Source organism: Protomyctophum bolini (genome assembly GCF_963924005.1).
Source record: "Protomyctophum bolini genome assembly, chromosome: 4".
NCBI lineage: Eukaryota > Metazoa > Chordata > Actinopteri > Myctophiformes > Myctophidae > Protomyctophum > Protomyctophum bolini.
In genome coordinates this window covers 41,252,787-41,324,875 of record NC_137865.1, presented here as the reverse complement: position 1 = coordinate 41,324,875, position 72,089 = coordinate 41,252,787, and the positions used below count along the sequence as shown (strand labels likewise).

Below are 72,089 nucleotides of genomic sequence, written 5' to 3'. Positions count from 1 at the left end.
TATTTACAAACTGAGCAAAATACAATGAAATATGAAGAGATGTGCTTGATTCTGCACCTTTATGTAGGCGGTTGTCTGGTTCAGCTGATCACCTGTTTTATTTATTTTTGTTATTTATTTCTTCAGTACAATATTGCATCCCCCCCTAACACTCATTCCAGTGGTCATCTCTCGGTTGTCTCTGCAGGACTGGAAGGAACACCAGCACTGTTGCCAGACTGGAGGAAGCCTGACGCTGCATGAAGAAGTGCCCATGTCGACCATAGACATGGATAAAGTCAAGGTGTAGAAGAAGTGCCCATGTCCACCATAGACATGGATAAAGTCAAGGTCTAGTCGGCACATGGACACCGATTCACCATACCGACACCGGTCTTTCTAACGGCAACAAGGAAACCTACGGACTTGAAGTCAAAGGTCTAATAATGGACATGGTTTAACACACCCTGATCCAACGCTGCTCTTCACATGAGGATTGGGTTGGAACAGTAGAGCTCAACGTAAGGTCACAGGGGCACAGCAACACTTTGAAGGCCTTTTCGGACAGGCAGCGACTGACGTGCCTAGTGATTCCTTTTCAACGAGAGGCTCGCACTTATTTTGGACGCGTGGAGAAGTTGAGGGGCGATTGTGGAACCACGGTCCAGTAAAATTGTCACGCGTGTGCTCGTCTAAACCTGGATTGTGTTGAGCTTCTTTTTTTTCTTTTTTCTTTGCGCTACGTGTCCCATGCCCCTCATGAGAAGACCTGGAGCAGACCGGGTGTTGATCCACGCTCCCCGTCTGGAAGGACCGTAACACTGTTTCTACATTATGAAGTATGCAACTTGTCGGCGAAAGGCTAGAACCTGGAGTCAGCATTAAGATTCAAGTTCAAATTCTTTATTAGTGTCCCTGGGTGGGCAATTTGGTTTACAGCAGGTCGTAGAGCAGGGGTGCCCGCTCTTTTTTTAAATGAGAGCTACTTTCAAAATGAACAGCTCAACAAGATCTACTCACTGAAAACATTATAATACCATTGCTGAAAATGGCTTTGGAATAGCGGCACTGGCATTATATTTAAGACAAAAGCACTTAGGTAGAGCTGGGTAGGTAGGTAGGTTTGAGCTGACAGGCACTTTTTTTATGTCAGTCAATCAATCAAGTCAACTTAATTCAAGAGGCAGATGCCTCTTGAAGTAAATGTAATATTCTTTAGGGGCATGTCATGTGATCTACCTGCACAGCCTATGTGATCTACTGGTACATCGTGATCTACCTTTTGGGCACCCCTGTCGTAGAGGTTTGAGACGTAAAAACAGTACAACACAGGGACAGACATGTGACATGAACATATAGCATAGGACAACAACATGGCATGGGCACATCTGTGCACTTGATAAAAAGGATAAGAGAAAAAAGAGTAGCCGACCAAGTACAGTACAAAGTGAAGCCTCATAAAGTAACATCCTCATAAAGTGACATCATCATAAAGTGCCACAGGGCAAAGTGAGCAAAGTGCTAGGTACTAAAACATCATTGTCATCATCACTTTTCCTTTTTCTTTTACCTTCTCTCGGCAGCATTAACTGCTCGGATTGAGGCAGGGACAAAGGAGACCTGTGTTTTGTTGTCCTTGGGACACACAAGCGGAGGCCAGATTGCAGCAGCAACTGAGTGGCAACTGAGTGGGGCACTATTATGAGCTGATGGACAGGGTCTATTATTGTCTATTATAGAAGAAATCATGGCTCTCAAATTGGATGCCAGTAATTTTCGAAGCAGTTGATTCACAATTCTCCCAAGGGAATTTCCATCTTTGATAACGAGGTTATTACTGTACCAACAGATACAGATGAGCTCTGCTGTGCTCATGGGAGAGGGCCTGACGTTGGTTTGTCTTTGCCCTGGAGAGAGCGTGTCCCATGATGACAACAGTATATCACTGTGTGTCAACGCCATTTTCAATTGTCTGAGACGGAAAACATGTACATATTATATTTTAGTTACATACACCAAAGGCATGACAGCATTATTTGCATAATGATGTTTTTCTTCATCTTTCCCCCCCCTGGTTCATATTGGGAAACTAATAATGAAGTCTGTGTTTTAGTTAAAACCAGTTTGGATTGTTCATGTTTTTCCTGGTTGTTTGTGAACTTAGAGAAGAGTCCATTAGCTGTCAAGACACATCATTGTAGTTAGGCTGCAGGCAGAACAGAAAGAATAGTTTAATGTCAATACTTAAAGTAAACTAAAATATAATGTGCTGAAGCAGTGCAGTAGGACTATGGCTTATCATCATGATGCCAGTAATACAAATCACACCATCATATGAAGTTGAGCGGTGGCTTTGGGAGGTTGTAATGACCCCTCCTTCCTGTCAAAGTGTCCTTGAGCAAGCAAGACACTGAACCCCTAATTGCTCCCGATGTGCTAGTTGGTGCCTTGCATGGTTTCCGCCGCCATCGGTGTATGAATGTGTGTGTGTGTGTGTGTGTGTGTGTGTGTGTGTGTGTGAATGGGTGAATTGATGCACAATCTCTGTAAAGCTATATAAATGCACCATTTATTTATACCACGCAGACTGCAGAGTTCATCTTCCTTCCCATTGATAATGGACCCAAAAACAATTTACAAATAAAGAAACTCCTGGAAATATCCATCATCAGCAATAGATTATGTGCATAACTGTACTTCCCCTTCCCAGAAGGGGGCATTATTGAGCATAGCAGTTAGTGGGCATGGTTATCTGGACCCACTGAAAAATCTGCCATTCATTTTTCCCATAGATATTTTCCAAACCTATATTTATATCAATTTATTTAAGCCTAGAATCAAGCCGAAAAAAATAAAATGAAAAACGCTAAACAAAGGGTAGCCTATTTATTAAATGTAGTATATCATATAATCGAATATTCAATGATTTTCTTTCACAGAGCCAAATGTGTCATGGTCATGATTCACCAGCATCCTGGATGGCTGGATTCTAGGCTTAGAATAATTGATTTTTGTAAATCTGTATAATGGGAAAAATGAATCGGAGAGAAAGATGTTCCACAATAACTTGGCCCATGTTATTGGACAGTAAAATACCGGTAAGCAACATGTAAAAATGTTGGGCAGATGTTGGCCAGCCAGCCTGGGTCTGTCTGGCTGGGTCTGAGCATGAAAATAGCATTTGGTTGGTTTTCACTGTTGTCACTGTTGTGCAGCCTAACACACACATACTGTACATATTAACTGTATGATTTCAGGTGTATCAGTACAGTATACAGTACAGTAGAGGGACCCCCACACGGTAACTGTCATTTCTCAACCGTTTTGGACGCGGGGCGGCTCGCCGGAACCGGCCCGGCCCCCTGCAGGTCACGTTCCTGAGGTTGTCTGGATGTTCCGGGGACCCCCACACGGTAACTCTGTCATTTCTCGACCGTTTGGGACACGGGGCATTGTATGGCAATGTCTTTATTATTATTTACTATAGTCCTACTAGACCCCAGAACATTGCATCTGGCCACAAAAAGATCACGGGATCTTTAAAAATATTGCTGGAAGGTTAATATTAATGGGACCATACAAAATGGGACCAAAAGCATCATATTATTTGAAAACAAAGTTGATCTTAAGTTAGGAACGACTGTACTGTAATCTGTAGTGTGTCGTGTTCTCCTTGGATCGCCACCTTGCCGCGGTGGAGAGCCTTGTGTGTTCCGATGAACCCGAGAGCGATGCCGTCCGGAGCTCATGAGCTCCTGGCAGGGTCACCCATGGCGGTAAGGTCAAGGGTCATGAGCTCCTGGTAGGGTCACCCATGGCGGTAAGGTCAAGGGCGAGGTTCCAGACCAAGAGCGATCCGAAGACGACCTCCAGCGGCGGGCGGAGGGGGCCAACGATATGGCAGCAGAGAAGCTCGTTCCACAGCGGTCACAACAAAAGCGGAAGAAGGTAAGAGGACTGCATTTTGGGAGGGAACCCCTTTTGGTGTTAGCATTATGTCATGCTTTAGCTATTGAAAAATAGCAGAACTACAAGCTCTGCTATTTTTTTTAAATCGAAGAACGACTGACATAGAAACGTAGCTTTTTCAGAAAACTGTCAGGATGTAGAAGACATTTTTAGAATCTGATCTCAGGTCAAAATGGGATAACTTGACTTCATTGAGACCCTCAGTATTACGCATTTACCATTTATTCTAATGCTAATGCAGAATCACCCATTAAATAACTAGATACCACATCATCATCATCACCTTTTAGTTATTCTCGGAAATACAGTTGAGGGCAAGCCCTCAATGTAGCCGAGGTTACAATTCACAAATAGTCAAAACAATACATCAACACAACATTATAAATCAGGAAATACAATTACAAAGGAACTTAAATGCAGCCAGTAAACAACCAGTAAAATAAATCAATTGAAGCAGGAGCAATCACGGTGAAAAACAAACAACCACATACAACCCATAAATCACATATAATCACAGAATCACCCATTAATGAAACAAATAAATGCAATCAGTAATAGTGACTGCTTAAATGGACCGCCTGATGGTACTATAGTGTTGGCGTGTGTGAGTTGCTGTAGCTTGAAGTGAATGAGAATCAGACTTATTAGTGGGAGATGGAGTATATGAATGAACTATTAGCGAATGAATGGGGGCGTCCGGGGAGAGATAATTAGAACTTCCATGGCTACATGAACTATCGCTGCACAAAGGATTCTGACCTTGGCTCCAACTATAACTTAACTGTCAGAAAATGAGTTGGGGCGTACGATTAGATTAGAACATGTTCACCAACTGAGCCTCATGCCAAGAGTTGATAAACTGAGGAAATTCTTTTGACAAAACATCATCCGATTAGGTCTTGACGGCGCCTTTTGATCGATCCTTTTTACAAAGTCACCGTTGTAAATTTATTATTTCCCGGACCCGGCAGTACATTTATAGTTCCTAATAATTGGGCTGTCAGTAGATTAGTTTGATCGATACTGTTCCAAATAATGACTCCCGAGTCATTGCCCTTATAGAACCTCTTGGTGCAGTAGTACGTTTACTGTTGCTGCCAAAGGGTTCTGTCTGCCTTGCCGCGACTCTCTCAATCCAGCCAACTATTCCACAATCTTTGAATGCTTATACGTATACATCATCAGGTCTGTATTTGCGGGAGGGAATTGATCATCCGCTGGCTATTTCGTTGTACAGATTAGACTGTATGCAGAAGCATTTGAGTCAACTGTCTGTCTCAAGATGTGTTTAGAATCCAAAGTGCCTTAGGATGCCACTTAAGGATGGATTTTTAACAGAGACATACAGTAAGGGTCGTCGGGATCTGGACTCGAACCCGTGACACACTGTGGCGCTAGATTACCAGTCAGGTGCATGGCCCGCTGAGCCACGGCCCAGGCCAAGATATGGATATATTAATATTGATATGAACTCATACACACGCACGTGTACTCTATTGCATTAGCATAATGGCACTGTAGCTATTTTGTATCATCTGTAATAGAATTTCTCTCACGGATGCTCTCTCAATAATGGTGGCCCTGACAGCCAACCCTTTCTCCCGTGAGCACTATGAACTAGACACCGGTATCCCGGCAGAAGAAGACTGCTTGTTAACTCATCTGATAATGGATGCTAGTGGGCCTATTTGGAGCCATTTGGGATTGCTATATATACTGTAGCATTATAAAATGTCATGCCTGAAGTGAACATTTCCATCAGCATCAGGCTATAGTCTGACAGAGACCATGCAGGATTTTGTCATGGTTTGTGTGCTTTGAAAGAAAAACCCCCACCACCACTTTTCCTCTGAGAACACTCTACGCTCCTCGCTGGCTGCAGAAATAGGACAGATTGAAAAGCTGCACACGTGTGTGTGTGTGTGTGTGTGTGTGTGTGTGTGTGTGTGTGTGAGACACAAGTGTGTGTGTGACAAGATTACAAAATGATTTCTCTGGAGTCACCGGGCAAACACAATCGACCAGTTACAATTGTCTGGAAAGACAATCAAAGCACGAGTGATTAATTAATTGCAACATGCGTAAAGATCAAACTAAGTAGGCTAATAGGCTCATCGGTGGCTGGAAATTTATGGGGGAAAAAGGTTAGTTTGAGAAACGGTGGATGTAATTAGAAGTAGAGCATGCAATTTTAATCCATTTCTTCTCTTTACCCATTTCTTCCTTTGTACCCATTTCTTCCTTTGTATACTCAAAGCAGCATAATTATGACGGCCAGAACTTGAGCCTCGGGTATCTAAAGCAGTGTATCGCACTGAACACCTTATTCCATCAGCTCTAGATAAGCTCCCACATCCACATTACACTTACGGAATTTCATCTTTTTTTTTCTCCTTTCACTGCACAGTCTGCACTAGATAAGAAATGCCAACAGAAGTTTGAATAGAGAGAGAGAGAGATATCAAGTGCCGGTGCTCAAAGGAGATAAAAGTTGAGTTAAAAGCGTAGATGGGTGCTTCTAGGATCAAAAGGAACCAAAACTTGAAAAAGAGGAGATATCCGAGCACCTACAGTGAAGTTTGACGTGCACCATATGCCCTAGATTAGAACATACTGTAGTCCACTAAGGATTCATAACAACATGTGGCGAAAAACAAACCCCTAAAAATATGCTTGTTGGAGGTGTGATCTATGCTCTTTGGCCACTCAGAATAGCCAAATGGCATTGATCACGCATCCAGGTCTTTAGTTTACTCAAGTTAGGGAATAAGACCTGGTACTTAAGACACGCAAAATACAGCCCCTTAGATGTGACAGCGCGAGGTATAGTAACGGAAGATTATGCCTCCCGGTTTTGGGGGGTAATGGAGAGTAAAATCGGCCCAATCTGCTTGGCACTATAGTGCGTCGCAGTCCCGCCCCCTTTCATGACGACGCTAGAATCAGAAGTGAATTAGTCATTAATTTTCCTCATAGACTTTTCAAAAAGTATTTATTTAAAGACGATTACGCCACGGACAAAGCCAACTCGAGTTTTGACACATCATGACAATAAACACAATGTTTTTCGCTGATCAAATAATTTGTAGGACGAAAAACAAAACAAAAAGTGTTCTATCCCGTCATGTTTTTCTTCTTACAAATGATTTGATCGGTCCCAAACATTGCGTTTACTGTCATGATTTGTCACAACTCCAGTTGGCTTTGTCCGCGGTGTGAACGTTTTCATTCAAGTTTGGATGGGCAATAATTTTCTCCAACTCAACCAAACAAAAACCGAAGTCCTTATATTTGGACCACCTTCCGATAAAGCGCGCTTAGAAAGCAACCTTGGTTCCCTACGCCAGCACATCACACCCGCAGCTAGACACCTACAGAAGGTGTCACCCTAGATTCCAACCTCTCCCTGGAGGGCCATGTAAAAAGGTTGTCCAGTCCTCATTCTACCACCTTCGCAACATTTCAAAAATCAAACCCTTCCTCTCACCAGTTACAATTGGTCCAGAACGCAGCAACCCGACTCCTAACAGGGGCAAGAAAGTTTGACCATATCACCCCTATCTTGGCCTCCCTCCACAAGGTTACCAATCTCATTTAGAATTGATTTTAAGATTCTGCTCTTCACATTCAAGGCCTCGACCGACCTTGCTCCATCCTACTTCTCCAACCTACTCGTTCCCTATGAGCCTGCCCGCTGTTAAGCACTGTGTGACCTGTTCTTGAAAGGTGCTATATAAATACAGCTTTATTAGTATTATTATAAATACTTTTTGAATAGTCTATGAGGAAAATTAACAGGGAATTCACTTCTGGTCCTCAGGAGGGGGCGGGACTGTGAAGCTCTATAGCGCGACTAGTGTATTCGTGCCATTATTTTAGAAAGATTCCGGCGCATTCAAAGTCTTAATAAGTACAAGTACTTGAGTAAATGTACTTAGTTGCTTTCCAGCACTGATACTGTAGCGCCACAAAAGGTCTTTCAACCATAAGCCAATTACAGTATTAATGACTTCATTGGTGCGTGAACAGGGTGCAGCAGGTGTTTTCTGATAATGCCGGCCGACAAATTACTTATGGATCATTTGAGGGAGCTGGCGGGCATTTTATGGCAGTATTTACATTTGCACGGGCGGCGTTTCAGTTCACAATTACACATTTTCTACCTCAGTGAACTGGCGGCTTCAATGAAATGAATGACTGACATTTCTCAGTGTCCCGAACCGACCTGGAGGTTGACCCAAAAGATCTATTATGGCTGGAATATTTGATATATGCTTCGGATGTTTTCAAAACTTTGGTCATCTTAAATTCAGAACCTCCCAATTATCCATGCTTGGTTTTGTTTTGGTTGTAGGCCTACAGCTAGACACTAGACACAGAGTGGCGCGCTACGAGCTTGTAGGTCTCCTATTTTTTAAATATCGTGAAAATGAGGCACAAATCTTTGAAAATATATTCTTTCAGAAGACCTAAATGGGTTAATATTTTTTCTGTCTGCTTGCATCTATTTCCGCCTCATCTCACCTGTCTTGTCTATCTCATTGTGTGCGTCGTGTGCACTCGGGTCCTGTCGCTTGCATTTATCGGTGCTCTGACATCCACCGTAGGTATATGGGGAGGGACTTGAAGGAGCTTTAACTGGGCGCCTTTTGGCAGCCAGTCCACGGCTTCCTGTCTCTTTGACTCTAACGAAGTATGACACGCAAAGATCTTCTTTAAACCCTTAAACACTTAATCCCTTTTTACTGCATTGTGCAATGCTATACTGCGTGGCAAAACAAATAAGACGATCTGCAAGTGCAAGCTCACAACGCTCCGTTGTGCAACCTGTTGTGAGCTTGTAGATCGGCTATTTCCACTATTTTCTCAAAAGTAAAAGCAAAACATTTTACAATAATTAAAATAATATAATAAAAATCAGTGAAATTAATAAAAATCCAGATCCAGGTCAGCTTTACACAGCTAAGAAAAAGTTTAAAAGGCACGCACACCTGGCATCTAGGAAAATGTACGGAGCCCCTGAGTGGCCATGGTAAGAAAAAAATATTATCTTGTCCGGACGAGATAATAATTATGTTGTCCGGAGGAGATATTATCTTGTCCGGAGGAGATATTATCTTGTCCGGACAAGATACTATCTCATCCGGACAAGATAATTTATTTATTATTATCTTGACGAGTTATCTTGTCCGGACAAGATAATATCTCATCCGGACAAGATAATACATTTTTCTTACCATGGCCACTCCGTTCTGTAATCTGTAGTAGTCTGTTTGGTGGGGAGCTACCTTAATTAAAAGTTATTGTTCTTGCGTTGCCAATGCACTTCAAATAACTTTAAGAGGGTCCACAGTGCAGTCTCTTTCAGAAGAGAACAGAGGCTAAATTAGATTGAAAAATCGGTTTATTTTTGGCAAGTGACACCGCTGTGTGATGAAGTGAATTAGGTTTTTGTTCTTGTTTCTCCCAGAGGGAGGGTTGAAGAAGGTTAATGTATGTTTTGTAATCAAAATTAAAATCTCCAAAGTAACTAGTAACTAAAGTTTTCAAATAATTGTAGTGAAGTAAAAGTGGTCATTGGTATATTTATAATAGGCCTAGCACCTTTATCCAAAGTCCATTACATACAAACAGGGATGGCGGTGGAAACCATGCAAGACACCAACCTGCTCATTGGGAGACAATTTACAATTTAGGCATTTAGCAGACGCTCTTAATCCAGAGCAAGAACAAAAAAGCATGGGAATACATCACATATATAAAATGCATTTATCATGAAACATGCGTAAGCTAAGAACATAACTAGAACATATCTTCAAAGCAGTATAAGGGCAGTATAAGGGCTTCAGTCAGTCTGTCTTGCACAAGGACACTTTGACACGAGCCGGTAACCTTACCTTCCAACTCCCAACCGGCTGCTGAACTGTTAATATTGCTTTTAAATATGGCTACCTTGGCTGAATAGAGGAAGGGAGCGCTGCCGTGGTCCTTTGTTTGTTGAACTGAATACAGGTGCTCGATGGTGAGGTTAAATCATAACATGAAAGACGGGGATCCAAGACACTCTGTTCCAGTGAGGTGAACAAAAGCCTTTTTTATTTAAGAGTTTAAGGCATGGCAAATTACAAAAAGAACGACCAACGCGTTTCGGCATTCAGCCTTCGTCAGGGCTGAATTTTCCAACAAACTAGATATAAAGCAAGGTTCAGTATAGACAAGCCCCCATTCTGTCACGGGTTGCTCCCATGGCTCGCTAAATAACAGATCTATAGGAGCTACCCTGACCTAAAAGACGTGCATGGACGTGTGTGTGCATGTGAGAGTGAAGGTGTCGTAATGTTGTATGCATGGGTCAAACTAAATCAAAAGCGGCAGCTTCCCCTGTATCAACAACAACCCACAGGTCCGCTCACCTGCTGGCTACGGCCAGCTCTATCGTAGTCTTTGCGAAGCTCCACTACTCTCAACCCACCCGGGAAACTATAAGCACTATCCATCCGTTGCTTATCTTCTGGTCCAGTGCAGTTGAGCTGTGGCCTCCGTATGTATGGGTCGGGTCGGTACAACTAAGTCGAGTCCTCACAACACTTGCTTCACTCCCTAAACGCCATGCTGTCCAAACATTTTCACCGCCTCCCATCCCGTTGTGATGACGTCGTACCTTCAGTGGCTGGCCTCCAATGTTGTGACGTAGAGGCGGTGCCAACAAAATAAAACCAAATAAACAAACCATGTGTGCAGGATGTGGAATGATAATGTATAATATGTGAAACCCTCTGCTCATGCCCCAGAGCACAATATCCTAACACTTGGCATTGGCATCCCTGGTATTGTCTAGTAGTGACTACTACTACTAATAGTGAAGTCTATTTTTTATCATTCTTGCACTGATGAAGACCTTGTAGGTGGAAACATGTTGGCAGTTGCCCTTTTTAATTCAATAAAGGCGTTTTTTTTAACTTTGTGTGCCCGGATCCTTCTCTTTTTTTATCTATGTCTTGATCCTGTTTTTGATCCGTGTGAGCACCTTTTTATCATTATCACGTTTTGCTATCTCCGTTGAGAACCTGGTTAGTTCCTCTTATTTTCTCTCTATTTTTATTTGTTTAGATAAACGGCCTCTGGCATGGCTGGTAAATCTGGACGTACTGGTACTTGCAAACGGGTGAGGCAGGAAATGGCTACTGTAGGCTAGTCACTATAGTGACTAGTGTACCTACACTGTATAATGCACTGTACACTGTAGTATGCAGTGTACACTGTAGTCATAGAATATGTTGTCTGTCGGGGGGAATTGCACCACTCAGTTCACACGGGTGTGATTCTTTATGTAAAGTCACTTGCAAATAAATTATTAGTAGTTGCTGGTTGCTGGGTTTTTTGGGCTTGATTCTAAAGTGTACAGTAGTTGCTTATTTGGGCTTGCTTCCATATTTCTTCACATCAAGGAACCCCAGATGAACGTATGCACACACAAACGCAAAGACTTATGGGCCATATGAAAAAGGTGAATACCTGCCACAGCTCAACCAGATGGTGTCTGAAACAAACAGTTACACTTTCCTAAGTTTCCTAAGTTCTTAAGTTATGCAAGTTGAAGGTGTTCCATGGGAAATATATTTTCTCGTCTAACTGCTGTTGCAGCTCAAAGAGTACCTACCAGCTCTGAGATAAATTAATGAAATCCAGACAGCTCTAACAGCTGGTGCAGGCCTTTCAATTCAATGATCTTCCCCCGTTCACCCATGTGTGTGGGTAGACTACTTTGGGCCCATCGAGGTGAGACGCGGCCGTGTTCCTGTCAGGAGGTGGAGAGTAATCTTCACTTGCTTAGTAAGCCGTGCTGTTCATCTGGAAGTTGCCAGTCACCGTCCTGAATATAGACGCATGCATTAATGCTCTTCGTAGGTTCATCTGTCGCAGAGGCTCAGTGAAAAACATCAGGTCAGATATGGTACCAATTTGAAGGTAAACTATCAAAAAAAAATGTTTTTGTTATGATGTTATGATGTCATGATGTTGCTATTATTATCAGCATTTACAAATTGTAGTCAATCTAACTTACTTGCATAAACAGAGCTTAAAAGAGACTGGGTAGCATTGCCATCAAGTTAGCTGGACTTGAATGAACTGAATGCCCTCTGTATTAACTGTTAACCCAAGAACACTCATTTGTAAATCAGGTATAGGTATATATACGGTATGACAGAAGGAGGTAGGGTCATCCGCGGTATGACAGAAGGAGGTAGGGTCATCCGCGGGCCAGACAAGTGCCTATTACGTCTATGGGAGCACTAATATCACTGTGTAGAATACAGTGGTGGAAAAAGCACTACATTGTTTTACTCAAGTAAAAGTACCAATACTGCAATTTAGAACTACTTTGTTACATGTAAAAGTACGGAATTGAAAATAGCAGATCAACAAGCTCACAATGCGGCGCATTGCGGCGCATTGTGAGCTTGTAGATCGGCTATTTTCAAATGGCCGAAATGTATACGTATAGGGTTGAAGTGGTTAATGTATGTTTTCTAATCAAAATTAAAATCTCCAAAGTAACTAGTAACTAAAATTTTCAAATAATTGTAGTGAAGTAAAAGTACAAATTTTGGCTCTGAGATGTAGTGGAGTAGAAGTAAAAGTATTGGAAATACTCAAAGGAAAAATACCTCAAAACTGTACTTAAGTACAGTACTTAAGTAAGTACTGTACACCACTGTGTAGAATATTAGTTTGGAATGTCTGTGTGGAACCTGCATTTCCAACCGGCAGATTAAAAAGATGACCAGGCTTCTGTGGTCGATCCGCTGTACTTCCATCCGACTGGCCCCTCTCAGCTCTATATAAGGCAGACTTTAAAACCTCTTCAGCTCCATTGTCGTCGTCCCCCTCCCCCCCATTGCCCGGCAGCGGCTGTCCACCTCATGAACAGCTCTCAGCGGGTAAATGGGGCTGGTCAAGGTCTCAGGTTCCAACTCCGATGTTTTTGATTTCCCCCCTGGACCCATGGGGTTTAAGAGGATTTATTAAGGCAGACTTTCTCAAAGTGCCCCTTGGCACGCTACAGGGGGCCGTGACGGAACCAGCTCGGTGTTGCTGTGAGTTTAAAATATCATCTAAAAGGTTTTTTCTAGTCCTATACAAAATGGATATTCTCTGTCTCATATAGCCATCCCGGATGGTCCGTGGCGATGCGCGAGCAGAGCTTGTAAGTCTGTCGGTATACTGAAGTGACATTTGATTTGATTCACACAACTATGAGGGAAACGGTCGTATCTGTGGCTCATGGACAACCGGCTCTCCATATATGCCTATATATGGGCATGTCAGTCAGAATCTCGTTGGTCGTGGTCCGCCAGCCGGCTAGTCCTCCCTCCATTAACCCATTCTGACCTGAGATCAGATTCATACGAGGTTTCCACACACTGGTCTGATTAACCCATTCTGACCTGGGATCAGATTCCCCCCCCCACACACACACACACACATCTGAGAACTCCATTCAAACCCCTCAAACATGAGGGCATACAGTATGAGGTATGCGGTCAGTTGTATGGCTGGCTCAGGGAAGAGGACGCCCCTGCCTTGCATAGTCCCGTGGGAGACAAATCTTAATGATTACAAGCTAAAGCTTGATCACGCTTTAGCTGGCCACCTTTGATGAGGGTGTATAGTGTTTGAAGGCTGAAACACTCGCTGATTCAAAGGCACACTACTGAGGATGTGTCCCGAAATTGTCATCATCATACCCTAGTTAAGAAATACACTTCCCAATGCCACTCTTAACATCAAGGTAAATCTCATGTGAGCCCACACCATCTATTGGCACAATGGACAGTCTTAACATCACGTCACATGTTTTATGTTTATATTTTGGAGCATTTTGAAGCTACATTTTGAATTCCGGGCCTTTTGGAATAATTTCTACCTTAAGCCTAATTGCCCAGAATGGACATATCTGGAGCTAAAGTCGTGTAGGGATTTATCACTTCCAGCTATTCTTAGTTCACCGCTTGGCCGCCCCCAATAACTAACCCGGACGGTGGTGCGTCATACGCTGAGAGTGTGGGCCCAGTTCAGGAAAACTTATAATTATAGAGAACCCTAACCCTTTTTGTTCCATCAATGCAAGACATGACCTTTCAGAGTTGTCATGGGAAGGGCATCAAATGGTTTAAAGACCTACAGTATAGAAGGGAGCTTTGCATCCTTTGATCAAATTTCAAAGAAATATAGTCTACCTAGACCACACGTCTACAGATTACCTGGCTTCCCCAATAAGCCTAATTGATGAGTTTCAAATTCGAGGCCAGCGCCCTTAGATAAGATGAAGGCCGACTGGGACCATGATCTGAGGCTCCTCACACTGTCTGATGAAGTATGGGATTCTATTTTTTCTTCTATACACAAGTCCTCTCTCTGTGCACGACAGTGCTTCGTGCAGTTTATAATAGTCATTGTGCTCATTATGTCTACGGCTAAACTGGCTAGTAGTTCTCCTGACGTAACTCCTGTATACCTGTGTAAAGTGCAAGGGCGGTGATGCAACTTTGATCCATCAGTATATTGGATGTGTCTGAAATTACAACCATTTTGGGGGAATCTGTTCAATATACGGATGGTCCTTGCAGGCGATGTGCGATCGTTCAATACACGTGGCTGTCAACCATGTCAACCAAATGTGGTTTTATTAAAAGGCCATTTATGGCTTTTGTTGTTTCGCCTCAGTTCAGTGCAAGTCTGTTTACTTTATCCGATTTCCCAGAATTATTTTTGCTTGATACCGTTTCGTAGAGAGGCTATACACACACTGATCTGTGTACCAAATTAAAGGTCGACCATCATAGATTACACAGCAATTTTAAACTTTAAATATGCTCCAGATTTGAGCGAGTTCAATTAAATTCTCAATGAAATGACGAGTGTTCTTGGTGCAAAAAAAACAAAAAAAACGGAATGGGGGGTTGAGGACAGGGGGGGGGGGGGTAATGTAACGGGTAGCGGAGGTGTTTTAGGGATGCAGGCGGTGGCACAAGATAGCCAATTTTACAGGGGCACGCCTCTTACACAATGCTAAATCCACACATTAGGCTTACGGATAAAGTGCCCGTGACGCAAGATTGGGCCAAAGTGTGTGTGTGTGTGTGTGTGTGCAGGGCTTAAAGTTCTCAGTCCTGGGGACGGATTTCAGTCCTGTGTGGTTTCCAAAGTGGGTTATGGGGACCCCCAGGGGTCCTTGAGAGAGTTCCAGGGGTCCCCAGCTAAATGATAGTTTGGAACCAAAATCGCTTTAAGCCCTGTGTGTGTGTGTGTGTGTGTGTGTGTGTGTGTGTGTGTGTGTGTGTGTGTGTGTCTCACTCGGATCGCACTGCGACGCAGATTCGTGGCGCTAGACCCAAGGTCACGCCGCAGGCAGGTGGAGCTTCTAGTTCTGTACATCCACAGCATCTGGTTTACAAAGGAGTCTAATGTATGCTCATACCAAAGACTCCCTGCTTGACACTCAGCATCAAGGGTTGGATTGGGGGTGTAAGTCCCTGCGACATACTAGCGTCATGTCCAGGGGGTGTACTTGTACATCAAGCTGCCTCACACTACAGAAACAGGAGATGGGCTCCTGCCCCTATGGGCCTCATGGGCTCGGCAAGGCTACTTTAATGTATGCTCAGTGATGACACCATGTTGCACCACCAGACTTCTCATGCATGATTTGTCATTAACATACAGGTATATGGATTTGCTGTAACGACTTATTGAACAAAAAAACCCCAATAAACATGCCTGTTAGGGCGACCCTCATTTAATGAAAAAATAGTTTATTCTGAAATATATTAAGCTCGGCGCCACAGACAATGTATAAAATAAATCACTTGGTATGCATCACTGGTATTTGCTGTAATTGATCAGTGGAAGCAGAACCAAATGCAGACAGACACAGGGAGTCATGGGGTAAAGCGGGTAAAACAAAAAGGGCTTTATTGCAGGCATAAGAGGGAGTGAGGGAAACGGGCAGGGCTGAGGAGGACAGAGAGGTGGTGATGGCGGCTACACTAAGCTGAGCCAAAGTGTGGCTAGGATGGATCAGCTCAGGGAGTCGGCAGGCGAGGAGAGGAGAGCAGCCAAGCAGGGAGACCAGAGCAGACGGTAGTGATTCTGGAGGCACAATTAAGGAAACATGCTACTACACAGTATAGTACTAGTAAAGCAACAACATGAAGAATTACTCAGGAATACACCGTTTTAAAAGAGTGGCTGAGAGCGAGAGACTATAGTACCACTGTAGGTGACACAGTGATCTGGCAATGAGTAGGTGGAGGACCAGAGTAGATCTAGTGCTTATAGTCGCTGGAAGGCAGATGTATCCTGGGAAAAAGGGTCAAAAATATCAAATATCTAGGAGGGGGTTTTTCTTTCTTTTTGCACGAGGTGAGCGTTGTCATCTTTTACTACACGCTGAAAAAAAAACACTGGGTCAATGTTTAGGTTCCGAAATACATTTATCACACTGTATTTCTATCAGAAATGCATTAATTAAAATGGTATTTCTGTCAGAAACCACACTGGCAATTCTGTCAGAAAGACACCCGTGGTTTACGCCTTAGGTGCCACGGGTGTGTTAAGTGAGGGAAGCCTCGCCCTTTAGTACTGCATGTCAGAAGCAGTTGAGGGCTGATTTCACACCGCTGCGATGTATAGGGCTTGGGCAGTTGAGGTGAAAGAGCCTCCATCGGGAGGAGGGAACTGAGGGAGTGCCAGGAAGGAAGGAAGGAAGGAGGCCATGCCTATGCACACACTGTACCACTCAGGTGAAGTGCCTTTAGATGTCCATTTGGAGGCTCATGTCCAGCCTTTGGGAAATTCTAAACCGATTCACACCACAACTCGAGCCCCCTTCTATGATCTGTTGTTGATTTAAAAAGTCACACATTTGTTCTCTATATTGAACCAATGGAAACTAGATAAACTAGATAACTAGATTTCCTGCAAACTTTGAAAGCCAATGTTAGCCAATTTGGATGGAATATGACATATCGGACAGATCTGTCTTGAACACATGACTATAGAGATAGTGTGTTTTGGACAGAATCTGGAGGAGTAATATGTGTTTTTCAAAAGTCGGTCTCCTGGTGGCGCTATAACAGGCCGTTCTGGAAAATTTGGGGCAGAGGTTCATCGTTGGCATCCAGGGAGTTTGCGTGCAAAATTTGGCACCGACTGGGTTAACGATGCCGGAGATTAGCTGTACACGGACGGATGGACGGACACACACACGGACGGAGTGCAAAACATACTCTCTCCCCATGCCTTCGGCCTGGTGGAGACAAAACATACTCTCTCCCCATGCCTTCGGCCTGGTGGAGACAAAACATACTCTCTCCCCATGCCTTCGGCCTGGTGGAGACAATAATTAGCAAGAGCTTGTGACTAAATAATTGGATCCATTGGAACTAGGAGTGTAACGATTTTAACAGCTATACGATGCGCATCACGATACATGCCTATGCTTATGCAATGTGATTCAATTATTTAAAATCGATACAGTAACTATTTAGCCCAAAAATGTGTCTGTGTGAAATATGTATTATTATGGATATAATTAAGTAAACACAGTGATTCTCTGGCAAATACATGGACATTGTAATATATTTGAACACATGACAAATTGGCACCGTGACATTACTTACGATTGCTTTCATTGCAAAACGGCATATGATTTGTTGCTGTAATTTGCATATCGATACAGTTGAATCGTTGAAATTAAAATAGACGCATCGATTACTGTATCGTTACACCCCTAATTGGAACACATTTCCATTTTCTGAAAAGTAACGATATGATCTGTGCACCAACGTTCAAGGTTACTTTATTTTGTCTCCCAGGGGAGACATTTTGTCTTGGACACAAAGACCCGCACGGCAGCATACATTAAATACAATATGTATTATTTCACAGACCGTTAGTCATCTGTTCCAGTTGTTTGTGAAGAGAAGCTTTTCCTTCTTGTTTTGTCACCTATTTCTGTCGACTGTTGGCGTCAACAGAAATAGATCCAACCCTTTATCAGCCACTAACCGGCTGCACTCAGCCCAGGCTGCTATCTGAGGAGGCTGCCCTCCCTGAGGAGGCCGCCCTCCCTGATTGTTTGAATACCCGATGGCTCATGATCTGTTTGTTTGTGCATAATTAAGGACGCCAAGTGCCTTGTGCAGCCTGGCAGGCCCCATACACACATACAGAACGCATGATCTGTGTTTTGTCTGTGTTTAACGGCCGCCACAATGCTTTTCCAATGGGAGTCACGTGGCTTGACCAAACCTTTTTGATTAATGGCTGTGTTCTTCTGCCCATCAAACAAAAATGTTTTGCTCAACCCATGGTGACTCGCATTGGAAAAGCATTGTGGAGGCCATTAAACATAGACATGCAAGACACAGAACATGTGTTTCGTATGTGTGTATGAGACCGCAGACTGACCAGCCTCGACGCCGTCGACATCCAAAGGCAACCCCACAGCCACAGAGGCAGAGACAGATGGACCCAGGAGACACACACAGGGGAAGAGAACCCAGGAGACACACACAGGGGAAGAGAAGAGACAGACACACACAGGGGAAGAGAACCCAGGAGACACACACAGGGGAAGAGAAGAGACAGACACACACCACACACAGGGGAAGAGAACCCAGGAGAGACACACCACACACAGGGGAAGAGAAGAGGGAAACACACAACTCCTCACAGCAAAGCTTTTCCACATACAACATGGAAATGGCATTTTCCCTCGGCTGCTGAGTGAGAACAAACATTGCTGTCAACAATAAAATGATTCACAAGCATAAGTCAAAAGGAAAACAATAATAAAGACCCAAAATATATTTTACAGTTGGTCATACATAATATTGTCTACTGATTGTTCACTGTTAATTGTAGTGTCTCTTTGTGCTTTGTCTCTTGTTTGTATTATTTTACAGGGGCAGCAGTGCTTCAGGGGTAGACTGGACGCCTAATGTCCCATTTCGGTCCCCGGGCTCCTCCAGAGTTAGTGTCGAACCCCCCGATTGCTCCCGCTGAGCAGGTTGGTGCCTTGCATGGTTTGTGTGTGTGTGTGTGTGTGTGTGTGTGTGTGAATGCATGAATGAATGAATGGGTGAATGTAATGCACAATCAATGTAAAGCGCTTTTGATAAAAGGCGCTATATATATTATGCACCATTTACCATCGATGTATTTCTCTGGTCCATTCGGAGATGGCCTTTTGTGGACGGTGCGATCATAAGATGCTCACCGGCCTAATTTAGCCCAGCAGTCCCGGAGGAATTTTTTGAAGAAGTTCCTGAACTCCGTGTTGAACACGGTGTAGATGATGGGGTTGACAGCGCTGTTGACGTAGCCCAGCCACGTCACCACGCTCATCAGACTGGGAGGGATGTAACAGGTCTGACAGCGAGCTCTCAGGGTGTGGACCACGAAAAACGGAGTCCAGCAAAACAGGAAGACACCTAAAGAAGAAGAAAAGAGACAGAAAACATGAAAGACCCAAGATCAGATTGTATACAAAACGTCCTTCTAAATCACGACAGTTTTTTCTGAAAAGCCAATCAGTGGTTCTCAAACTATTTCACGTCAAGGACCCCAGTAATTGGCCGCCGACCCGCATCTGAAAAAATGCTTTTCCAGGGACCCCCAGAAGCAAAGATTTCAGTTAAAAACGCTGTGAAAGAATTTATATTCAAAGATTTGCACACATTTTCATGATAAAACAAAAAGTAGCACGGCACCCAATGCCGCACTACGAGCTTGTATATCTGCTATTTTTCAATAGCTAAAGTTTAACATAATGGTTAAAGTGGTTAAAAGCTAAAGTGACACAGATGCGTTCCAGGTTAAAAATGGCAATATAAAGCAAACGTGAATAAACATGACAATGTGGTGGCCACTTTAAATTCCATAGATGCATCGGAGAGATTGCAAGGATGTAAAACTATGTTTCTGGCAGTGGCAGATAAACATCACCATATTATCTAAAAGGATTTTAAACAGATGGGGAGCGCAGTTCAAGGTTCATGTTTTATTGTTACACTCTGTAGAGTGGTATGCGCGACAACGCATTTTGTTCTGGTGCCTTGGGGCATTATAGCTGCAGACTAACAGTAGTCATAATAGTTGCAGCAATACCAAAAGGGTTTTATTGTTCTAGCTCTCATTATTCTGTGTGCAAGGCTTCTTACGCCTATCTCTGTGCCATTGTGCTTGGCATTAGTCCCAGGCACAGTCTTTGGAGTGCGAGCTTACAGAATTCTGTACACGGTATAAAAAAACAATAATTCACTAGACCCGTTGGAGTAAGAGAATTATATACTTAAATATGAACCCATTCTTCACTCATAATTACATTTCCATGTTTTTTTTTATGATTCGAATTTGTATTGCTTTTTCAGATCGGCTATTTTCAAAAGATTTGACGGAGGGCAAGATTTTCTACACATTTTGAACTTGTGAAATATGGGACATTCTGCAATTTACTTTTAGTACTTTAAGTAGGCCTACATTTTGATACATTTTGAATACAGGACTTTTACTTGTAACGGAGTACATCTACAGTACATTGCAGTATTTATACTTTTACTTAAGTAAAACATTTGAGTACTGTTGTCGATTAAATAATCTTCCAAAGATGAAGGAATGACGAAGTGAAGTGTTGAGAATTTATTAAGAAGATTCAGCAGAGAAACAACATACAGAGAGTGAGGAACAGGCCTCCTTGCCTATTCCAACCGCCCCTCCGGGCGCAAGCCTCCTCAACCCCATTCTCAGACAGTCCTTATAGTCCACATACGGATCTGCGCTAAACATAAGGGGCGACACACAAATAAGTATACCTTTGCTGACAGCGTGGAGGAGTCAAGTCAGCTGTTAGATTGACAGCTGCATGAATTAGACTGAGCACATTGGTGAGCAAAGACACTTTAATGGAAGGAAGATAAATAGTAAATACACAATAATGCATATTTATCTGGCACTGTAGTTCTAAAATTACAGTACTTTTCCCCCACCACTGCCAGTTTGTTTTATGTTTTGGGATGTCTGGCCCTCTCTGTGTCTGGTCAATTCCAGCTCTGTGTTGCACATCAAACAGCTATAGGCTTATAGTGTCAATCACAATGATTGCCTCCATGGGGGTGTTTTGGGTTTTCCTAGAGCTTACTGCGTGCATGTTGAGGATGTGTTCTAGCCCATTTTGGGCGGGAAACCCCTTTTGGAGTTTCAAGGATTACTTTAGCTATTGAAAAATAGCAGATCTGTTATTTTTTTTAAATCGTGAAAATGTGGCGCAAATCTTTATATATATTCTTTAAGAGGGAACGTTTTTAACTCAAATCTTTGCTTCTGGGGAGGTCCCTGGAACGACATATTTTCAGATCGAGGTCGGCGGCCAATTACATATATTTTTGGAGTTCGTTGACATGAAAATGTTTGAGCACCACTGACATTAGAAACATATGGGTTTTTCCGAAAACTGAGACAGAAAACCTTTAGAAGGCATTTGTAGAATCGTCCTCAGGTCGAAATGGGCTAGAGATCACATATCCTCTCTCGCCACCTGGCAAGGCTGGCATCGACCCAACAGGATCCAGCAGGCGCAGCACAGACTGAGTTTGAGAGGTACGGTACTTGAGACTTTTGGTGTGGAGTCTGGAGGCAGTGGAGGAGGATGATAGGACAATGTGTGTTGAATGCTAAAGCTGTAGTCTGTGAACAGGAGTGTTGTGCGTGTCCTATGGAGCAGTGTTGGTTTTGACAGCAACTTTTGTTGTTTAGTTTTAGTCTTTTGAATAGTTTTCATTTGGGTTTATAGTCACATTTTAGTCACCTGGACTACTTTTAGTTCACTAAATATCATGAGATTTCTGTTGACAGTAAGTTGATTTAGTCGCTGATCTACAAGCTCACAACGCGTTGCGCTGCGACGTGTTGTGAGCTTGTAGATCGACTATATTTTCAGCATGCAACCAAGTGTAAAATGTTCTGTCTTTTACTGGATCTCTTGTCCTCTAGTCTCTTCCTAACATTTTAGTCTAGTTTTAATTCTTGAAGAAATTGTCAATATATTTAGTCTTAGTTTTGGTCATCATAGCTTAGTTTTCATTTAGTTTTCGTCAGTGAAAAAAGGTAGTCGACAAAATCAACACTGCTATGGAGTTGTGACTGTGTGTGGGTCTATTTAGCACTTTAGCTGCAGGTAAAAGTGAATTGGTGCCTGGGCCAGGATTCTCATGCATTCTGAATATGCAATTAACACTCCGATGCCAAATAAATAGGATGGATAGTCTGAATCCCAAAGGCCCCCACAGCTATATGAATTATTTTTTTAATTAGAAAAAAAACTGTTTTTCTCAAATGTTTTGGAAAATGAGGAAACCTCAAATGCTCCCAAAACAGTAACTTGTCAGGCTTCATGCCACGTTTCGAGCAGATCTGCTACTTTTGATGCACACACACACACACACACACACACACACACACACACACACACACACACACACGTGCACGCTACACATGCTATAATATAGAGTCACATAGCGGCTATATATGATGAAATATGGTGGTAATTTACCAAAAAATATAGGCCTTGAGAGCTTTGGTGTGGAGTCTGGAGGCAGTGGAGGAGGATGATAGGACCATGTGTGTTGAATGCTAAAGCTGTAGTCTGTGAACAGGATTGTTGTGTGTGTGTCCCATGGAGCAGTGTTGATTTTGACAGCAACTTTTATTGTTTTAGTCTTTTGAATAGTTTTCATTTGGTTTTAGTCACATTTTAGTGATGCTATAACATAGCGTCACATAGCGGCTATATGATGAAGTAGGGCGGTAATTTACAAAAGAAAAAAAAAGACTCAAAAAGTTCAAATATGGAGATAAGAAGTTTCTGCGAAAGACATTGTTTTTGTCCAACATTATGTGAAAGATGTAACATGGTAAAATGCAGTGCTATACAGTATACGTGATATGTTGTTAGCTTATACATCTGTTCTTGTCACATGAAAACCTTTGCTCGACTCTGTTTTGGTCCATCGATAGCGCACTGGTTTAACCCCTTTTGGTGTTATAGCACTATGTTATGCTTTAGCTATTGAAAAATAGCAGATCTACAAGCTCGTAGCGCGCCACTCGGTGGCGTGCTATGAGCTTGTAGATCTGCTATTTTTTTTAAATCGAAGAACGACTGACATAGAAACATAGCTTTTTCAGAAAACTGTCAGGATTTAGAAGACATTTATAGATTCGTTCCCAGGTCAAAATGGGTTAAAGGGCCACTTCACCCCTTTTGCAACCAGATCTTATTCTATTGATGTTTTAGGACACAAGAAACACTTTCCTGGGTTTCATTTATGTGCCTTTATTGATAGTGAACAGGAAATGGGGAGAGAGAGAGATGGGGGGGGGGACACGCAGGAAAAGGTCGTCGGGATGGGGAGTGGAACCGTGACCGTGGGAGCCCTGACACGCTGTCAGGCTGGCTTAGCAGCCTAAGGGGCTCCATTTTCCTCACCGCTAAACCCCTCATCCATAAACTTCTAATCTACATTAATCTAATGTACACTTCTAATCTACAATCTACATAAACTAGCCAATCTACATTGACACGTTGTGTAGTCATTTTAGGCCATTTTAACTATTCAAAAATAGTAAAAGAAGTTTAGGGATAAGGGGTTTAGTGGTGACGAAAATGGAGCCCTATAGGTGCCCAGACGGCTACACTAGCCGCCCGGGCCTCATGACCAAAATGTGGTCATTAAAATGTGGTTTCCTGGGGCAATAAGTCACACCTTAGGTGAGGGCAGTGCACCAAAGCATTATGGTCATTGACCTACAAGCGAGATTGTAGGTCTGCTATTTTTCAATAGCTAAAGTATAACTTAATGCTTGAAACACCAACAGGGGTTCCCGCCCAAAATGAGATAAAGATGTATGGAAATCAGGACGGAGGAGCGAAACACCTGGCCTATAGCTATAGTATGCACCACCAACTGTAGTGAAAGTTCCCCTGAGACAGCCTCTGCGAGGCTCAATCTGTCAATCATTCACATACTGTACATAGATGTGACTGTATTCATATCCGGAAGGAAGAGACTCTAAGATGAGTGATTGATTAGATGTCACTGTCAATAGCATGCCCATGGGGGACAGTGCGTGGCTCAGGGGTAGAGTGGCTGGATTGGGACCCATAAGGTCCCAATCCACCAGCGTGTGTGTGTGTGTGTGTGTGTGTGTGTGTGTGTGTGTGTGTGTGTGTGTGTGTGTGTGTGTGCGTTTGTTCCTCCGTCATAATGGGGACACATGCTTGTTTACACAGTCACCTACAGAGGACCTCAAACAGTATGGGGACAAATGTGTAGGTCCCCATAACACAAATCATTCAGGAGGTAGGGGAGAGGTTGCTGATGTGTCTGGTGTAATTTTTTTAGCAAGTCCCATAAAACATGTTTTCATGTTCATGAACACACACACACAGTTCATGACAAGTGTGTTAATAATGGGGACATCCCCCAGCAGGCGATAGTTGGTACTGCAGTGTGTGTGTGAGAGTGTGTGTGAGAACACAAAAACACTACTAGCCAATCACAGATCAGAGATTTACATAAGTTTCCATAAGCTCAAACCAGCGTTACGGGGACCGTAGCTAAGTTTGATCAACTGAACACATTTTGAATGGTGCACTACATTACAGGAGTTTTCACTGGGGGGGTCTCTCTGTACAGTACAGTACAGTACAGTACAGTACAGTACAGTACAGTACAGTACAGTACAGTACAGTACAGTACAGTACAGTACAGTACAGTTGAATGTAGTACAGTACAGTACAGTACAGTACAGTACAGTACAGTACAGTACAGTACAGTACAGTACAGTACAGTACAGTACAGTACAGTACAGTGGATAACAGTACTGTACAGTACATTACAGTACAGTGGAATACAGTACAGTACAGTATTGCCAAAATATGTATAGAGTCAATTTGTATTGGTGTTGGGGAGGGGGGCGGGGCGGGGGTCACGAGACATGGTCAAAGCATTGCCTGGGGGTCCCCAGCCAAAACACATTGAAGAACACAAGATCACCCCTGTCAATGATTAATATGGAGCAATGTGATTATAAGTGTAATAATGTAATAAGAGTAATAGTGTAATAAGTGCAATAGTGAAATAATTGTAATAAGTGCAATAGTGAAATAATTGTAATAAGTGTATTAGTGGAATAATAGTAATAGTGTAATAGTATAATAAGTGTAATAGTCTATCACGTGTAGTAGAGTAATAAGTGTAATAGAGGGATAGTGTAATAGGCTAATAAGTGTAATAGTAGAATAGCGTAATAGTGTAATAATTGTAATAGTGTAATAGTGTATTAAGTGTAATATAGTAATTGTAATAAGTGTACTAGTGTAACAGCATAATATGTGTTATAGTGTAAAAAGTGTACTAGTGTAATAGCATAATATGTGTTATAGTGTAAAAAGTGTACTAGTGTAATAGCATAATATGTGTTATAGCGTAAACAGTGTACTAGTGTAATAGTGTAATAATTTAATATGTGTAATAGTGTAATAGTAAGTGTAATGGTACAGTACAGTACAGTACAGTACATACCAGTGGAGTGCAGTACAGTGGAATGTAGTACAGTACAGTACAGTACAGTGGATAACAGTACAGTACAGTACAGTACAGTACAGTACAGTACAGTACAGTACAGTACAGTACAGTACAGTGGATAACAGAACAGAACAGTACAGTACAGTACAGTGGATAACAGTACAGTACAGTACAGTACAGTACAGTACAGTACAGTACAGCGTATTACAGTACAGTATATAACAGTGCAGTACAGTGGATACCAGTACAGTGGATAACAGTACAGTGCAGTGCAGTGCAGTACAGTACAGTGCAGTGCAGTGGAGTGGAGGGCAGTGCAGCGCAGCACAGTACAGTACAGTGGAGTGCACATTCGACCTCACATTCCGACCACTGTCTTGTGCAGAGATATGTCAGGACTGTTCAAAGCAGCTTTTTCAGAGTGCGTTAAAGTCGCCCATGTAGACAGTGAAACCAAACATTGTCATATTTAATAATACCATTAATTTAATACTATTGTATACTTGATACTAAAAACCATCTACTTAATTTGCAATTGATGAGCCTACATTGCAACCGGATTTAGCAAAAGGACATAGATCAGAATGTACCAAAAATAGCGTTAACTTATTATTTTTGTCCATCTGTACTGTGCAAGCTTTATTGATTATCCTTGGGAAATTCAGGTGCCATACATATTGATATCAATGTTGATACATATTCCTAAATAGTCGCTTCCCTGCATGTTGTGGTGGGGTTGGTGACTAGCAGGTTCAGGAAAGTATAAGACAAAGTATAAGGGTAATAAACAGAGGAAGAACATAATTATGCAAGGAGAAGAGAAACCTCACCTCAAGTCTCTTTGCTGTGAGACATCTTACCAGGTGAAAATTTGAGCTACAACCATGGAAACTGACTGGCCATGGCGGACTAAGGTGAGGACATGTTCTCAAACATATAAGCCTGACTTACTTATTTATATTCAAAGTGAGATTGTTGCAGTAGAGGAAATGTAATCCAAATCTTTGTAGTTGTGCTCTAGAGAGGTTTGTGGAGAGGTTTTCAGCAACACAGCATGCCTTTTCCACTTGTACCCCACTTTTATTTAAATGTCCTAATCAGTGTAACATAAGTAGGCCTCACGTGGTCCCTGTGTTGCACATTAGCATGGGGTCCCCAATATGCATGTTTTAAGATGTGTGTGTATTTATGCAAGCTTGTAGGCAGAATAATTTAAACTTCAGAATACATGTATTTATATGTCCCCATGATGCACATTAGCTTAAAGTGTGTTATATATATCACAAAAAAGTGTGTTATAAATACCTACTATCTAACAAAATGGTATATTGGACTACATCAGGATGTTGTAATACTAGTAACATTATCTTACATGAGTCATTTCGAAACTTTCAATAAGTGCATTCAACATTGATAGTCAAGTGCACTACTTTCACATGCCTACATCTTGTCTTTTAAATATTCAATGAATCTTATTCTAAACAGATGTTGAATGGCATACCTGCAACATTCCTTTACTGGGGCTTATCAGGCTTAACATTATGGTAATGTTTTGGGCCAGGCCAAGCCTTGGGCTGGACCAGTTTGGGTCCAGGCTTTAATTGTCAGGCCCGTTGAGAACTCTAACAGCATGTATGTTCCCTTGACGCACATTGGCCTAAAGTAAAGGGCATTAAAAGTCTAAATATTGTACATCACATAACTGAAAGTGTGTACTGAATACCTACTGTCCAACATCATTTGTTTCTTTTAATGTCCTAATATCTAGTAATATCAGTTTAACAAGTGCACCTCACGGGGTCCCCAAAATGCATGTTTTTAGATGTGTGTATTTATGCAAGATAGTAGGCGGAATAATTTAAACTTCAGAAGACATATATGTCCCCATGATGCACATTAGCACGGGGTCCCCAATATTCATGTTTTAAGATGTGTGTCTGTGTGTGTGTGTGTTTATCCAAGCTTGAAGGCAAAATAATTTAAACTTCAGAAGAGATGTCCCCATGATGCACATTTAGCACAGAGTCCCCAATATGCATGTTTTAAGATGTGTGTGTGTGTGTGTGTATTTATGCAAGCTTGAAGGCAAGATAATTTAAACTTCAGAATACATGTGTGTGTGTATTTATATGTCCCCATGATGCACATTAGCTTAAAGTGTGTTATATATATCACAAAACTGAAAGTGTGTTCTAAATACCTACTATCTAACAAAATGGTATATTGGACTACATCAGGATGTTGTAATACTAGTAACATTATCTTACATGAGTCATTTCGAACTCGCTTTTATCCAAAGAAACTTTCAAAGTGCATTCAACATTGATAGTCAAGTGCACTACTTTCACATGCCTACCCTACGTCTTGTCTTTTAAATATTCAATGAATCTTATTCTAACCAGATGTTGAATGACATGCCTGCAACATTCCTTTACTGGGGCTTATCAGGCTTAACATTATGGTAATGTTTTGGGCCAGGCCAAGCCTTGGGCTGGACCAGTTCGGGTCCAGGCTTTAATTGTCAGGCCCGTTGAGAACTCTAACAGCATGTATGTTCCCTTGACGCACATTGGCCTAAAGTAAAGGGCATTAAAAGTCTAAATATTGTACATCACATAACTGAAAGTGTGTACTGAATACCTACTGTCCAACATCATTTGTTTCTTTTAATGTCCTAATGTCTAGTAATATCAGTTTAACAAGTACACCTCACGGGGTCCCCAAAATGCATGTTTTTAGAGGTGTGTATTTATGCAAGATAGTAGGCGGAATAATTTAAACTTCAGAAGACATATATGTCCCCATGATGCACATTAGCACGGGGTCCCCGATATGCATGTTTTAAGATGTTTGTGTGTGTGTGTGTGTGTGTGTTTATGCAAGCTTGAAGGCAAAATAATTTAAACTTCAGAAGAGATGTCCCCATGATGCACATTTAGCACAGAGTCCCCAATATGCATGTTTTAAGATGTGTGTGTGTGTGTGTGTGTATTTATGCAAGCTTGAAGGCAAAATAATTTAAACTTCAGAATACATGTGTGTGTATTTATATGTCCCCATGATGCACATTAGCTTAAAGTGTGTTATATATATCACAAAACTGAAAGTGTGTTCTAAATACCTACTATCTAACAAAATGGTATATTGGACTACATCAGGATGTTGTAATACTAGTAACATTATCTTACATGAGTCATTTCGAACTCGCTTTTATCCAAAGAAACTTTCAATAAGTGCATTCAACATTGATAGTCAAGTGCACTACTTTCACATGCCTACGTCTTGTCTTTTAAATATTCAATGAATCTTATTCTAACCAGATGTTGAATGACATGCCTGCAACATTCCTTTACTGGGGCTTATCAGGCTTAACATTATGGTAATGTTTTGGGCCAGGCCAAGCCTTGGGCTGGACCAGTTCGGGTCCAGGCTTTAATTGTCAGGCCCGTTAAAAACTCTAACAGCATGTATGTTCCCGTGACGCACATTGGCCTAAAGTAAAGGGCATTAAAAGTCTAAATATTGTAGATCACATAACTAAAAGTGTGTACTGAATACCTACTGTCCAACATAATTAGTTTATTGTATTGTCCTAATGTCTAGTAATATCATGTACACCTCACGGGGTCCCCAAAACGCATGTTTTATGGTGTGTGTGTGTATTTACGCAAGCTAATAATTCAAACTTCAGTAGACATTTATGTCCCCATCATGCACATTAACATGGGGTCCCCAAAAGGCATGTTTTAAGTTGTGGATATGTGTGTGTATTTAAGCAAGCTTGTACCCTGAATAAATTAAACTTCAGAAGACGTCTGTCCCCGTCATGCATTTTAGCCTAAATTGTATTAAAAGTCTTCATAGACCACATACAAAATGTGTTTGAATGCCTACTGTCCAACATACTGGTGTATTGGACTAAATCAGGATGTTGAAATACTAGTGATATTATTAAACGTACAATAAGTGAATTCAACATGCACATTCACATGCCTACCTCTTGTCTAAAATATTCAATGAATCTTATTCTTCACAGATGTTCTACGACGTGTGTGTATGTGTGCACCAGGGGATGGAGCCTGCCCCACAGACACGCATGGCTCCAGCAAACCACCACAAAGAGTTCACTGACTCAACTGACAAATTACTGTGCTTACCAAGCACCAAGACGTTAAGGTATCTATTCAGTTCATCTGAAGACAGTGAACAAGAAGATCCTCTTTCACCAAAGTTGAGGAGGACCAAAAGCTTTCATGGCTCTGATGAACTCTTTGATTCAACTCCAGACAGTGAACAAGATGATGTTATTTCATCACAGTTGAGGACCAAAAGCTTTGATGACTCTGAAATATTGTATTCAACACCAGACAGTGGAGAGGAATATGTCCCAAACTCCAGTGAGCACAGTGCCTCAGAATGTAGTGACTCAATCCCTATAATAAAGAAAGCTCATCGAGAGGAATATGTCCCAAACAACAGTGAGCACAGTGCCTCAGATTGTAGTGACTCTATTCTAGGGATTAAAGAAATGAAGAAAGCTCATCAAGAAAGATCAATCACTGGAGACGATGATGATGCGTAACTTATTAACGTTTGGAAAAATATTATTTTGTTTTGAATCAAGGATGTTGCTCTTGAAATAAATCATGGCATAACATTATAATGGGCTGTATTCCTTGTGAATACATTACATGCATGTTGCATTCTAAATTGGAGACTTTCTACAAAATTTGGGACCCTTATTTGAATCATATTGGAACCACACTGTCTGCCACGATACTTGGAGGTTTTCCGTACCAACCTTAGATATCTTATATGCCAGCATTCTTCCCTAGTGGGTGCTCTGCTTTGGGTGGGGGCTTGTCTGCCCTTTGGGTATGGGGGAATGGTCGCCCGGGCAGGGGTCTCGATGCGTTGCATCGGGGCCGCTTCTTGGGGCGGTGGCCCTGCCGCCTGGAGGGGTGGCGGTTGTCGCCTTTGAGTGGAGCATGCATGGGTCTGCTCTTGTTGTAATGATTTGGTGCCTATGATAACTATTGTCTGCCTTTTTAATATATGTATTAATGTACTGTATGGAGGTATACCCTGATAGGGAGTCTATAAAAATTTGAAAGTCACTTATGTCATTATGTCATTATGGTTAATTGTCCTTGTCATGTCTTTGTATATTCAATCTTTTTATTTATAATAGTGTTGTACCTGAGCTGTTTTTGTTTTTGTTTTCTTTTGTTTGTTATTATGTTCTTGTTGTGTAATGTCTGTTTGTCTTTAAAAAAACAATAAATATACTTTATAAAAAAGAAAAAAGCATTGTCATTTTTTTCCTACTATGTTTACCTTATTCTTTCCATCCACACACACACCACACCATGTTCCACACATCCATCACCACCACACCACTGATCACTGACTCCACACCTCATAGTTGTCCTCTTTAAGTTGTAATGTTAAGGCCTGCATAATAAATACAGTTTCTTACACTGTTGCTCTGTCTCCTGCATCCCAATGTTTGACATGGCCAAGAGCCAGCTATGACAAATGGTCAGCTATTTTTCAATAGCTGACATTAAAAAGAATGGTAGCAGTGAAAAGCTAAGGTGATGTGTCACGCGTTCTTAATGGTTTAAGTAAAACATTCAGGTCATATACATGTCTGTTGAGTTCCTGAAAATAGACATATTGCCCTAGATATTGCCCTACGTTATTATGGCCAATACATCTTGTCTGTTTTTTTATTCATTACAAAAGGATCTACATGCATACATCATTCAGTGCATTTAATGTTCAACACAATTATATTGTAAAGATAATGTCAAGTATCAATCCAGTAAAATCTAGTGAACATATTATATGCTCTTTCCTCAAAGCATCCAGTGCCCAGCTGTCTTCTCTAGCCTCTCCTGTGAGACAGACTCAGACAGTTTGAGGGTTATGTTACAGGGTCCACTCTGAATCTGTAAGTCTGTATCTGTACGCCAAGCTTCCTGCATAAAATTCAGTATGAAACTGATTAGATGTCCCCAGGACATTGAGTCCCCATTTTGGTGTAAAAAAACAGGTGTGTGATTTATGCAAATTAAGTCCCCACAATCGACGGATTAATATAGGTCCCCAAGATGCATGGTCAGGACAAGTCTGTGAAATTACTTCATCCAATCTAGAATCTGAGGTGATAGTTGTGTTAAAGATTTTTTTTTTAACTTGCCTGATTTTTTTCAGGCCTGTGGGACCACTGGAAAGTGGTGTCCCCAAGAGTGATGGCCCTGCTGTTGGTTCCCACACTTCATGGAAACCAACATGTGTGTGTGTGTGTGTGTGTGTGTGTGTGTGTGTGTGTGTGTGTGTGTGTGTGTGTGTGTGTGTGTGTGTGTGTGTGTGTGTGTGTGTGTGTGCGTGCGTGCGTGTGCGTGTGCGTGTGCGTGCGTGCGTAATCTTTGTCAAGCACTTTGGATAAAAGAGCTATATAAATGCTGCAAAATGCACCATTTACCCAACATGTGGCCATCACTGAAATGTGAATCAGTAACCACATGAGCAAGCCCATTTCACAGAAATATTGGCTTTTTGGCTGATAATGGACATCTGGGGCTGTAGAAAAGGCTCTGGCAGTGGAAAAGTACTGAGCCAATTGCTTCCCATTGGAAAACCCCAGCCTAGGCCTGATTAGAGGAATTCCATACACCTGCTAAATCCCCTACACCTGTACTGTATCTTGATTAGAACGCTCTCCAAACTCCCCAGAGGCCCAGGCCACACGTATGTGGGTCTTTTGCTAAACGCACATTTCTTTGTGCGTTTGCGGGCCTTTCAGCCACACGCAAATGGCGTTTTCGGACACTCAAACGGAGGTTTTTGGAAACGGAATAAATAAGTGAAGATTTTCGAAAATATCCCGATCAGTGGAGCTGTGTAGTCATGTGAAACGGGAGCTTGCATGGAAACTACACGGACGGATATCTCCGATTGTTCATGTTTATATATCACTGTTAACAACTTTAAATCATTATGTTGCATCAACTGCACTGTCTGCAGCGCGAGCAAAGGCTCTGCTCTGCTGCATCCTGGTGCTTTCATTTGTATTGGTGCGAGTTTGGAGTGTGAAGCTTGAACAATAGATTAAGTGCGGTTCGCTACAGATAAACTGTGGACATAATCAATCTACCAATAAAGGAGCGAGGTCAAATGCCATCGCGCAGTACGCAGTGCACCATCAACAAGTCTGTTTGTGCATAGCCGCGTGAAACTATATTCTCGTGCTGTATTTTGCTCTCCATTTCATGGTCATGGAGGAAGAGAGAGAGAGGGTGCAGAGACCGCTCGGCCCTTTTCCAACTCGCCCCAAGCGGCGAAGATGGGTCGCCCCCAAAGCCCGGCGAAGTCGCCCCCAAAGGTCCAGATTAGTCACCCCCAAAAGTCCGGACAAGTCGCCCGGTAAAACCGTTGTATTTTCTAGGTAACAGCAGAGAGAGAGAGAGAGATTTTTACATGTAGCTGTTATGTCTCACTGACAGCTGTTTGATTGTGCTGCGCTCGTTGCATATCCCTGTGTTGCCTTTGTGATGATTGGGGGGGGATTATCTGGGATCGACTACTTCAGTCTTGACATGCAACATGAAGTGTGATGATGTTGCTTTGTTGTTATTATGACTGAGTTTTGAAAGTAAAGAAGAGTTGTGTTTAAGCTGTGTACTTTTAGGCAGACATAACAGAATAGTACAACAACTAATTTCAGTATTAAACAATGGAGGAATGGAACACCTTTCCAGAATGGAATTTCCAGAACAATGGAGGGGGTGAGCCATTCATCATCCATCATATTCATTTGACCAACATCGACCTTTTATTGTTATTTAGATGACAAAGCATTCATTAGTTCCTATGACAAGTATCCTCATAATTCTGTGCTGGAGCAACGCAGTGATGAAGTTGAAGTTCCCACTAGCAGCTGCGTTTGCTAATCCAGTTATGGTATCTGTGCCTCCGCTCCTGAAGCTGAGAGGAAATCCATTTACAGTCTCTCTCCAAGCTGGTGCTTCTAAAAGAACTGCTGCTCCTTCCAATGTAAGGGTTGGTTTTCATCCAAAGTGGCTATGGCTCCTCAAAGGAACACAATTAATAATATGCCACTTTTATAGTGTATTATTTGTCACTATATTGTGTGTATTTAGTGTGTGTGCGTGCCTGCCTGCCTGCCTGTTTGCCTGCATGCCTCCGTGTGCAGAAAATCAATTCGAGATTGATTTAGTCTCCAAGACCAATTTTCAATAGACCGCACTTCCCTGTTGGAGGTGGCAGAGCAGTATAAGTGTGTGTGTGTGTGTGTGTGTGTGTGTGTGTGTGTGTGCAGTGGCGGCCTTATAGGCCTATATGTTTCAATCGTTTCAATTGAAACGAGCCTTGAGCCTCCAGGGGCCTCCCGATTAAAAGAATAAACAGTTCAGTGTGTAAAGGCGGGAGGGAAGAATGCGTACAAGCGGGAGAATACATGATGTGGTGACCCATTTTATAGTAATAATAGGCCTATTATGAATAATAATAGGTTTAGCTGTGTGTATAATAATAATAATAATAAGTAGTATGATAAGTACAGTATGAGTACAGTACATCCAGTGTGTGTGTGTGTGTGTGTGTGTGTGTGTGTGTGTTTGTATTTAAGGAGTTCAGGTTCACTGATATCAAATCAACAAGCTCATTAGAGGGCCCAAATGGCGGTTTTCTTAGACTGCTGAGGGTCACTAAAGATTCACCCACTAGAGGTGGGGCCAACTCCGTCCCTCTCAGCACTCACACAATTAGCTACCAGCTGATCTGTGACCACAGGGTGGCGTCCCCTATGGTCCCTGTGCACTATGCGTCCCCTATGGTCCCTGTGCACTATGCGTCCCCTATGGTCCCTGTGCACTATGCGTTTTAGGGAGTGCACGTTTCAGCCGTCGCGTCCACGCCCTCCCACCAAACTCACAGCACACTGAGAACGGTACTTGTTTTCATCCACACCAAAATACCCTCTTCTAAAACTACTCCTTGTGATTACTTAAGACATCAGACTCAAAAGTCAATCATTACGGTACTTATGTGTTCATTTCTTTATTTATTGATTATTCCAAACACGGACCTCATATGAGTCCTGTATAGCTTTCCCTCGCTGTTAACAGCACATTTATCAGTACCTTGAATTACTGTCACTCTGTATATTAGTTCCTCATCTCTGTCTTTATCTTCAAACACATAACATGTATAATTGGCTTACTATTATGTAACTTAAGCTGTTACGTGTGTGTGTGTGTGTGTGTGTGTGTGTGTGTGTGTGTGTGAGTGAGAGAGAGTTATTTAATGAAAATCAAGATTTAACGTCCTGTCTGTCTCGCTATACTGCACGTACGTACTGTAGGCTATGCTACTATCACAAACAATTTGCTTTTGTGGCGTGCATGCAGTCGCAGAGAGAGAGAGAGATGCGTCCAGCGTCCTGTGTCGGTCTCGTGCTTGTATCACGGTATCCTGCACATGCGTGAGATGTCACAATGGAATCTGGAATAAAAAACAAATGATGTAGCCTATATGTATCGGGTCTGGATCGCATCTTGGTGAACTCTTGCTGTGTGTGTGATCCCTGGTCGGCGATCAATCGCTTAGTGTGAAAGCCACAAAGATATAATGACAGCCGATTTAAAAAAAAAAAGACTCCTGCAGTGTGAAATGCATAACGATCTGATGACTCGCCGACAACTTTAAAACTCCTACAGTGTGTAGGGGCCATTACAGTGCGCGCGTGTGTGCGCGTGTGTGCAGAAAATCTATTTGAGATTGATTTAGTCTCCAAGACCAATTTTCAATAGACCGCACTTCTCTGTAGGAGGTGGTAGAGAAGTAATGGTGTGTGTGTGTGTGTGTGTGTGTGTGCCACACGTCTATGTTGGAGGTGGCAGAGCAGTAATGGTGTGTGTGTGTGTGTGTGTGTGTGTGTGTGTGTGTGTGTGTGTGTGTGTGTGTGTGTGTGTGTGTGTGTGTGTGTGTGTGCGCCACACGTCTCTGTTGGAGGTGGTAGAGAAGTAATGGTGTGTGTGTGTGTGTGTGTGTGTGTGTGTGTGTGCCACACGTCTATGTTGGAGGTGGTAGAGAAGTAATGGTGTGTGTGTGTGTGTGTGTGTGTGTGTGTGTGTGCCACACGTCTATGTTGGAGGTGGCAGAGCAGTAATGGTGTGTGTGTGTGTGTGTGTGTGTGTGCGCCACACGTCTCTGTTGGAGGTGGCAGAGCAGTAATGGTGTGTGTGTGTGTGTGTGTGTGTGTGTGTGTGTGTGTGTGTGTGTGTGTGCGTGTGCGTGCGTGCGTGCCGCACTTCTCTGTATCTCTCTGGAGGCGGCAGAGCGTGGAGGTGGTGAACCGTTATTCATTTCTCCAGGCATGCTAGATTGTAACATACAAAACAAATCTACAGTACATCTAAAAAATGGCACAATCCCCTTATCATTTCTCTTGTCAAAATATACTATTATATAACTCCCAAAAAAACCTCTCTTCAGAAGACGTGAGTTTCTTGGGTCTTATCGGTTGATTTTGTAAGTCGAGGTTTGTTCGACTGCACTGTCTGCAGCGCGAGCAAAGGCTCTGCTCTGCTGCATCCTGGTGGTTTCATTTGTATTGGTGTGAGTTTGGAGTGTGAAGCTTGAACAATAGATTAAGTGCGGTTCGCTACAGATAAACTGTGGACATAATCAATCTACCAATAAAGGAGCGAGGTCAAATGCCATTGCGCAGTACGCAGTGCACCATCAACAAAGTCCGTTTGTGCATAGCCGCGTGAAACTATATTCTCCTGCTGTATTTTGCTCTCCATTTCATGGTCATGGAGGAAGAGAGAGAGAGGGTGCAGAGACCGCTCACCCTTTTCCAACTCGCCCCAAGCGGCGAAGATCGGTCGCCCCAACGGGAAGATCGGTCGCCCCCAAAGCCCGGCGAAGTCGCCCCCAAAGGTCCAGATTAGTCACCCCCAAAAGTCCGGACAAGTCGCCCGGTAAAACCGTTGTATTTTCGAGGTAACAGCAGAGAGAGAGAGAGAGAGAGATTTCACCACATTAAAACTGCAGTCCAAGACTTATTGAGTGGTGCAACCACTCCAAGGAACAGCAATGTCCGTGTCCGCCTATCTGTTCACCTATGTGTTCACCTATGTGTTAATGAGCACCATAATGAGTACCAGTAGGGGCGAAACAGAGCTGCACTGTTGCCTGCTAATGAGAGAGAAAGAGAGAGAGGGGGGAAGGGGGGCGAGAGAGAGAGGGAAGTTGCACCACTCGGTTCACACGGGTGTGATTTTTTTAAATGAACGCACGCACGCACGCACACACACACACACACGCACACACGCACGCACGCACACACACTCTGTTAAACACTGGATATTTGGGGAACAGAACATATTGTAAGGATGGCAGTAGGCCCTGATGGTCACCTCACCTTGGCACTCTGAGACACTGTGATGACTCCTGTATTAGTCAACGTATGGAGCGATGTGTTAAGCTACAGTTTACCTACAGTATATCTACAGTATACCTAAGTATTCATGGATTGTTCCAGTTCCCAATTAGAAGGACCACATCACTGCATGGTCTTAATGACTATCGGCCGTTCGTGCCGACATCAGCATGCATTCAAGGAGTGGTGGAAAAGTACTCACTTTTTTTTTGTTTTAAAGTAAAACTAACAATATTGTACTATAAAAAAATTATTATACAAGTAATTGTCCTTAAAAAGGTTATCTTTGAAAAACAAAGAAGGGCACTGAACACTGTCAGAAACTTGCTCTCAACATTCTCAAAGAGTAACATTTTTGGTAAGTTTCTGACAGTGTGCGGGACCCTTCTTTGTTTTTCAAAGATAACCTTTTTTATGTATGCTTTATTCCCCTACGCACTTGTCACTAGCCTTCTGAGGTGTGCATCGGCCTTTTGCTAACAAGTAATTGTCCAACATTGCCTGGAAAATGGAAATTGAGAGTCTACACACATAGTACATGCATAAACTTTCCTTAATGATGCTATCCGTTCTTTAGTATTTATTTTCTCTTTTATTAAGGTTATTGTAGCGGTCCATTTGTATTGGGGGTGGGGAGGGGGCGGGCCGGGGGTCGCGATACATGGCCAAAGCATTTCCGGGGCTCCCCAGCCAAAATCGTTGGAAAATAACCACACCTATACCATGTAGGCCCAACACCCCATTCCCTACTATCTACATGGTGTCTTCTAGCTATGGGATAGAGAGACCACACCTATACCATGTAGGCCCAACACCCCATTCCCTATATCTACATGGTGTCTTCTAGCTATGGGATAGAGAGACCACACCTATACCATGTAGGCCCAACACCCCATTCCCTACTATCTACATGGTGTCTTCTAGCTATGGGATAGAGAGACCACACCTATACCATGTAGGCCCAACACCCCATTCCCTATATCTACATGGTGTCTTCTAGCTATGGGATAGAGAGACCACACCTATACCATGTAGGCCCAACACCCCATTCCCTATATCTACATGGTGTCTTCTAGCTATGGGATAGAGAGACCACACCTATACCATGTAGGCCCAACACCCCATTCCCTACTATCTACATGGTGTCTTCTAGCCGTGGGATAGAGAGGATGGTGACGTTTGTTTTGGATTGATCCTTTGCCGGGGATGACGATGGCTCCTAATCTCCTTACGTTGTTTACACTTCAACATGCACTCCTTAATACTCAATTGCTCCGGTCATCGGACAAGTATACTGCTCAACTCTTAAGAAGTCAAACCTTTATTTATTTATCCCTGGATGGGTTCTGCCAGACACATCCTCTACATTCCCTAATAGGGTGTAACGCAGTGTTGTTTTCCACTCTGCACTCCCTAATAGGGTGTAAGACACATCCTCTGCACTCTGCACTCCCTAATAGGGTGTAAGACACATCCTCTGCACTCTGCACTCCCTAATAGGGTGTAAGACACATCCTTTGCACTCTGCACTCCCTAATAGGGTGTAAGACACATCCTCTGCACTCTGCACTCCCTAATAGGGTGTAAGACACATCCTCTGCACTCTGCACTCCCTAATAGGGTGTAAGACACATCCTCTGCACTCCCTAATAGGGTGTAAGACACATCCTTTGCACTCTGCACTCCCTAATAGGGTGTAAGACACATCCTCTGCACTCCCTATAATAGGGTGTAAGACACATCCTCTGCACTCTGCACTATAGGGTGTAACGCAATGTTGTTTTTGGCAGCACATTTTGAATTTAGTTTTAGTCATAGGGCTCCATCTTGCGCCACCCTTATCCCTTATCCCCAAACGTATTTGCCATCTTTTCAACTATAGCCGATCTACATCGAGACAATGTGAACTATTGTGAACTATTTTAAGTCTTTTTAAATAGTAAAAAATTGCAAATTAGTTTAGGGATAAGGGTTAAGATATAGATATAGCCCTCAGTCTCTTCAATAGTTTTCCTTTAGTTTTAGTCACATTTTATTTCACCTGGAATGTTTTAGTGTCAGTCTAGTTTTAGTCGACTAAATATCATAAGATTTTTTTAATGTATTTTGGCAGGCCTTGATGCCATCGTAATGACGGCATCAAACTAGTACTTCCTGGACTACAATTCCCATAATGCTTTTGTGCACTGCTCCTCCTTGTGATTCAGAGAGAAGATGCCTATAATATTCCTAATATTAATAATATGCCTAATATTCAGGCCAGGTGCTGGGTGTCAGGCATCAGGGCAAACATCAAAGAAGAGGAATTCATTAAGAACCTCCTCAGTGCACCTCATGCTCCAGATTTCCCTGCTAGCCCACATGGATCTGATCTGATCGGCGTGTTACTTTTTAATTCCCTTTTGCTGTGAAAAAATGTTTACCGTCCGCTGCCTTGAAGTAGGTCATAGAATCTACCTGTAATAGTCACCTACATCAGGGGTTCCCACACTTTCTCATGTCAAATTGACCCCCAAATTGACCAACTTGACCCCCATTTGAAGAGCTATGCAGGGACCCCCATGAGAGAAGTTTTTTTTTACAGCTCTAGCAGTGATTCTCAACTCATTTCATTTCAAGGACCCCCAGTTTGACATGCAATAGAGGGTATGCGCATGCAGATCAAGTGGCAAAGTGAGTGACAAAAGTGAATTTAATGTTGTTTAAAGTAATTTAATTCAATCAAAGAGGACTTTTCTGTTTGGATGTATGGGGCTGTCAAGGCCAGAACGTAGTTTTTTGTCATTAATTAGGCGTTCCCGCATAACTTCCGGGTATGATGATGATGTCACGCACAGACCCTCTATAGTCTACGGATCCCCATTTAATGGCATTTCTATCTCGGGGACCCCCAATTTATATAGTAAAATCAATGTTAATTTAACTCTGAAAGTGTACAAATGGAACCAAATGGACCCGATTTGTATACACTCTCAGAGTTACAGACCCATAAGGGTCCATTCATTTGGTTCCTAACTATCATTTAGCTGGGGACCCCCTGGAACTCCCCAGGCCAGGACCCCACTTTGGGAACCACTGACCTATGATCATTCATCTTACTCTCATTATTGATCTATTTATTATGCACATAAAGTTTTGAAATGTATACAAATCTTTTGAAAATAGCAGATCTGCAAGCTCACAATATCGCCACACATTATGAGCTTGTACTGTAGATCGGGTATACTTTCAAATGGCCAAAATGTATTAAATAGGGTCATAAATAGGGTCAAAGTGGTTTAATGTTTTATAATAATAACCAAAAACTACAAAGTGAAGAAAAGTTAAGTTTTCAAATGAAGTAAAAGTACAATATTTTCCTCTGAGATGCAGTGGAGTAGAAGTGAAAGTGTAAATACTCAAGTAAAGTATACAGATACCTCAACACTGCTCCCCCCACAGACAGTCCATAGTCAACTGCCTTCATGAAATAAAGACCTGGATGCAGTGTTGTTTTTGGCAGCAAATTTCTAATTTTAGTTTTAGTCATATAGTCTTTGGAATTAAACTTCATTTAGTTTTAGTCATATTTTAGTCACCTGGAATGTTTTAGTGTTAGTCTAGTTTCAGTCGACTAAATCTGCAGTTCATTTAGTCGACTAAAATGTATTCTGGCGAGCCTTGATGCCGTCGTAATGGCTCATTTTCCACTTGTTGAAAATAGTCGAACTACAAGCTCACGACACGTTGCGCTGCATGAGATTGCAGATCTGCTATTTTCAGCATGCAACCAAGTGTAAAATGACTTGTATACTGGATATCTTGTCCACTAGTCCCTTCCTAACATTTTAGTCTAGTTTCTATCTGTTGACGAAATTGGCAAAACATTTAGCTTAGTTTTGGTCATAATAACTTAGTTTTCATTTAGTTTCCATTTAGTTTTCGTCAGTGAAAAAAGGTTGTTGACGAACATTTTTCGTCTTGTTTTTTTTACACAAGAACAAGACCAACACTGGATGACTACTGTACCAACCTCCTCAGACTCAACAGCAAGGAAACGGAGCTCATGGTCATGCGGGTCCCAAAGCGCAACTTGAGAAGTTCTGACCTTTTCTTCTCCATGGTGCACATCAAAGGGAGGCATGGCCAGGTGGATGGCTGTTCCATCTCTCCGTCCCCTGAAGTTCGCAACCTGTGTGTCATCCTGGACCTCTATACCCTCTCCTTTCAATCTCACATCAAATCGGTTACTAAATCTCCCTTTTTCCACCTCAGAGACCATGCATCTCCTCCCTGCTCGATAACTGTGACGGTGTCCTGTTCGGCCTCCCCAATCCCCATAACGAGTCCCTTGACAGATTGAGTGCTCACCCACACAAAACGCTGGGAGCACATCTCACCCCGCATGCACCCTCAAACGCCTCCACTTAAGTTCCACCAAGTTCTGTATCAACTATAAACTGCTGCTACCCCCCGAGCGGAGTCTTCAGACATGGAGCTCATCACCATCCGTCTCGCAAAAAAAGAGGACCCTCGGCGATAGAGCCTTCCGTGTGCCAGCCGCTGCCCTCTGGAACTCTCTCCCCTTGGAGATTCGCCTACATTGGACTCTTTCAAGACTGCACTGAAGAGACATTTGTTCACTCTGGCTTTTGGCAATTAAGTTTGTATGTTTTAGTTTTTCTGTTTTGTAAAGTGTGGTTTCTTGAAAGGCGCTATATAAATGTAAGTTATTATTATTATTTTTATTAACACTGTTTATTATCATCATTATATTATACTTTAGCTATTGAAAAATAGCAGATCTACAAGCTCATAGTGCGGCACCGAGTGCCGCGCTACGTGACGCGCTACGAGCTTGTAGGTCTGCTATTTTTGAAAAATCGTGAAAATATAGTGCAAATCTTTGAATATATATTATTTCAGAGCGAACATTTTTAACTCAAATCTTTGCTTCTGAGAGGGGGGTCCCTGGAACAACATGTTTTCAGATGGGGGTTGAAGGCCAATACATATAATTCTGGGGGTCCTTCCACAGAATGAGAGATTTGCTCTGGTCATTAAGGTCCACAGAATGAGAGGTCTGCTCTGGTCATTAAGGTCCACAGAATGAGAGGTCTGCTCTGGTCATTAAGGTCCACAGAATGAGAGAGATCTGCTCTGCCGGAAACATCGCGAAAACAAGTTTATGGCCATTTTTTCCGTAGCCACAGCTGGCACTGCCTCTAGTTTGTCCATCTGTACCTGCATAGATTGATTGGTCATGTCTGTTCATCTGTACCTGCAGAGATTGATTGGTCATGTCTGCCTGAGGCCTGGCTGTCATCATGTGCTTGTTTCTAGAATGCAGCAGATTTGTTTGTCTTCACACCAGAAACTTGTGTCTTTGTTTATGATTAAATATGAATGAGAAGCCTCTCTGAGAGTATCCTTAGATGTTAGCCTCGCAATGTCACACGTCTATTGCAAAGTTTTTGGAAAGAAATGAAGTCAGCAGTAGAGGAGCTAGCCTATAGACATGTTCTATCCTGAGGACTTCAGCTTTACTGGGCAACTCCACAACAGCGTCTGCCCTTAATTATGGATTACTACATCATTGAAGACATCAAAGGTCAGAATTGAATGTTTTTTTTTTGTTTTTTTTTCATTGATTGTGCCCATGTTGTCTATATGCTATGAGGTGCTAACCATGCTGTCTGCTGCTATGCTATGGGGTGATTAACCATGTTGTCTGCTGCTATGCTATGGGGTGCCATCTTGCTAATTTGTCATTTGGAAGTGAGTTGAAAGAAACTAGCTGTTGTTACACTCTGCAGTCTTCAATACTCAACAACACCACTACGTATACTTCAATAGTAGGCTGTCTGGGAGAGAGTACATGTTGACTGTTGTTGTTTTATGGTTGTTGAGGAGCGCTCATATGTCCAGCTGAGGGTTTATCATGTAAACACAGACATTGTGTAAACACAGACATTGTGTAAACGCAGACATTGTGTAAACGCAGACATTGTGTAAACACAGACATTGTGTAAACACAGACATTGTGTTTACACAGACATTGTGTAAACACAGACATTGTGTCTACACAGACATTGTGTCAACACAGACATTGTGTCAACACAGACATTGTGTAAACACAGACATTGTGTAAACACAGACATTGTGTCTACACAGACATTGTGTAAACACAGACATTGTGTTTACACAGACATTGTGTCAACACAGACATTGTGTAAACACAGACATTGTGTTTACACAGACATTGTGTAAACACATGAAATAGTTTGAGGACCACTGACATAGAAACATAGGGTTTTTCCAGAAAACTGTCATGATTTAGACGACATTTTGTATAATCGAGCTCAGGTCTAAATGGGTTAATTAAGTAAATGCACTTGCTGCACGCTTGGTTCAAGTTCATCTTTACGTTTTGTCATTTAGCCTATAGATAGATAGGTACAGTACATTCTTTACTTTATTTTAGGTAGTGAGTTTTTGTTTGATTGTATTTGGCAAGTTTGGCACCAAACTTGCCAAATACAAGTCCAAAACTTTTCCCTGTTTTTGTTAATGGGGAAAATCACTCATTTTCAACATTGAACTATGCCATTAAAGGGGCATTCCATTCATTTTCAACATTTTACTATGTCATTAATATACCTTAGAGCTGTTGTGTGGAAATAATAAAAAAAGTTCCCCTATTCGGTGTTTCCTAGAACTGGAGGTATATAAAAAAATGGTGAATCACATCTTGATGATGTCATCAAGATGTGATTCACCTTAGAGTTGTTGTGTAGAAGTAATAAAAATGTCCTCCCCTTCTGTGTAGCCCATAGAGTAATAGTTGCTCAGTGGCGTTTTGAAGCACCCGGAAGACTGCCGGAAGTAGGATTACAATTCAATGGCTTGTGATGTAACTGATCACATGACCCCCAGTTCTAGACCTCCAGTTCTAGGCTACACAGAAGGTTGGACGTTTTTATTACTTCTGCACAACAACTTTAAAGGTATATTCAGTGATTTCACTTAATTCAAATATCACTAATGACATAAAAGTTCAATGTTGAAAATGAGTGGTTTTCCCCTTTAAGTTAGCTTTATCTCATCAGAATTAAAACCCTTAATTATTACACTCATCCATCCGTTTCTGTTCTGCGCATGCATGGCATAACATTGTATTATTGGGATTACGGATCAGGCCAGGGTATTTTCACTTTTTCCTCCACAGACATGTAGACACATTTTTGTGAAAGCTTGAATGAATGCATACATAAATTTACTAATCTCTAAAATCTCTAATCCAATTTCTGACTGGCTCAGTGTCATTTAAGACTGTATTTTCTTCCTTATTTTCTCATTAGCAAAAGGCTGATGCACACCTCAGAAGGCTAGTGACAGGTGTAGGGCAATATAGCATACTTAAAAAGGTTATCTTTGAAAAACAACAACACTGTCAGAAACTTGCCAAAAATGTTGCTCTTTTTTATTTTCTAAAAGGTCAAAGGAGCCATCATGTTGGATATGGTACAAAAAGGTGGTACTGTAGCTGCAGTGGCTCTCTCTGGGTTCATGCGGCCGAGGAAAGGTGCAGTCCGGTGGCCACTACTCGTGACTGGACTGGGCAAATCTCCCCCCAAGGTCTTACAGCCATCAGGGAAAGTCTTACATAATTGGATTTAGGATTAAGGCGCAGGATGATAAGCCAATGTGGGCTAAAGGGAAGCATGTCTACTCATTAGAGGACCAACAATGGTCCTAATTACAGGCCCATTTTAGTTTTTAACAGGAAAGTAAAGATTGGCTGGGCGCTTCAAAGAAACACGTTTTTGTTTATTTGGACGGGACACAATTGGCCATATTCGTGGGTTGGGAAGCCAGCAGTGATGAGCAATCTCAGTCACTGCATTAGTGCCCCCTACAGGTTGGTCAGGGTGTCTGTTAACTTTTTTCGCTGGCACTAGGTGGCAGCATAAGCACACCTATAAGGAATGCCACCCGTCCGCTCTTAACTCTACGATCCTTGTTTCCTTTCCGTTTTATTCAGGGTGGTGGGGGCTTTTGTTATGAGCACAGTGATCACTCGCATTAGCTCAGACCCCCTTAGCTAGCATTACAACCAGTTACATGTGCTCACTGCTCAGCGATGCGATACAAACTCACAAATGATTTACGATCGTCGGTTGCGCGACGGCTCACCATGGACAGCGCTCGAACCTTATAATTTATATTTATAAAGGGGCACGGTGGCACAGTTGGTAGTGCTGTCGCCTCACAGCTAGAAGGTCCTGGGTTCGATTCCCGCTGGGGACGCTGTGGGCACTGGTGGCGTGTTGCCTCCTCCACGTCATCAGTGCCCATACCCGAGGCGGGGGTTGGCGAAAGGGCCTTTCTGTGTGGAGTTTTCATGTTCTCCCCGTGTCCCCTAGGGTAGATACCCTCACAAAAACATGCCTTAATCCTGGTCTCTAAAACTACCTCCCCCTGGCCAGCCGGGGCGCCTGATGGAGGGGAAAGGAACTGGTCGGAATAAAGTGTCCCTTCCACGCGCTACGTCCGGCCGGGGAAATTCCCCTCTGTCAGGTGAAAAGAAGCAGCTTGGACTCCTCATGCATAGAAGGAGGCATGAGGTCAGTCCGCTGCCCCCCCAGGTTGGCAGAGGAAGTGTAGCGCCCAGGATTACATTAGATAATTGGCACTGGGTGAAAAAATAAAACTGGGTTACAAAATCGTGGGATAAAAAAAAAATAATAATTTATAATGGAGGCTCAATGGAGCTGGATTTATAAATCCCATAGCTGGTGGGGGACGGAGGCTCTCCGATACTAACCGGAGCTATGCTAAAAGGTCGCTGCTTATACGAACATACGCATCGATAGCACCAGTAGGTACCGATAGCCGCTACGTTTACAAACGTAGATAGCAGCGGGAAAGTTAATACACTTAGCACCATTGCCTTAGATCTACGGCAATTGCAATTGCCGTTGCCATAAAATAATGTACGGCAATTGGTATTTTATAGTGGTTATGATAGATCAAGTCATAATGCTACTTACATTATAAGTTAGCTTAAGTTGTGGCAAATCTGCAAAAAAAAAGCTTACCACTAGCTTTCTTCACAGATGTGTTCATAAAGGTGTAAAAATGTGTTCCAACCCAACTCCCTTGGGCAACTTTGTGACAGCTTCAGAAAGTTGGGGTACCATTATCAACCAATATAAGGCAAAGAATTCCAAATTTCACTATACTTTAAGTAGCATAATGTGACATCATGTGCTGTGCTGTGCTGTGTTAGCCTGGCGCAGCCACACTTCACCCGCCCCTATTGCATATGCATATGCCCCGAGGAGACATGTAGTTGACTTGTCTACACCCTCCCCAAATAAAAGTGGAGGTTGGCCGTCCGTGACAGGGTAGGCTGACATAATGACTGGATTTGAGAGAAGGAAAAAATATATCAGTTTTCTCTTGTGAGATTATTATTAGTCATTTTTTTTGCACCAGGGAAAAGAACACCTTTATCCAGAAATGCATCTCGTTGCTAAGAAACTGAAGATTTCAAACAAAGACATTATTGTCTTGAGAGAATTGAGGCAGGAAATCAAGCAGAATGGCCAAATTCACTACTGCGCAAGAGGATAAGTACATTCCTATTAAAGTCCTATTAAACCTATTGGAATAAAAAACAACAACAAAACAAAAAAACATCTGCAGCAGTGAAAAGACGACACACAGTGTGACAGCTTCCTGTTTCTTCACCAAATTGGTTTTGCATATTAATTCTGCATCAGTTCATAGCTTAGGATCAGATATGGCTTGCACATTCCCCTCTAAGGCCAGCATCCCGGAGTAGTCTCTTGTTACTGTTGCGAATGGCTACTGAAAATATAACTTTTTTGTGTGAGTAATGAATTCTACAGTAAATCAGCCACTTTCCTATACACTTCAAGTCGATAAAATATATAGTCAACATTTCTCTTTTTTATGTGGTTACTCACTTTACATCACATTTGTTTGTCATATGTATTGTATTTTATTTTATTTCTCATCTTGCCAAGCCTTCACAACCCATATGGATCCCAAGGCGCTCTAAGGCCTGCTTGGAGATAATCTCCTTGGCACTAGCATGTCTGAAGTAAAATCAGACAGAAGTAGCATATGTGCTTAAATTCATATTTAGAAAATGTTTTAGATGTCAAAAAGGTCTGAGATGATGGAATGGTGATGGATGATGATGGAAGGGGAACCTTCTGAAAGCTTCATGGGCAAAGATAATCAACTTCAAAATAATAAAAAGCGGTCAAAATGACCTCTCAGACATGCTACACTAGATGCCCGAACCACCTCCTTTCCAATTCTCTCCCATGTGACAACGTCTCACCCTCTCCCTAAAGGAGACACGGTCGGACACCAGTCAGTCACCCGCTTGTATCCACTATCGTATTCTTTCCGTCGTGATATACAAGCCTGTGAGCTTGTAGATCTGCTATTCATCTAATGTTCCCCTCCGAATAGGCTCAGATCGGTGAAACCAATAGGATCTACCTCCGGGTGTTTTTGAAAATATAGCAGAGGCAAGATAAAATAGTATGCGCACTTTTCTATTCGTGGGTTATCTGACTGAACAGGTACAATAGTTTCCGAAGAAGGAGAAGACCCTGGACTGGAGAAGCTCGGACAGTTTTTATTCAGGTGCTAGTATAAATAGTAGTGACTGACGTTTGCTTTGGATAAAAGTGCATAAATACACCATTTACCACCTATAGTTCTATACGGTGTTCATCAGAGTCGTGAGACTCAACAGGAGGTCACAGACCCCCTGTTGAAGACCCAGGGCGAGAAGAACCGCTTTTTGTGTTTGAAGCATTCTGTTACACTTAAAAATAAGATATATATATTTTTTAATATATGATGACAGTAGCGTCATTGCATAACATAATGTGAATGCAATCACTGCATTAAATTTAGCAAAATATGGCAGTTATTATTATTAATTGAATTATTTAATTTGAATCCGTAGCCACTGGCACTGTCTAGTTTGTCCATCTGTACCTGCATAGATTGATTGGTCATGCCTGCCTGAGGCCTGTCATCATGTGCTTGTTTCTAGAATGTGGCAGATTTGTTTGTCTTCATTCACCCCACAAACTTGGTCTTTGTTTATGATATAAATATTAATGAGAAGCCTCTCTGAGAGTATCTTAAATGTTAGCCTCACAATGCCAAACGTCTATTGCAAAGTTTTTGTAAAGAAAGGAAGTCAGCATGCAGTGCCTAGAGGAGCTAGCCTACTGTAGGCCAACAACAGTTGTATCCTGAGGACTTTACTGGGCAACTCCACAACAGCGTCCGCCCTTGATTATGGATTACTACGAGTTTGAAGACATCAAAGGTCAGAATTGAATTGTAATTTTAGCTGAATGGATTTTCATTGATTGTGCCCATGTTGTCTGCTGCTATGCTATGGGGTGCTGGTGCTATATCTTGCTAATAATTGTAATTTGGAAGTGAGTTGAAAGAAACTAGCTGTTGTTACACTCTCTGGAGTCTTCAATACTCAACACTAATACTTCAATAGGCTACTAGTAGGCTGCCTGGGAGAGTGTGCATGTTGTTGTTTTATGGTTGTTGAGGAGTGCTCCTATGGCCAGCTTTGAGGGTTTGTGTAAACACAAACATTGTGTTAACACAAACATTGAATGCCATTGACAATGGATGGCCAGCTTTGAATGTTTGTGTTAACACAAACATTGTGTAAACACAAACATTGAAGAAGGTGTGATTTTTACTTTTGTTTTTACATTTGGAGAATGTGATGGGATGAAGTGTCTTGTAGCAGCCTGACATTACACCTGTCAATCTCTAAGACACCTGACTTAATATTTTTAGGAAATTGAAGGCAAACATGAGTATTAATTAATAAAAAATGAGGGGTATTAATTAATTAATTAATTGATTTCCCGCGCACAGTGTGCCAAGGCAGATTCTCCCAGGCCAAGGTAATAATGAATTAATTCAATAATTCCATTTTCCGCACACAGTGTGCCAAGGCAGATTTTCCCAGGCCAACGTAATAATTTATTCTTGCATATGCCACTGTGCATCCTCGTTACTTTAGGATTCAAAGTAGAAATGGTAGAAATTGATATACTTACAGTAGGTGGCATTAAACTGATTTATATATATATATAACCATTGCTGGAAAAGACTGATTTATAATTCATATTCATATATTAATATAAAGGGGCTTTGCTGTTTTATTATGTCAAACATGAATTATAAATCTGTCATATCCAGCAATGGCTATATATATTTAAATTACTAAGTATAAATCCATCTGTAACCGGGTCGCGGGGACAGCAGCTCCACCAGAGAGCTCCAGACTTCCCTCTCTAGAGCAACAGCAGTGAATTAATTCTGGGGGATAGTGAGGCGTTCCCAATCCCGGCAGATTTTGGGAGATATACCATAAAGTGTGTGTGTGTGTGTGTGTGTGTGTGTGTGTGTGTGTGTGTGTGTGTGTGTGTGTGTGTGTGTGTGTGTGTATTTATATATATATATATATATATATATATATATATATATATATATATATATATATATATATATATATAAAAAAGGGACTCCTGCACATCCAAAAAGACCTGTAGGAGGTGCAAGTCTAGTTAGCAGGCATAGACATCAAAAAAGAGAAAAACCTTCCAAGGAAGGGACTGCACACTCCAGGGAACAGAGACGGACAACTTACTGCATCAAACTTATTTATTAGCACGACGCGTTTCATCGTGAGCTTCGTCAGGTGCTTTATGATATCATATAGCACCTGACGAAGCTCACAGCGAAATGCGTCGTGCTAATAAATAAATAATAAATAACAAGAGAACCCCTGCTCTAAGAGTGATATTGTTTGGTCAAAACAAAGTGTTTTCCAAACTTTTTTGGTCGTGCACCATATATACAGTATATATATATATATATATTGTGCATTATTAGTCCTGTGCATCCTTTCAGTTTCATTTCAGGGAGAGTGACACACACACACACACACACACACACACACACACACACACACACACACACACACACACACACACACACAATTAACGACTGAAGCATGTCCAGCTGGTGTTGTTCATTACTTAGCTTGCACTGCACAGTGTTCCTGGTCAGTGGTTAACATGGCCTCATGACACGTGTGGATTACTGGATTTTACTTTGGTTAACTAAAGATACAACAGCAAAGCATGGACAAAGGAAGTGGTCTTGTCTTGAGTTAAAACTAAAAATAATCTGCCGCTGTGCATGTGTGAGGGGAGGGCAGGGCTGGACTAGCCACAGGTCATACCGGGCATATTCCCGGTGGGCTGCGACCGTAGGGCCACCATTGTTAAAAAACTGTTTTTTCTGGGGGGGGTTTTGACAGGCAGGCAGGCCAATAGGCGGCAGGCCATTCTGCCAGTGCCATCATGATGATGTCACAGTTGTCACTGTACCTGTATCAGTGAGTGACAAATAAACCCTCTACAAAGGGTTGTGTAATTGTCTGTTGGTTTGTATCATTGTTCTGTAAAAGTGGTGGTATTTGTTTATGTGTGCGCCCTCGACGGAGCGGGTGGTAGAGTTTCTGCTACGGTATCTGCGCGCTGGTTGTGGTGGGCCGGTCTGGGCCAAATTCACGTGAAAATGACCGGGCCGAATTCTTGTCCCAGTCCAGCCCTGGGGGAGGAGGAGGAGCGGGGGGCTGGAATGTTGACTGCCCTCTCTAGTCACTATAGAGTCTACTCTATAGTGACTAGAGTAGCTGTAATATTTTAGCAAAAAAACACTTTTTGTTTAGACTATAGAGTCTAGTCAATGCTATGACTAGATGATCGACATATGCCCTATTGACCTTACTGGGCTGCATTCACACATCCAACACACCTCTCTTGTGTCTGACACCTAGCTGTCATTGTGTCTGCATGAACACGTCTTTGATGGATGGTCTATTTTGATGAAAATAACATTTCTGGGTGACTGCATGTATGAATGCAATTTTTTTCATTTTACTTTACATCATTTCCCAAAACAAATTATATATTTTTTGTTTTGAAAAACATGCCCCCCTTACGTAGGCTATTTACCAGAGCCAAGGACAGGTATCTTCAATGAATTCATCATGGTTAACCCATTTTGACCTGAGGGCGATTCTAAAAAATGTCTTCTAAATCATGACAGTTTTCTGAAAAACCTATGTGTCTATATGTCAGTGGTGCTCAACCTTTTTCATGTCAAGGACCCCCAGAATTATCTGTATTTGGCTGCGGACCCCTATCTGAAAATATGTTGTTCCAGGGACACCCCAGAAGCAAAGATTTGAGTTAAAAACGTTCGCTTTGAAAGAATATTCAAAGATTTGCGCCACATGTTCACGACTTTAAAAAAATAGGAGATCTACAAGCTCGCGAGTGGCGCGCTACGAGCTTGTAGATAGTCTGGATTTTCGGTGGTTAGGTGACCACCGAACTACAACATGACATCACGAGCCGCGGTGAAGAGCAAACCACCGCTCCAGCCCTTCTCGCTGTTTTTACTCACCACCTCACCGTAGCAGTGGTCACCCCACCACCGAAAAATCCAGACTATGAATGAGCCATTAGTTTCCCAGCCTATCCCTATGTTGATTGTCACCTTATGTGTATGGTGCTCCATCCACGTCTACTTAAACCCTGGTTCCTTTTGTTCCCTGCTAGCTTCTAGATCTTGTTATGGTGTTCTGTAGTATAGTGTTCTCAGTCCTGTGTGTATGATACTGTTTTTGGTTTGGGGTTTTGGGAGAATAAATCCCTCTTCATTCGACCTGTTCTGCCTCTGGCTAGTAATCTGTTCTGCATTTTGGGTCCTACATCTGAGTCTCGCCTTCATTAAGCAATTTCCGGTTCAAATCTGCTGCTGAGCCAATCGAACAGATCGAGCTATAATGGGGAAGTGAACCTCAACAGGAAAAGGGGGTTGTGGCAGGGGGCGGGATCAAGGTGTCTGTGAGTGGGGTGACAGGGCTGGCTTTGCCAGCTCACAGGCGCACCTGCAGCAGATTGTGACAATTAAATGAAGCACAGCTGCTGTGTATATAATGAAGCTAATGTGCTTGTGTTCTCTGTTGCAGTGAGAGGCTGGGTCCAGACTAGCCCAAACATTTAGACTCTCGTAGAGGTTTTGGGCTAGGTCCAGACAGAGCCACAAAATACTCCACATTCCTGCCTGCTAGAATTGGATGTTTAATGTCATACAGTGACTGTTTAGTTGAGGTTATAGGATTCACATTGAGGACACTCTGTGACTTGATAGCCTACATGTTAGTTTTGGCTCCTGTTAATGACGGAGACAGTGTTTGATGACCAATTCCCTGGCTTAGGAGGAGTAAACAGCCTACTTGAGAACAACTGCCTGTGTCCTGGGTTGTGACCCGCTTGGTCACAATGGTATGGCTCCCTTCTGGAGAACCCAGGACTACCCTTATGCACAGAGCCTGAAAGAGAGCCTGAAAGTGTAAACGTAACAAGCAGCCAAACTCACCCACTACGATGGGAAGCACCTTCATCGCTTTCCGCTCCCGGCCGTTGATCTTGGGCCTCTTCTTGGCGTTGGGGACGAACTTGATGTCGTTGTAGGACAGCGTCCTCACCGTTCTCGGGGGATGCTCCAGCTCTATGTTGATGTTGTTGTCCGAGAGATCCCGCACGATGAGGACGGCCTGCGGCAGCGGCGGAGGCACGGACGCCGCCGCCACCAGCGGGGGCAGCGAGGTGCCCGACTCCTGGAGCTTGCGGCACGCCTGGATGCTCTTCCGCAGCTTGGCCTTGCGCGCCTCCTCCCAGTTGCGGAGGCCCCGGAACATGCCGCAGTAGAGGAGCACCATGATGGGGCAGGGGATGTAGAAGGAGCAGACGGACGAGTAGAGCACGTAGTCGTCGTTCTCCAGCTTGCACTCGCCGGGGTCGCGGTTCGGCACGTTGTTGATGCCGAACATGATGGGCGAGGCCACGGCCAGCGCTATGACCCAGGTGGCCGACAGCAGGGCGATCTGCCGCTGGTCCACGTGCTTCCGGTTGTAGTTGAGAGGGATGGTCACGGCGATGAACCTGCAGCGGTATAGTACACACACACACACACACACACACACACTGTAGACATGACATGTCTGAGAGGAGTTGTTGCACAGACTATAACCATACACGGGAAACAGTGTTTTACTTTAACCTGCACCTATACTGAGGCAGCGGTGGCTGAACGGTTTGCGGAGTTGTCTTGATATCGGAAGGTCGCTTGTTCGTATCCCCGGACCGGCACGTTAAAATTACCACCGCTGAAGTGCCCTTGGACAAGGCATTGAACCCCTACCATGAAATGTTCTATGAACAGTAGTTTGTATGAGCAAACATACACACATACATACTGTAACTGTACATACAGTACATATCCAGCCGATCACCGTCCCCTATTTGCCGGTGGACTACACCGGCATACATACATACCCAGCCGATTGTAGTACTTGCACGCTTTGCTTGCACAAGTAATACAATATATCCTACATTTTCTGTTCACATATTCCACTTTATGATTCAACTTGTAGCAAAATGATACCTTTTGGTACAAACTCATGTTGAGACTCTCAAACCCATCCCAAGATTCCCAACATGGGGGCCACAGGGATCGTCCATTTCCAGAGTAGGCGCCAAGCGCATACACTAATTCCACAGAGAGAAACGTAATGTTTTATAGGGATAATTTTGCTTACAGACTTACATTGCATTAACATTAAGCATTCGTAAGTATTAGTGTCAGTCGCCTCTAAAACATCCATTTGTATAGTTGTGCCATGTTCTGTACAAATATCAGCCTGAGCTCTAGAATGTCAGGTCACAGTGTCGTCCCTCAACATAAAGCAACAGGGGAACATAATTACATCGCATGAAACTAATGACCAGAGAGCAAGTACTGACAGTTACTCACAGTGGATTTGACGTCATCTCTGTAGAAGTCGGTGCTTTAAAAGCACTTACTGCTTTTAGACATAAAGGTCATAATTTTTCACAATCAAAGCAAAACTGTGGAGTCATGACGTGGGCAGTGGGGCACACATCATGTAAGGGCGAATAAGGTCCTTTTCACTGCTATGTGAACAGCACCTGTATGTATTGTTGGTCCCCGATGGGAGGGGAACAGCTGGTAGCATTTGTATTCATGTCTGTGAAGCTGCACTGTAGGCTGAAGGTTTACATTGCAACCTGAATTTAAAGTAGTTTGTGTAATTGTTCAAAAAATAACCACCCAAGTGAAAAATGGCAGGGCTCCAAAAATAAAAGAACACTTGAGGCCTCAGATATGAAATCTTTTAATTCTGGCTAACGCGTTTTGGCCCATAGCCTTCCTCAAAGCAGATAAGAAGTGACAGTGTGTCAGTAGTTCTGTCCTTGTGGGTTGGAGAGACCTTTCAAGATAAATATAAGCTTTTGGCCGGGGTTTCCATAGTTTAGGAGATTATAATATGGCATTCTGAAGTTATCTGAACCAAGGTTCAGATAACTTCTGTGTCAAGGTTCTGTGTCAAGGTTCTTTACCAAGTGCTCTGTACACACGCTGACAACCGATAGCAAGTGACACTATGCCTAAGCCAGAACATTTCGATATAGTTTATCCAAAGGCCACACTTACTGCATTTTGATGAAGAAAAGGCTTAGTTTAGCCAGTGCACCATTTCATTTATGCTCTCGTAGCCTGTAGCTTTTATTGAGAAAAATCGGTTTGAGGGAAAAGGAAGTTGCCGCCTGTTGTTCCTGCCTGTCTGACTACAAAACAATACTACAACATGACGTAACGATATCATCCACTCCCGAGAGGATCATACAGACTTTTGAAACAGAGACCAGGCTTTCCTCCGAGGTGGTGGAAAGCCTGGTGAGGCGAGGTTACTTCAAGTTAGTTCAGTCAATTCGTTTTGACTCAAGTCTGATTGAAGATTTATGCAATTGGCAAGTATCGAGAGAAGAATAACATATTTTCAACTGAATTGTGTTGTTTTCTAAAATTAATTAATGTTGACGAGGGACACGTACTGTAGCACAACACTTAGCGGTCACGTAGCGACGTAGCACAGTCAGACTGTTTCATGGTCCCATAGCAGAGCTAGGTAACAGTCAGACTGTTTCATGGTCCCATAGCAGAGCTAGGTAACAGTCAGACTGTTTCATGGTCCCATAGCAGAGCTAGGTAACAGTCAGACTGTTTCATGGTCCCATAGCAGAGTATAGGTAACAGTCAGACTGTTTCATGGTCCCATAGCAGAGCTAGGTAACAGTCAGACTGTTTCATGGTCCCATAGCAGAGTATAGGTAACAGTCAGACTGTTTCATGGTCCCATAGCAGAGTATAGGTAACAGTCAGACTGTTTCATGGTCCCATAGCAGAGCTAGGTAACAGTCAGACTGTTTCATGGTCCCATAGCAGAGCTAGGTAACAGTCAAACATAAACCAACCTGTCAACGCTGATGGCACAGAGGTTGAAGATAGAGGCTGTGCACAACATCACATCCATGGTCATCAGGCCATCACAGACGGTCATGTTCAGTGACCAAGTACCGTCCTGGAACTGGGGAATGAATAGCAGAGCAGAGATCATGGTGTGTACCTTTCAGAGCAGTAAAACAAAAAGACATACGAGTCTGACATACTGAAATGTGACTTGATCCTACCACTAAGTCATAATTATTCCAATTATTCTGACATACTGAAATGTGACTTGATCCTACCATGAAGTCATAATTATTCCACACACACACACACGCACGCACACACACACACACACACACGCACACACACACACACACACACACACACACACACACACACACACACACACACACACACACACACACACACACACACACACACACAGCCTCTATCCTTCATTTCTCTGCCTATATTTCATCTTCTCCATCTTATCTCCTCATAACTGGCCAAGCGGAGATTCCATTTAGACTGACCTTTAGATGTTTGGTCTCACACACACACACACACACGCACGCACGCACGCACGCACGCACGCACGCACGCACACACACACACACACACACACACACACACACACACACACACACACACACACACACACACACACACACACACACACACACACACACACACACACACACACACACAGGAGAATGTGCAGATCGCGGCCATTATGGGACTCTATGGAGATCGGATCATTTTTCACCTGTTTTTGTTTTCTCTTGTCCATTTCAGGCCATAGGCGGCTGCCGTAACGCGACGATTTACGGTCGTGGCAGACAAGTGATAACCTTTTGGCGGGTATGGCGAGGAATGTTAGTTTGGCTATATAGCAAGGGTAAACGATGAAGCGCTGTGGTCTTGAAGTAGTTATTCTTGAAGTTATAATAACACATGAGGCTATAGAAGAGTGACTTCTTGTTTACACTGTTATGTTTTATTTTTGAGGGGCGCTAGCCACTCCTATGTCCAACTTTGCCTGTTTGTTTGTGTATGTACTTTGCTCAGCACATATTGAGGATAAAAAGTGAGAGCAGAAAAGTGAAGATGCCAAAAGTGATTGGCCTGAATGACATTTGTGATGATTAATTTGTTTGGCTGACCACGGAATGTGATGTATGATGATAAGAGCGCCCCTCACTTCACACAAGTGTGATTTTTATATTAGATGCAGTTGTCAGATGCTTCTAGCCACCAATTATGCCTATTTTTTAAGTTACCTGGCACACCAGACACCACAAATTGGAAAACCCCCCCCCCCACACACTTTCTCTCTGTCTCTCTCTCTCTAGCCTGGCGTCCATGCATGCTTTCTATGGCATAGGCAGCTCCCGGCAAGATCCGCCGGGAGAATCTAGAGTGTGTGTGTGTGTGTGTGTGCATCAATTTAACAAAGGTGCAGACGATCAGAAAGCAGAGAGTGATCGATGTTTGCGTTCTCCCTGGAAATAAAAACGTCTGGGTTTCCGACGCTACTCTCTCTCAGTCTAGCGTGCTCTCTCTGGTTTGTTTGGAAACAGTGTTGCCGATTGGCAATCAAACGAGCAACAAACCTGAGTGGAATATAGTAGAGAGTAACTAACCTGGATGTTTTTTTTGTATTTTTTTCATTTCCACCCCCGGCCCCCATGCCCCCCGTAAACTCCGCCCATGACTGCGCTAAAGTGTGCCTGCGCTGTCTCTCTGGCTGATTGTAAATTGCAGGACTGCAACACAAGGAGACAATACAGGACTCTGAGGGTTCCCTTGTCATCCGCGCACCGTCTTAATTGGATTTTTCCAAATATTTTCTGTCTGACCACTCTCACCCATAATTTGCATAACAAGCTGGTCTCAGAATAAATTTTCCTGAAGGCCAACCGCCATCCTGTTTGCAACACAGGCTTGTAATGTTGCGAGGTTCACTGCATGTGATATTATTCGTTCTGCTGCTCATATTGCGAGTAATTCAAACTTTGAGAACCACAGGGGATATTTGGTGATTTTGCATGTTGTGAGCTTTCATGTAAATCTGTTATTTCCGTAATTTTACGTACAATGAATATGTATGGGTATAATTAGGCTATATTTAAAAGCCAAGTATTTCAGAAGGTGTAATCTAAATCTACAGTATGTAAATATTGAACCAATGGAAAGTACCGGTAGTAAAGAACACTTTGGACAAAACCTCTTAACTCCATTGGACCCTCAAACTGTCTGCTAAAGCAGCTGCCTCCACCACCTCTCCCCCTCTCATGCAAGTCATTGACAATACTCACAACACCAACTTTGATGAGGCAGTATTGCTTTGTTTTCAAAACATAAGGTTTTCTTAATTTCCTGATTTTTTTTTCTTTTTAATTTCCTGAAAAATGAACATTTTGGAGTTAGGTGGTTTCTTCCCTACAGCATAGGTATTATAGAGATGCTTTTGACATGTTCAGCAACACCTGCTGGCTGTATGAACATCTCATGAATAAGCTTGTAGAATGTCAAGTGGTGCATTTTATATAGCACTTTTACCCAAAGCGCTTTACATATAGATGGTGCATTACATTCACCCAGCATTCACACACATACATAAACCATTACACCGATTGCAAGGCACCAATCTGCTCGTCGGGAGCAATTGGGTTCAGCGTCTTGCTCAAGGACACTCAAAGGAGTGAAAATAAGCAGCTTGGACTCCTCATGCATAGAAGGAAGCATGAGGTCAGTCCCCCAGTTTGGCAGAGGAAGTGTAGCGCCCATGGATTACATTCGATAATTGACACTGGGTGAAAGAAATGGGTTGCAAAATCGTGGGATAAAAAAATATTTAAAAAAAAGAAAAGAAAAAAGGCTTAGTAGGAGAATTAAAGCAGGAGTTTTGTAAATGCAACGTTTGGGTCACTCCGACCATCATCAGGCATCATGAAGCCTGATGAAGGTCAAAGTGACCTTGTGAGTGAAGCTTTGTAAGTGAAGACGGTGTGCGCCGGGACTCCCTCATGGCTCTCTGCTACTATTCCAGTTGACTGCCCTGACGCGGCTGTCCCTTTCTTCATAGAGAAGATGGTTCAAACGGAATGAATGCCATTCTTAATATAACTAAGCACTGAAATCCTATATATTTCATTCATGGTCTGCAGTCCACCAGAGGTCTGTACTTACTTGTCCCCCTCTTTCCTTCTAAAATCTACACCAAATCATCTCTCATCTCATTGAATCATCTCTATTGTCATATCACAAGTTTTAGGTAAAAATCCCACCATTGTGAAGTGAGGGGCGCTCCTATCATCGTACATCTCCATTCAGTGTGTGTGCGCGAGAATGTGGGAATGTAATGCACAATCAATGTAAAGCACTTTGGATACAAGGCGCTATATAAATGCACCATTTACTATTGATCAATTTCCCAGGTACATTGTGTTGTCCGTGCATATGTGCATGCGAGTGTGCGTCATAGCCTATGGCTGGCTATAGTTGAGGGGTCTCGGGACAGGATTACTGTGTTGCCAGATAAAGAGCAGGAGACAAGGACGGACATAGAAGTTTGGATGTGGTGTGCATGTCCTGCAGTAGGGTTATGTAGGCACTATGATTTTACCGGCATGCTCAGTAGGAGCTTTGAAATCGATCGGAAAAGGACAAGCTATCCTCAGACAGGTCAGATTGAGGCCAGTATCACAACTGAGAAGATGGTTGATTGTTGATAAATCAAATATATACATTTAATGGGATGTCTCGTACCGTGTGCAGCCAATGTGACCACTATTGACATTACATGACATACACATGATTTTGTACAACAATTCTGGGGCGTAATCATGAGTGGCGAGTGTTTGAACCAGAGCGAGACAAGGCAAGTAATTGGAAGGTCAACTGTTTGAATCTCAAGCTGGGCTGTGAAAGTTTTGAGTGGGGAAGCGAAGCGAATCAGAAACGCCCTCCTAGTAATCACCGTTCAAGTGCCCTTGAGCAAGACCTGTACCACCAACATGTCTAGACAACAGATGCCATATTCTGCTTCAGTAAACAAGACACAATCCATCTTCACAATCCACAAACCTACCCTTGTTTATCTGTTGTTTAACTCTGTATCTAAGGCCAAAGTGCCTTTGAGCAAGACACTTCAAGGACCACTTCAACCCATAATATTATTGGTCCTCACTAATAATCATCATAAAATGGCACCATTTTTCTACTCAGTCGAGGACTGTGGGCAGTTCAGAAACCCGTCCACCAGTGACATCATCGTTAGGCAAATTTATTTTAAACAATATTCTTTTACAAAAATGTTTAGATTTTAGAGAACGATGGCTTGCATTTTCGCATTGCAACTTTTCAGAACTAGAACGCCTGCAGTTTCTAATAGCTTGGATTCCCCATCGATGATGTCACTGGTGGACGGGTTTCTGAACTGCCCACAGTCCTATGAGACACAGACTGAGTAGAAAAAGATGGTAGCCATTTTATCATGATTATTAGTGAGGACTAGTATATGAAGATAGGTTGAAAAGTGGTGAAGTGGTCCTTTAAGTCTAAACTTGACATAATCACACCCGTGTGAAATGAGGGGCACTCTTATCATCATACATCATCTCATTCCGGGCCAATCACAAATTGCGTCCTCACTTTTGTCTTCAATGTTTGTGTTAAACACAAACACTCAAAACTGGCCATTCATTGTCAGTGGCATTCAATGTTTGTGTTAGGACAATGTTTGTGTTCACACAAACCCTCAACGCTCTATGTAGTCTGGGAATATTATCAGTATAATGTCAAATCTGGGAATACATTTCTTACTTAAGAATTGTAAAGGTGTCTACTAACATATCCCATATTGGTTTATATTCAACCACCCTAGGGGGAATTTTTGACAGCTGCTGAAAGTTGGGGTACCATCAACAGCCAATATATGGCAAAATGTTCTAAATTTCATCATGCTTTAAATAGCATGTAACGTCTCAAACTAGGGGGTTTCAATTTCATCACTCTGAATCCATTCCAAGCATTAGTTTTGCACGAAAGATACTCCTTGGGCTAAAAACGGCCATAGACACTTGCCCAAATGTGCCCATATGTGCTGACCTCATCACATTTGTTATGACGGCTGAGGGTAAAATGAGGGTTAAAAGACATTATTCAATAATATGCATGGTTGTGATATCCTGAGGCATTGAACACAGCTGGTAATATAAATGCTATCAGGATGCAACAGAATGCTGATCACATTGAGCTAATGAACATTAATGGAACCTGTGTGTGTGTGTGTGTGTGTGTGTGTGTGTGTGTGTGTGTGTGTGTGTGTGTGTGTGTGTGTGATTTCTAAATTAGTTGACAACTAATTGAATAATAGTTTAAGATTAATCGTTGCAGCCCTATAGTGTGTGTCTCAAATGTATTGCACATGCATGATGCAATAGAAGCATGATATAAGACATAAGCATGCGCTATAAGAGACTCCTCTAACACATGCAGGAGGGAGTTCTGATGACTGACAGTCTCGTCTCATGCTCAATATTTAGCTCAGATGTTTACATGATCAATTACATCATGGCCATTGAGTTGCTCTCAGGCCTCATTCATTCATACGTATCAAACACAATCAAACAAATGTTTGGTCATTTTTTTTAGTTTTCTTTAGGCCACCATAATCTTTTTCCAATGGGAGTCACATGGTTTGATCAAACATTTGTGTTTGATTGCTGATTGCTGGTGGTGTTCTGCCCCTCCCCCCCATCAAACAAAAATGTTTGGTCAAACCATGTATGTGAACCCCATTGGAAAAGCATCGTGGTGACCTAAAAAACCCCCCAAAAATGACCAAACATTTGATTGATCAGTGTTTGATACGTGTGATTGAGGCCTCACAATGTGTGTAATCATCTGAAATTGCTAGATGATTGCAAACATTGCCAACAAAACGTTGCCAGCAAAGTAACGAGACTGTACAGTGAGTGCACTGATTGGTTCAGATTGGAAAGGGAGAGATGAGAAAAACATTGACAAACAAACATCTGTGACAAACGCATGATGTGAATACGTCACTCATGGGGACTTTCTGTCCAGTTCGTTTAATTTTGTCCGGAATTGCTTTGTGCACATTGGTTTTATTTTAGTTAACTGCCGTCATTTATTCATATTGTACTTCCTTTCACATATACTCCAGGTGGCCACCGAAAACTACAACATGACGTCACGCTTGGTCACCGCTCACACAATCACATTTCTCTGTTTTTTAGGGGGCGCTATATTCAGCGATTACAGTGTAGATTTTTGTCTTACACAAACATTGAATACCCATTGACAATGAATGGAGAATTTACGTCATATGTGTGACACATGACATGTACTATGATAAGAGTGCCCTTCCCTTCACACAGCTTTTGTCCCCACACGTCTCAATATTTGCCATTGACAATGAAAGGATAAATTAGGTCAAATGTCTGCCAAATATGACATAAATTTAACCAACCAATCACATACATTCAGTTGTTCATGAGATGATGATGATGTATAATGATAAGAGCTCCCCTCACTTCACTCGGGTGTGATTTATTTTGTCTTTTAAAAAAAATTATCCCACGATTTTGTAACCCATTTTTCACCCCTGTGTCAATCATCTAATGTGATCCTGGGCTCTACACACCCTCCGCCAACCTAGTCCCCATATATGGGGGACAAGGGGAGAGCAACGGACTTGAACTCATGCTTCCTTCATGCCTGAGTTTACACCTGACAGGGGGGAGTTTCCCTGGTTGGACGTAGCGCGTGGAAGGAACACGTTATTCCAACCAGTTCCTTTCCCCTCCATGAGGCGCCCCGGCTGGCCAGGGGGAGGCAGTTTAGAGACCAGGATTACTGCATGTTTTTTGTGAGGGTACCTACGCTTTAGGGGACACGGGGAGAACATGCAACATGATAAGAGCGCCCCTCCTTTCACATAGGTGTGCTTTTTACTAGCCAAACGGTGGTCACCTGAACCTGGAGTATGAATAGGCCTGTAGGGTGTGTCATCACGACTCATGATGTCTGTGTGTTCAGCTCGGGACAGCACCGTTTGGTTGCTTTTCTCCATGAAGGCCTATTGTGTGACCTCATACACTAACACATTGTCATATAAGACTGTCCAGGGCCACAGTAGATGGCATGTGCCAAATGACATGAGTCAGTGCATTCATAGCGTGTGTGTGTGTGTGTGTGTGTGTGTGTGTGTGTGTGTGTGTGTGTGTGTGTGTGTGTGTGTGTGTGTGTGTGTGGCCTGGGCTACTTATATTTAATTCATTGATAGAATACCACATGTTAACTCAAAAGTGCAGATGGCTATAGTCAGTCTCTCTCTCTCTCTCTCTCTCTCTCTCTCTCTCTCTCTAATATAGCCATGCTTATTCCCATTTCTCTAATCTATATCATATAGGCTATGTATGTTACATTCTTAACAATTCATCTATCTATCATTGTTTAGAGAATACGGTAGCCTACTATAAATTGCAAACTGTTGGCTACTTATAGGTTAAGAAACTGAGTGCTGTAAAGTTTTGTATTTTCGAGATAATAACATAACAGACTTATGGATTAGACTGGCGATTGCCGTCATCACCATGCACTCACCTCAGTATAAACAAACAGGGGTAAGACCAAAACAGACAGCATCAAATCGGACACGGCCAAACTGACGATGAAGTAATTCGTAGTAGTTTTCAGCGCTTTCTCCGTGTATACGCTAAGGCACACGAGCATATTTCCACAAATGACGACCACAATCAGCAGTACTCCGAATATGAGGGCAGGGAAGTTGTGTCCGGGTTCCAGGAGTTCATCGTCGGTGTTGTTTGAGACAACAATGAGGTTGGTTGGCATTTCTGCGGGCAGCTGCTGTCCGATCTTGTCATGTAGTAGGCATAGTCTCAGACTAACGACGACCGGGACCGGTTTCGTTTGACATTCCGAAGTTTCATTCTTTGGAAGTGCCAGAGAGAGCCCTTGGTGCTGGTGGTGGTGATGATGATGGACTATATGCATCACCAGAAAACAACAACAGCCAAGACGCAGTCCATGCAGCATCCATGCGCGCCGCAATAAGTTCGTTCAACGGTTTCTTCCGAAAACGAAAAACGAGATCGCTGCTGTTGTTGTTGTTTGGCACGGCACTGTTCCGTACGCGCTTCTCCACGGTCCATTTATTTCCAGCGAAGAGAGAGAGGAAGCAATAAGGCTTATCGGGTCCACTCCCAAGTCTCCCAGCCCTCCAAATTAGCTGCGTAAAGCCGCTTACACCACAGGAGCAACTAACTCGTGCGTCGACGTGCCTGCACTATACTGTATCGTTTCTTCCACGGCGTCCTTGAGGCGCGCAAGGCAGAGACACAAGAAAGAGCCGTCAGTGAGCGCATGCATGCTCCAGCCTCCCATGTGTCAGTCAGGGGCGCACGGGGCGCGTAAAAAGAAGACGGGGGGGCTTGCTTAATAGTGTTGTCTGGACTGGTATAATGGATTTTGTGCTCACGTCCCCCGTTGGGTTCAGTTTCCTCTCAATGAACTGGGCTGTGTGTAGCTATAAATAAAATCCACCGAGGAGGAGGAATTCTGTTTGCCCTGAATGGACACTAAGTCATTCACATCATCATCATCATCATCAGGTTGATGTATGGTATATTATAACAGCCTAAACTGTTTCCTCCACTCGGGGGCACACTGGAGGATATAGCTGCTCGCCGTCGCTGCACACCATTGAGCATATATATGCTGCTGCATTATGCAGAAATAATAACGCTTATTAAAGTCTGAATTATTCATGCTTTTGTTTTCGGGGTGCACATGAAGCGTGATATTTACGCCACATACCGACAAATATTTGTCATGATGATGATGCCAGCCAGCGCGCGCGACCCGATTTGCAATTTTGCACTTGGTTTCAATTCAATTTCAGGCAGCCTGTGCTCTCCCAGCGCCACTGGTCATAATATAGAAGAAAAACGGTCACTTTAACCTCGCTAGAGTCTATAGACTCTAGAGCCATTATTGAAGTGACAATTCAGTTCAACTAACTTCCCTGCGATTTAGGAGAGTGCGCTCACTCTCTCCATCGATTTAATTGTGGATAATACTAGAGTTCAAAAGTGTCTCACTCTCACATCGTTTAACTTTTTAATAATGGGCTACTTTAAAGTTAAACCTGATGACGCGCTTCAAGCGACGGCGTGGGAATTAATAAGGTGCCTTCGTCGGGCAAGTGGTGTGTGTGTGTGTGTGTGTGTGTGTGTGTGTGCGCGCGCCACACGTGCCTCCATCCAGTGCAGCACATTCACTAACGGCTGATATAGGCTATACACCAGGCTTTTCGGCGCGCGTATACGCACACACGCGCGTATGTGCGCGGTGGTGAGCGCATAAACGTGAACCAGTTTTTTTTGTAGCTCAGTAAATCTCTCACTTTATTATATTGATGTAAAACCCCTGTACATTTAGATTTTCCTGTATTTTTTTGTGCCAAAGCAAAAAGTGGAACATTCAAACAATCAAAACAAAATGTATGTACAATTGAAAGTCAGAATCTCCAATAAATCAATTTATATATACCCAGATCACTCAATGCAGGAATACAATTGTAATGATTAGTCTTTAGGGTGGTTGTGTTCCGTTTGATATCCATCTCCTATCACAGCAGCTCACGAATGTTGCTGCTGTGTTTGCACACTGTTGTACTTCACCCCGCAGGGCACTAGCCACAGGGCACAGTTGCTCCAATACACACCAAAACACTATAGGGTATGTCATGACACAGTCATGACCACCAGGGGCGGACGTCTATATTAGGCCTATATTATGTTGAAGAGTCTGGCTGTCTGAGGCCCTGGGGGGCCACAGGCATAAACAACAGCCCATTGAGACCTGAGACCAGATTCTGCAAAATGTCTTCTCTAAACCATGACCATTTTCTGAAAAACATATCAGTGGTGCTCAAACATTTTCATGTCGAGGACCTCCAGAATTATCTGTATTTCGCGGACCCCCCCCCCCCCCCATCTGAAAATATATTGTTCCAGGGACCTCCCAGAAGCAAATATTTGAGTTGAGTTAAAAACGTCTACAGTGAAAGAATATATTTTAAAAAATAGCAGATCTACAAGCTCGTAGCGTGGCACTCGGTGCCGTGCTAAGCTTGTACTGCATATCTGCTATTTTTAATAGCTAAAGTATATCAAAGCAATAAGGTATTTGCAGTGTATTTGCTCGGTACATGAGTATTCTTATTTAATGAAGCAACGTTTTGGTCCCTCCGGACCTTCCTCAGGCAACTCGGGGACCGAAACGTTGCTTCATTAAATAAGAGAATACTCATGTAGGTCTACCGAGCAAATACACTGTGTACCTTATTGCTTTCATTAATATCCACTGGCCTACGCACCTGTGTAAGTGAAAGTTTTCTCCTACAGTTAATAGCTAAAGTATGAAATAATATTCTTTAATTCATAATAATTATGGTTAATAATAATATGGTAATGTGGTTAAACGCTAAAGTGACACAGATGCCTTCCAGGCCCTAATGGGTCAGAAGAATATGTGGCCCATAATGGAAAATGAACATATATTAAGAATATTACAGTAAATTTATTTTATTTTATATCTTATCCTTGATGTGCAGATGACAGTATTGATTGCATCTGTGGGAGTGTGTATAGCCCTGACCTTGGCATCGTGTGGTGTGGCCTCGCCCAGACAAGGCTGAGGGCAAGGGCCTTGACAAATATAATTATAAACTCCTCCTTCTCACCTACAAATGTCAAAACGCCCTGTAGCTCCACAGTATACCTCTCAGGCCTCCTCCACAAATCTCCCGTGACACGGAACCTACGGTCCACAAACTTGGACCTCCTCTCTGTCCCCAAGGCAGTCAAGCGAACCTTCGGGGACAGAGCGTTCAGTGTGGCAGCCCCCCCCCCCCCCCCCCCACTCTCTTCCAATAGAGATTCTCCTCCATGCTCCAACACTGCAGGACTCTTTTAAGGCTGCCTTGAAAATACACTCTCAGGCTTATGGCATATCGTTTTTGATTGTTAATACATTTTGTAAAGCGTCCTTGGGTTATGAAAGGCGCTATATAAATTCAAGCTATTATTATTATTATTACCAGTAGATCACAAAGGCAGTGCAGGTAGACCACATTATATGCCCTAAAATATATATTATTTAAATGCAAAATAAATAAATAAGATGGGCATCTAGCTGCCACTTGAATTATAAGGTGACTTGATGGATTGACATCAAAAGGGGCCTCAGCTCAAAGCCACAATGCAATACTTTGTTTTCAAGTATTGTATCACAGACATCAGTATCAGTTCAAAGTTTTCCCCCTGTATTTCCCATTCCAAGTGCGTTAGTCTTATATGCCATTGCCGCTATTCCAAAGCCCCCGCAGGTACATTGTTTAACTATTTTCAGCAATATATTTTTGGTGGGTAGATCTTGTTGAGCTTGAGTCATTTTGAAAGTAGCTCTCAAGTAAAAAAAAAAGAAGCCATCTGCCTTGCTGAGATTACTATTTGATCCGAAGAGAATGGATTCAGTTTTCTGTGTGTGTGTGTGTGTGTGTGTGTGTGTGTGTGTGTGTGTGTGTGTGTGTGTGTGTGTGTGTGTGTGTGTGTGTGTGTGTGTGTGTGTGTGTGTGTGTGTGTGTGTGTGTGTGTGTGTGTGTGTGTGTGTGCGCGCGTGCGCCAGCTCTCACTCATGCGGGGATGCTGCATGTTGTTTACATTGTGCTAATTCAATATAATCCTTTCATAATATATCATATTTACACTGTAGATGGCCTTTGGGAATCGTTTGCGTTTCAACATGGACGTGACCGACCGGTTAAATTAAATATAGATGTGAATGTCCTCCAGCGCGTGACGGCGTGACGTTAAATCAATCTTAGTCTGTTGTGGTGACGGACTCCTTCTCAATTAACCTACAGTATTGAGCCTCGGACGGCTGTGCTATCTGCTATTTTTAATAGCTAAAGTATGCAACGCTTCGGCCTATGTGGCCTTCATCAGGATATCTTTATGTAAGATAGCCTGTAAAGATATCCTGATGAAGGCCGAAACGTTGCAGTTTCCCTGGAATAAAAGTTGGTCACTGCAGTTGAAGACAGTGTGCGGGTGTTTGTTCCTTTTTCATTTTTGGGGCACCGTACCCTCTCCTACGCACCTGTCGCCTGCAGGTGTGCAAAAGCCTTGCTTTTTAATAGCTAAAGTATAAAATAATATTTTTTTAGTAATAATAAATTATGGTTAATAATAATATGGTGAAGTGGTTAAACGCTAAAGTGACACAGATACCTTCCAGGCTCTAATAGCCCTAATGGGTCAGAAGAATATGTGGCTCATAATGGAAAATGAACATATTATTAAAAATAATACTGTAAAAAAAAGAATGTAATATCTTATTCTTGATGAGCAGGTATTGACTGCATCTGTGGGAGTGTGTATAGCCCTGACCTTTTGTCTATTCCCTGAAGAAGACCTACACTGTAGGTCAAAATGTTGGATTCTTGTCAATACATATACAGCATCGTGGCTACGAGTCTGCTGCCTTTTTCTAATTTTTACTTATTTACTGCCTAAAGGCCAGCACCTCACCCACACTGGTGTGCGCCCTTTCCTGTTTTGTCATAGCCCTGACCTTGGCATCGTGTGGTGCGGCCTCGCCCCGAGACAAGGCTGAGGGCTTGTGCGTGTGCGAGTGCACATGCATGTGCGTGTGTGCGTGCGTTGTTAAACTTTTGGGTCCCGGGGAGACACGCATTTCTCTCTTGGGTCCTGAGCTGAAAATGTTTGGGAACCACCAGCTGTATAGTAGAGTCCTTATAGTCCTTATTAGTCTACGACAAGGTTCCCAGGGTGGCTGGCATCTGCCTCTTGAATTATAAGGTGACTTGATGGATTGACATCAAAAAGGGGCCTCAGCTCAAACCCACAATGCAATACTTTGTTTTCAAGTACAAACATCAGTATCAGTTCAAAGTTTTCCACCTGTATTTCCCATTCCCAAGTGTGTTCCAACTCCAAGTGTGCCATTTTGCTTGTTGAGCTTGAGTCATTTAGAAATTCGGTCTCAAGTAAAAAAAACTGTGGGCACCCCCGTCAACAATAACAATGACGAATCGACAATCATGAACAAGATGATGACACACGACCCACTCAGTTATGCATGACCAGGTCCTCTGACTGTGTGTGTGTGTGTGTGTGTGTGTGTGTGTGTGTGTGTGTGTGCGCGGCTGCGCGCGCATGTGTCAGGGGTGCTGCATGTTGTTTACATTGTGCTAATTAGATATAATCCTTTCAGAATCACAATATATCATATTTACACTGTAGATGGCCTTTGGGAATTGATTGCGTTTCAACATGGACGTGACCGACCGGTTAAATTAAATATAGATGTGAATGTCCTCCAGCGCGTGACGGCGTGACGTTAAATCAATCTAGTCTGTTGTGGTGACTGACTCCTTCTCAATTAACTCATTCTGACCTGAAATCAGATTCTAAAAATGTCTTCTACATCCTGACAGTTTTCCATTCTGACCTGAGATCAGATTCAAAAAATATCTTATATGTCAGTCGCTCTTCGATTTTTCAAAAATAGCAGACCTACAAGCTCGTAGCGCGACACTCGGTGGTGCGATATGAGCTTGTAGATCTGCTATTTTTAAATAGCTAAAGCACGACATGATGCTAACATCAAAATGGGTTCCCGCACAAAATGGGTTAACCTACAGTATTGACCTAGCCGCTGTTATTGTTTTTAATAGTGACCACGCTGGGTGACCTTTCCGTTCATTGCACGTTGCTTTGCTCAAAATTGTTATTGATTACAGCAGTTCCATAGGAATTGGGAGATCTATTCTCATCAGTATTACTGTTGCTGTAATGTACTGAAGTCGGTTTTCTGACGCCGGCTTTCGGTATGAGTCTCCTACTTATGCAGGGAGGGAAAATGGAATGTCTAACGACGTTCCCTACTTTCCTTTTCTTTGTTCTCATATTTCTCTTATTTAAAAAAAAAAAAGATGGTTTGCAGCTTTAATTAAAAGGCATGGGGGAGTCTATAAAAACCCCTCTTTCACTTTTCCAACTCCATTAATCTCCGTTCAACTGAGCTGTCCTCTGCCCGTAATCCCGTATTATATTTAAGGGGAAACCACACGCTTTCCTTGACCTATGCTATTCTTGGTTGTAGAGCGGCAGTGTTGTTCCCGATGCTAAATGTATTCTCTTCTGTACTATTGCCTCATAGCCAAAAATAGTAGATCTACAAGCTCGGAATGTGTCACTGTGCGGCCAGTCGCCCACATAAGGGACGTGCTCCTGTGAGCTTGGAAAACGTGCCTGCACTGTCGTCGGAGGACAAACAAGAAAGCAGGCAGGCTGCATGCGGTTGGAATTATGGCCAGCCTAAACGGCCAGTCAAAACGAATCAGGGCCCGCTTCGCTTGCTTACACCGCAACATGGTGGCTGAAGCGGGCACTCCATCACCACACACCAGGGACGTGCAAAAAAGCAGATACATGAAGCTCTCAACGCGTCGCAGCATGACGCATTGATAGCTTGTAGAGCTGCTATTTTAGCAACTGCATGGAGATGCGGCGTATACGACCTGCATTTCTGGTCTATACACAAATTATTTCAATGCAAAATGCTGCGTTCATGTTCAGGAGAGTTCGGGGAAAAAAGGAGAGAGAGAGGGTAGGGGGGGAGAGAGGGGAGTTGCACCACTCGGTTCACACAGGTGTGATTTTTCTTTTTACAGACAGGTAAAAGGGCAGGGGCTTAAGCCCCTGTTGATGTCTATGTGTGCACGTGCCTGCCATGCATGCACGCAGCAGAAGATGGAAGAGAATCCCGTCCCGAGTGAGCCCTTAAATCTCTTTCGTCTCCTCCCCGTCCTCTTTCTCCACCTTCTCCTTGTCCGCGGCGTCAATGTGTTCGCCCTCTTCATCACGCACCCCTGGCATAGTGCATCTAATTAAGGGCCAATGAATCGCTTCCAGACTAATTATACGGATGAAAACCATCTGCGAGACAGACTGTCATGTTGGTTAGGAATGGTGTTTATTTTTGGGAGGAGGTTGGAAGGGGAATCAGACGGAGAGAGAGCTCCATAAATTCACTCATGCATCACCCACACTTTAATTGTAATTTTATGTGCTTTATAATCTTGATAAATCCTTAAAGCACGAAACATCGGACTTCCATGGTTCCAGGAATTCAGCAGATGCAGCCCAACCCCCCCTATAAGGGCCCGCGCGAGCCCATCTTTAGACACTTTCCCGAACTAGAGGCGGGTCAGACTCAAACTGTCTTTGTTGATTGAAATTCTCTATTGGGGATAAGCCCTTGAAACATGGGGGCGGCCACTGGCATGAGCAATATAAGTGGTTGCTTAGGGCATAGGGTTAGGGTATAAGGTCTAGGGTCGCTTAGGGCATATAGGGCTTAGGGTATAGGGTCCTTTAGGGCAGAGAGGTTCTCAACCTTTTGGCTGGGGACCCCTGGAAATGCTTTGGCCATGTCTAGCAACCCCCGCCCCACTGTCCCCCCCCCCCCCCCTCCAATACAAATTGACAGCTAAAATAACCTTAATAATAGAGAGAATGCACACTGAAAACAGATCCAATTGTTAAGGAAAGTTTATGCTTTATGCATTTATTAATCGTTTACTATATAAATTCTTAATTTCCATGTTCCAGGCATTAATATATATATATATATATATATATATATATATATTTTTTTAATATATATATATATTTTTTATAATCTGGGGACCTCCCAAAATAATTTGGCGACCTCCAGGTTGAGAATCCCTGGCATAGGGCCACAACCACTATAGGGGGCACAGGGGTACTCAGATATCTCTCAGCAATAAGAGCCTGGGAACAACAACAAACCCATTGGTGTCTCTATTTCTGTAGTTTCCTATCGACCAAACTGCTCTAAAGGGGGAATATGACACTGTTGTGGGACAACAGATAGAATTGGGTGAACACAGACTCACATTGCCTAGTATGTCAATATACAGATATGAATAGTATTGTCTTGTCATTAATGCAGAGACTGATATATAGTGTATTGTCCTAACCAATAACTGGGCCACATTGTCAGGCTGTAGCTTGCACTGATTAGCCAGCTGCATGAACGTTTCTATACTTTATCGATAATCAATGCTCAATGTTCAATATAAGCCTTTTACGTAGCATTATGATGGATAGTTGGAACACTGGATTAGTGATCTTATTCTCCGAATACATGACATGAGCCTAGATTAGAATATGAATATAATGAGTAGAGTTTCAGAGCATACTCATGAACTCATGTACTCATGAGTTCTATACCAGCTGGCCAGTGTGGCCTTGTGATTAGAGTGTCCGCCCTGGGACTGCAGGAGACTGGGGTTAGATACCATAGCCCGGTCAGAATTGAAGACTGCAAAATGGCACCCTCTCTGCTTTGTTGCACACAGCATCAATGGTTTGGATTGG

The 72,089-nt window shown here is 42.7% G+C and overlaps 2 protein-coding genes across 4 annotated transcripts in view; one reads left to right on the top strand and one right to left on the bottom strand.

Moving 5' to 3' along the window:
- The window catches only part of deaf1 (DEAF1 transcription factor), a gene marked incomplete at its 5' end in the record, with an annotated part of 38,412 nt that extends 37,868 nt beyond the window's left edge, over positions 1 to 544 (top strand). For 2 of the 3 annotated variants that reach the window (XM_080762463.1, XM_080762461.1), the window contains one exon: positions 188 to 544. In XM_080762463.1, the coding sequence (XP_080618589.1) occupies positions 188 to 289 (102 nt within the window). In that variant the 3' untranslated portion in view covers positions 290 to 544. The remainder of the gene's footprint in view (positions 1 to 187) is intronic. The other variant, XM_080762462.1, reaches the window with a different exon arrangement.
- Positions 545 to 19,230: 18,686 nt separating this feature from the next.
- On the bottom strand, positions 19,231 to 63,426 carry drd4a (dopamine receptor D4a; the record flags this gene model as incomplete). The annotated part of the gene is made up of 4 exons (XM_080762221.1): positions 19,231 to 19,448; positions 52,609 to 53,174; positions 55,569 to 55,681; positions 63,178 to 63,426. The coding sequence occupies 4 exons, from the start codon at positions 63,424 to 63,426 to the stop codon at positions 19,231 to 19,233; spliced, it is 1,146 nt and encodes a 381-aa protein (XP_080618347.1).
- Positions 63,427 to 72,089: the final 8,663 nt, after the last annotated feature.